We start from the raw sequence: 72,089 nt of genomic DNA, 5'->3' as shown, positions 1-72,089 counted from the left end.
AAGCAAACATCGCTTGATCTAATCTAGACATTTTGATATCTTGCCAAGTCGATTCTATACTTCATAGAATTTTGAGCTACTCAAGGTCCAGTTTGTTCACATTTGATGAATGTAGCCATATTCTTTCAAATTCTTGTGAGACATTAAAGTAATGGAATTCTCTTTAGTTTTTGGAGTCAATTGTCTGTACCAAACACAATAGCTCCTTTCTTTGTCGATTTCAACAAGTAAGACTTGCTTGTCTTAGAACGATTCCGAATCGATGAACTATCAAGAGTCTATCTAATAGAGCCTTGAGTACATTTTTGTCGATGTGACATTGCTAAAGATTTTTGGAAGACAAATCATGTCCATGACTTGAACTTTGTGAGTTTTTATGTTAGGGAAATGTTTGTTTATAATCTAGCATTCTTGACTCATGGCTTAGACAACCATGCCATTCAAATAAAACCCGCAACTATTGCTCTTTTACTTTGAATGTGAGTCTTTCCGTGTGTAAACGGATCGCTTGCTGATTATGGAACATAACAAATGACCTTACAACTGATGTAGCACTACTTGCTTTATTCTAAGCTTGTAAGTCAATAACTTAGCTTAACTTCAATGGTTTGAGGTCACTTTCAAAGTGGAACACTCAAGCAGTATCCGATACTTGTGAAGATAACAGGTTGCTAAGTTAACTACAATAACATGAATTCATAGGTATAAAAGGAATCTTATCCCTTTTCTTTGTTCCTTGTTTCCTATATTTCTTATCATACATCATCTCATAACTTTATGAACCATTTCTTTAAGTGTTTTGACTTTTATACTTTGTTAGGCATAATTAAGCATCTAATGCGCCGTAAAACAAAGTTCCATCTTTTCTTTAATTCGTGCTTGAATTACTACATCAATGAGTCCAACTCATTAGTGTATGAATACATAATGTGTTGGTTGTCAACTATTGACAATTTGAGTTTTTCAACTCAATACTTCATGTTCACCAAAACTACCTAGTATTTTGAATACATGATATCCAACCGTCCTTTCAGACTTTAGTTATAAAAGTCACTCCTTACTGACATCGTTGAGCTTAACCAAGACCAACTTGTATACGTAGTATACCTTACGTTCCTAGGGAAGTAGTGATGCCTCGCTTTGGCCTAGCCCATCACTACGCGCATTACTTCGGTAAGTGTTATTCTTGGAATGGAAAATTTGGCTCAATACTATAGGGACCTAGGGTTTCTATGTTATTTTTAAGTGAACTTAATTAATCATCGCAACATTCGAAATCCTTAACATGCATCTAACATACCATTCACTCATATATAAACATAATTATATATCGATTACATAAGTAAAAGATGCATTTGGAAACTACCATGACCCCTTGAGTCTTCAAGTCTTCAAGGGTCTTCGTTGCATCCTCTTGGCTTGTCATCTTAGAAACGCTGTCTTCAAGACATCTCCACCAATTATGCAACTACTAGTAATTTTGAATAGGACTAATCGAAATATTAATGTACAAAAATACACAACGGTACATAGACTGTATTTAGATTTACAAAAATACGTAACAGATCGCAGTCCGTATTTACTATCCTAATCGAGCCCCGCTAGTTGCCATTTTCATAAAACTTTTGATAGAATGTACATTACATTCATCCATTCACTATATGTGAATGGCCCATGCATTTTACAACGAAGAGCAAGTAAAAATGCATGACATGCGCAAATTAGTAACTAACTTAGGTGATTAATCCAATTAACGCGCCTAATTAAAACTAGTCAAAGTTGTTAACCGATTATGTGATAAAAACGCAATAAAATTAGCTTAAGTAATTAACAAATCTCCCACTAAATTCTGCATCCAACTTAATTAATCCAATTAATTAAGCCGATAAACCCAAATTATGTCAAATTATTTTGCAAGTGCCTACAAAACCGAGGCCTAGCCTCGTTGAATAATTATATAAAATTATTAAAACGGCAAAGAACGTAAAATTGTATAGCCCCTCGATGCCCAAGTGCCTAGCACCAGGCCCTGAGGCTTGGTGTGCTAGGTACCAAGGTGCAGCTGCCATGTGTGGTTGCTACCCCTCGCACACCCCTTGCGTGCAAGCAAGACGTGGCCTTAAAGGCCCTAGAGTGTGCGGGGTTGCTAGGCACCAAGGCCTTGACATTGCACGGATGGGTGCTGGCATGCCTAGCTAGCAGCGCATACCAAGCCAACTAGCACCAGCAGCCTCGCAACATGCTACGCATGCTAGCACGTTGCTGGCGCTGGCAGCGTGTGACTTGCTGCTAGCACTCGCAAGCCTCGCTGCCTGGCAGCACTTGCGGGCAAGCTCCAGCTCCACGCAACACCTCACATCGTAGCACACACACTCCTATCGCAGCACCAAGTGTGCACCATGCTCGCACACACCACACTATAGTGCACCATCGTAGCATGGCAGCCCACACACGCACCTTTGGCAGCCACATGTCTTTGCTCGATTTACGTGCACTTATCTCGGGATTTAATCCCGATTTATGTGTGATAAAATTTAATTCTAAATTTAGTTTAGACCAATTTTGAGCAAAATGAAAATAAAACAAGTCCAACTTAAATAAATTCAATTTTAGTGCACAAACCAAAAACAATTCAAGAACCATTCTTTACATTATTTTGGTTCATCTTGATGCTACAAAATTGGAGGGCTATACTCACAATTAATTTAACCATACATAAATTAATAATAAGATTTGACAAAATTAAAAGGGGTAGGAAAAATGAACCCATTCATCTAATGAAAATTTTCCAACACTAACTTGTGTAAAAATTGAAAAATTACATCTTCCAATATGAAGATTAATTAAATTTCAATCACAAGTTTTGAACTTTTAGGGCTTTAATAATCAACTCAAAATGATTAAATCCAAAAATTAGTTCAACATGGAGTTTAGAAAGTGAAGTTCCAACCAAATAAACAATCCAAGATTGAATCTTTAACATGTTTAGGAACTTCACAATTACAAATTCACCATAAACATTCACACATGAAGCAATTAATTTGCAAATATGTGAAATTAGAAGTTTATGTGAAAAATGAACTCACCAAATTAAGCACCAAATATCACTTCATAAACATGCTTATAAAGGGTTATTATTGCAATAGATTAATGATGTAACCATACACATAATCTAACAATTACATGCCATAATTAATCAAGGTTTAAAGATTTAAAAATTATCGTCAAAAACAAAAACCCCTCGAAAAACATGTTTCTGGGTAGATTTTGGCTTCTGACAGTTCTCAAAGAGAGTCAAAACTGATTTAGAACATCAATTCCACCAAAAATTTACTACTTTTGGGTCAAAATCTTGGTTCTTTAGCCAAAATTAGTATAAATACGAGATTAAAATAAATTAAAACTAGCTTCTAATTCAATTAGAAAGCAAAACTAGAAATTTAATCCAATTAAATCACCTTAATTAATTATTAGCTACAATAATTAAATGAGTGCGGCTCCGATACCGTTGTTGGGTTTCGTAGTGTCCGACTGAAAGGAATGGTGTCCTTCCAACAAGTGTATTATTCCGATAGAGGGTTCAAAATTATTAGGAAGCTAATTCAAGTGATCGAAATGCCTAGGTGGAGGCCGCTTTCGATCAGTAATATTAATGTACAATAAATGTTATAGCTTAATCTTGACTAAACCCTTCAGGTCGAACCCAATTGAACGACCGATCCGAGACAACGAATCAATCTGAAGGATTTGATGAGTCGTCAGAGTTTTACGAACAAAGACGTCGGATATCGAGCTTAGAGAGTTGAGACCGAGCGTCGCAAGTCAAGTTGAATTTGGAATTTGACGAGACGTGAAATCAATCAAGTTACAAGTTCTAGCCTAGCCATAGTCTCGCATTGGCCTAGCCATGTGAGTGCTGGGCTAGGCAAGACCCCTAGCAATGCTAGCCGCAAGCTTAGCATGCTAGGCGTGCTAGGGCCATGCGTGCTAGATGGACATCGCACGTCGCTAGGCATAGCCTAGCACTTCTCGCAAGCATCGCAGCCTTGCGTGCTTGCTAGCGTGCTGACGCCTAGCCATCGCTGCCATGCAATGCGTGTGTGCGAGGCTGTGTGTGCTAGCTGGGTCAGGCATCGCTGCGCACCATGCGTGCTGGGCCTCACATGGCAGTAGCGTAGTGCTTCGCAGCATCGCAAGCAACCTATGGGACTAGGACTGTTCGGGTCGGGTTCGTGGGTACGAGCCGTTGGAGACCTTCGCATTTGCGTGGTTCAAGTTTTGAAGTAAGAGCTCGGGATTCGAGCGAAGCACGCGCCAAGGGTAAGAATGTCTTTTCTTCTCTCTCTTAATTGTTGTTTAATTTTTTATTACATGCTTAGTTGCCTTAATTAGTGGGCGGGTCTTTGGCAAGTTTCTCTTCCGCGTAGAGTTTGATTCTACGAAACCAAACACCGACACTACGCGGAATGAAACCCTTCCAAAATTCGCACACAAATTAAAGTAACCCAACATGCATATTAATTAATTAACAATCACATAATTAATTAACAAGGAGAGAGAAAGAAAAAAAGACGATCTTACCCTTGATGCGTGCTTCGCTCTTTTTAAGAGCTCGTACTTGAAAGCATAAAGCTTCGCAAATGCGCAAGCCTCCAAGGGCTCTCACCCTCGAGACCCGACCCGAACGTCCCCCACCCCGAAGCCTAGTCGGGGCTAGACCAAAAGAACTTAGAGTATTAGAACTAAGGTATTCTCTTCTTGGAGATCCCTTATAGTTCACAACTCAAGTTTCCCTTCCCAATGCCAAATGATTAGTATTATTAGGGAAGGGAGCCCTTGAATTCCAATTTCCCATCAATGTGGGTGAGTTGGTAAAATGCATTTTAATCAATTTTTTTTAATTCAAAAAATCAAATTGAAATGAAAGTGAATCAACAAACGACAAGTGTTAAGTGGTGAACAAGGGGTTAGGTGAGGACCACAAGGGGGGGGGGGCACCCTCCCCTTGCTCCCGAAGCAAACCCACACACACATGCCTTCACACTCACAACATACCACACGAAAGAGTTTCCACATGCGGGCTGCTGTGGCTGGCACGGACGCAAGGCCTGGTTGGCTGCCAGCCTTGCTGTGTGGCATAGCCAGCACACGCACATGCGAACTTGCGTGCTAGGCCTTGTGTTGTGCGGCACGGCGAGCACACATACAGGCCAGCTTGCGTGCTGGGCCTCGTGTTGTTCGGCATTGCTATTCACATGGCCTAGCATGCTAGCTAGGACCTCGCTGCACATAAGGGAGCTGCCGCCACACCCCTGCTAGCCCAGCCATGCGTGCTGGTGCTAGCTTGTGTGCGGCTAGGCGCACTAGCCCCGCAAGCATGCTCTACCAGAAGGCCTAGCATGCACATGCAAGCTTGGCTTGTGGCACAGCCATGCGATGCGGTTGGTGCCCTATGCTAGTCTAGCCTTTGCAAGGCTTTCACAGCCCGCATAGCAGCAAGGGCCTTTGAGGCTTATACTGTCTGGCATTGCAAGCATTCTGTTTTTGCCAGCATAACGCACATGGTTCGATGATATCAACCACAAACAGGCTGCTTGGCGCAGCAGTGGTTGTGCGGGGCAGCATCCACACAAGGCAGTCGTGGCTCGGTGCCTAGCAAACCAAGCTTCGTTGCTTGGTGGTAGGCACTCGGGCATCGAGGGGCTATACGATTTTGCGATTTTTATCGTTTTAATTATTTTAATATTTAAAATAGCTTTATTCTTGGCTAAAAGGGACAAATTTTAAATGCGTGGATAAAACGCTCTATAAGATTGAAAATTTGCATGTATGCTTTAAATTTCCAACTTATTGATTTTATGAATGATTTTTCATTGCAAATTCTTTCAATTGTAGAATCATGTCTGCAACTAATAACACCAACATTATGCGCCCGGAACTCCCTAACAAGTTGGCTTTTAGCCTTAAGTTGGTCAACTTCTAGGAATGGGAAAAGGAACTCCAAAAAACTCTTCGGAATTGTTATTCTTGATACTCCCATTCCAAGCTTCTTCTCTAATGGGATCATGAGTGATGAAGCTCATAATGCATGGTCTTCCGATTGCAAGAAAGTCTCAAGACTAATGGCTAATTCCATCCCGGAAGAATGGAAGAAAAAGTTCTCCTCCTATTTTCCGGATATGTTCCCGAAAGCTCTTGAGGACATTGTCAATGTGAGAGTCACCAAGAGTCTCAATGGAAACTATGATGGACTCATGTATGATGTGACTAGGTCACTCTCAAACATGAAGATAAAATCCACCGGAAGAGGGTTTCCTTGCTAACGAGAGGTCCCGGCTTTGGTCAAGGGTCTACAATACCAAATTGAGACTTGGTATGCCCCTTCAAGCTCATGTGCTTAGAATGACTAGGCTCTTCAAGCACATGGATCTTCTCGAAATCTCGTTGGAGGATGAGATGGCGGGTCATATCTTGCTTGCCTCACTCCACTCGAGCTACGATGCAGGTGATGAGGGCTGTGCCTTCGATCGCCTAGGGTTGCCCAGACGGCTGTCCGGATAATTGACTTGGACCTACTTGATCATCGCCCGCTCGCTTCTTTCTATGGGACGAGTGCGTCTTGTTCTGAGTGAACCGTCGATAACAACATATGTTTCGACTTCAAAGTCATCATCAGTGCTTGGTCCGTATAGAACTAAGCATCGGCCATATGCAATTTCTCATTAGGAGGCGGTATAGGTTCTTATGAATCCATCTTAGAAGTACTCTCCCCACATACGGCGCCAAATGTTTTGGGATTTTCTATGTCCTTCGGGAAAGTTACAATTCCAAGAATGGATTCCAGGCACCTAACCCTGCAAAACAATGAAGACTCCGGTTGGTGGGAGTTCCGCCTCCAACGATCAAGTTAGAACTTGTTCGGATGTAAACATGCGGAATGTAAATGGGATCAGGCTCCTCTTGGAAGAGAAGTGATCATCCGGCTATAGCAAACAACCTCAATATCCGAGTGCAAACTCTCAAGTGTATTTTGGAGTTTGGGCCTTTGAAGCTTGTCATTCCAAGTTGGCAATCTGTCTGCCACGTGTTGTGCTCTGAATGGTCCATTTTGGACTTTTCACTTAGTGACATATGGCTGACTCTGGTTGGTCTAAGTGGATGACGCATGGAGGGTCTTGACTGGTCCACATGGCGGTGGTCTACGTGGCAGGGTAAAAATCCCCTAATCACCATTCTCTAGCGTTTCATTTGTTTGCTTCTTTATTTTTGTGGTTGAATAGTGTTACCTTTTCACTTTTGACTTTGACCTAGCTTAGGCATTGATTGAAAGCACTTGAACATACACTACACGAATAGAGCAAATTGGCAACGGTTCAAACCCCCCCAAAGGCAACGATTTTGAACCGTTGCGTATTAGAGGGTTGCCAAATCCCAAAATTATTGGCAACGGTTCAAAACCGTTGCCAACTCAAGCAATTGGCAACGGTTAACCGTTGCCAATTGCTATGGCGCCTTTTTTTTAATTAAATTTAATGCAGTTGGCACCGGTTAACCGGTGCCATTGACTTGTTTTTTTTTTTTTAACACTTCAAAATCAGCATAAACATACACCATAATCGTTATTCTCAAAAAAAAAAAAAACACCAGAATCGTATCATCATTCAGCAGTAATCACTAATGAACAACAATGAACACCATAATATACATGAATATATTATACTAAATAAATTGTTATTTTACAATTTATAAAAAAATTATATAAATAAAAACGTAACAATAAACAACAAAACACCAAATCCTTGGATCTTGAATCCTTCGTCTATGAGCAATTGTTGTAGTTGTAATACTACCTGCATCAATTAAATTAAAACCCCAAAAATCAGAAAAAATTTCGAACCAATAACCTGGAAACTAATAAACCCAGAACTTTAAACAAAGAAAAAACCATTGTTACGTTTTAGTCTAGAACCTAATAAACCCAGAAAAAACCAATAATCTAGAACCTAATAAACCCAAAAAAAACTAACAAAAGAACTAGAAACAAAAAACCCAGAAAAAACCAAAGTAATTCGAACCAAGAAAATTCGAAAAAAATCTGAACCCAGAAACCCAGAAATTTAAACAAAAAAAACAAAAAAAATTCGAACCAATCAAATTCAAAACTCAGAAAACAATCCGAACCCAAAAACCCAGAAAAAACCAAAGGAATTCGAACCCAAAAATTCAAAAAAAATCCGAACCCAGAAACCCAGAAATTTAAACAAAAAAAACCAAAAAAATTTGAACCAATCAAATTCGAAACCCAGAAAACAATCCGAACCCAAAAACCCAGAAAAAACCAAAGGAATTCGAACCCAAAAATTCGAAAAAAAATCCGAACCCAGAAATTTAAACCCAAAAAACCCAAAAAATTCAAGAAACTAAGAAACCGAGAAAAAATCGAGAAAAAACAAAAAAAAGCAGGTATTCGAACCTAGAAAAACCCCAAAGAAACGAAAAAAATTCGAACCCAGAAATTAAAACAAGAAGAAAAGCAAAAAAAAATCAAGAAAATACCTTGCTTGGTAGCTATAATTGAAGAAGAACGAAGGATTTGAGAGTTTAGAGAGATCTGAGGTGCATGCGGATGAGAGATGAGAGAGAACGAAGGAGCTCTGAATGAAAGATCAGAAAATAAAAGGAGAGAGGGTTGATGAGAGAGAATGAATTTGAGAGACAGATAGAGGGGTTGAGGGAAGGAGAAGCCCGATTTTTTTTTTTATAAAATCCTTTTAATTTTTTTTTTTAAAATAATCAGTTGGCAACGGTTAACCGTTGCCAACTCTAACCCTTTTATTTATTTTTTTTTTTAAAAAAATTCTCAATTGGTAACGGTTAACCGTTGCCAACTCTTACCTATTTTTTTTTTTTAAAAAAAAATAAACAATTGGCAACGGTTAAACTTTGCCAATTCTAAAATTTTAATTGGCGCTCATTTTAGTTGGCAACGGTTTTCATGAACCGCTGCCATAGGGGGGGTGCCTATTTAGTTTTTTCTACTAGTGATAACCGTTCTTAGTGGTTCGAGCCTTGACTTACCTCTATACTTGTATTTAGGTTTGTTGAGTGATTATAAATTTTGTTTGGCTTTAGGGAGGATTAGTTAACGACCTAGTTTTCTGTACGTCAGTGGAAAGAGACTTCTCCCAGATAAGTACCAAAAGCACTTGAAATATCAACTTCTAAACACTTTCAAAGCCGTCTATGATATAAGCATCGAAATTGAAGATGACCTTATGAAATCGGAAGCTGCTTACAATAATAATGCGAAAGGAAAGAAGAACGACCATCCTTCTTCTTCCTCTTCGATTAATGAAGTACTTGCTACAGACACTCCTAAGTAATAAATCTACAGGACGAAAAGAGTGTTTACCCCTCTTGGCATGAGCTACGAAACAACCTTTGATAAACTACACCACAAAGGACTGGCCCATAAGACTTATTAAAGATCCAGTTTCGGAGGCCAGACCACCTATGTGGAATTTTAATAAACACTGTAAGTACCACCAGGGAAGAAGTCATGATACTGGGAAATGTTGGAAACTAAAAGAAGCTATTCAGGATTTAATTGATGATAGCAAACTTTCCGAGGTTTTAGCCATCACAGAAGATCAAATAATCTTTGATCCTTCTCTCCTCATTACACCTCTCGATGAGCCCATGATCGAAGAAGTCTATATAACCGCCATTGAGGAAGTGACCATGATTGAGGAGGATGAAGAAGTTTTCTTAGATGCCACCAAGGAATACTCAGCAAATCTAAAAGAAGATGTTGATAATCTTAGAGATTCCATTACCATGATTTTGAGTATGGTAGAAAACCTAATGAACTAGATATTAGTCATTGACAAAAACCCTCATCGTCATGATTGGAAAAACGAAAAGAACTACCATCCTCCTTCTTCTTCTTCCCACCAAAGACTTAGGAAAAAACTCAATGCTCCTAAGCCACGGGTTAAATGGCCCATTGACGAATATACACCTATAGGAATGACTTATAATGAAGCTTTCGACTACCTCCATGGCCAAGGCTTCATTCATCCCATTGATCCAATATGAGATCTAGTACTTGAGAGATGATCTCCTAATTGGAATCAAAACTCCTATTGTAAATACCATCAAGGCAATGGACACACAATCGAAGAATGTTTCACCCTTAAGGATTGCATTCAAGACCTCATTGATTTAAAATGGCTTTATGTTCTTCAGAGAAATAAGAAGACCAAGGCTAATAACCATGGCAACAATGGCAAGAACATGAAGAACAATAATCCTTCTTCTGCTTCTTCCCATCAAAATAGAAACTACATCGATGACGATGAAATCTGGGCCCTTGATAAAGATACTTCAAAAGAAAATAAATCCAAAAGAAATTTCAAACCTATTGGCATATCCTATGATGTCTCTTTTTATCGTCTCTATGATCCAGGTTTAATCAAGCCTATTGGTCCCACTGAAGATCCCACACTAGAAAAGCGATCTTCAAGAAGGAATCCCGACTCTTATTGCAAGTACCATCGAGGCAATGGTTATTCCACAAATGAATGTTACAGGTTTCAAAACCTCATTCAAGATCTCATCGATGTAAACAAGCTTCCATTCTCTCCAGCCGACAAGAAGACCGAGTGATAATAGAACAAGGCACAAGGCACTTAGATTTTTAGTATTTTCATGATTCTTCTTTCTATTTTGTTTTCCCCTTTCCCTCAATAAGTCTATCATAGGCACCCTCTATCATTTTCCTTAGATTTACTTCAAGAGTTGGTCATTACCTTTTCCATTTTAATAAAAGAGTATTTCTTTCCTTGCATATGGTCATTGCATTGCATTATCTTTTTTTTTTCTTTTTTAGAAAAAAGAAAAAAAAAAACCATGCCGAGCTAAACACAAGGTATAACCAATGATTTGAGGCACCCCTTGTATCCACATCATATCCCCTTTACCCTTTCAAATATACAATATTTTTTGATAAATCACTTTGAGCCTCATCTAACGATTGGCCATTCTTTTTTCAACCCATATCTACCTAATATTGGGATGGGATGGTGTGAAACTTATGCAATTTTGAAAACCAAAGCAAAAGCTTGAGTGATTTTTACCTAAGTCTCAAAATTTCCAAAGTTCAAAAAACAATAAAAGTGTAGAAAAGGGCAAATGTTCCACTGTCTTTGATATGAACATGTCTTGGAATGCGTTTCTTACACTAGTAGAAAAAAAGTAATAGGCAACCCCCCTATGGCAGCGGTTCATGAAAACCGTTAGCAACTAAAATGAGCGCCAATTAAAATTTCAGAGTTAACTGTTGCCAACTGTTTATTTTTTTTTTTTTTTAAAAAAAATTGCTTAGAGTTGGCACTGGTTAACCGTTGCCAACTGATTATTTTTTTTAAAAATAAAAATAAAATAAAAGGGTTAGAGTTGGCAATGGTTAACCGTTGCCAACTTCTGTTTTTATAAAAAAAAAAAAAAGGTTAAGATTTGGCAACGGTTAACCGTTGCAATTTTTTTTTTAAAAAAAAACCCGAATTTTTTTGTATACTCTGTTCTTCGTTCTTCTTCAATTCATAACAAAACAACAACGCGCGTTTGCGTTTCCCTCCTCCCTTCTTCATTCAACTCCCCTCTTTGTTCCTTCATTGAAGTGCTGCAGCTTTCTCACCTCCGTTGAAGACAACACTCGCGTCGTACCTACATCCAAACTCCCTCCGTTTAAACAGCTTCAACCTAATTAAGGTAAGTACGTAGCAATTAGGTTTTACTTATATCTCTCCATTGATGAATTCCTTCGAGTTTTTGGTGGTTTTGATTTACAGTTTAGTAATTATAAGTTCCTGTAATCTAGGGTTTGTCAATATAGACGCGCATTGCCCCCCCTCCACGTACAACAACATTCTTCTCGCTCTCACGGTTGGTCTAAGGCACCATTTCAGGTACTTGTTCGAAACCCATTATTCATGACATACAATTAGAAAGAATATTTGCTTTACAATTTAGTTGCTGGTTGTGTTGTTGATTGTGCACATAACGAACAAAAAATAGTTACAAGATGCATGTATATGGGGGCAGTGGGGAGTAAGGCTGGTGGAGAGAGATTCCCTTCTCATAACTGTTGGGTAAAGCCGGGTTTGGGCAATGTTAGAGTCAACACTGATGCTACTATGTTGCTACGGGGTAGTGTGGGGCTTGGTGTTGTCCTGTTGTGTTGCACGATGCTGAGGGCTGCCTTCTCGCAGTGGGTGTATATATAATCTCATCCTCTTAAAGTAGATACAAATCTCTTTAAAGTAAACTAATTCAATTTAAAAATTAAAGGTCAATTGAATGCTAAATATAAAATCTCTGAGTTTGTGCTAATTGGGGTGCTTGGTTTTTTAAAGTTGGTTAAAGAGTTTAAGAAGTATGTTGGGGATGTTTCTTGTGGTGTGCGCAAGGAGGTGCTTCTCTCTAGAAGTACCTGGTGAAGCCAATTTTTCACACATTTAAGCATCTAAGGCACTTGTATGTTGGGAGTTCATTGATTGCTAACTACTTACTTACCTATAACTAAGTGATAATGACATGTTTTAACTACTTACTTACCATTTTCTCTTTCTCTTTAATCATATGTCCCTATTTGTATTTATTATCCATTTCTCATACATACTTACTAACTTTTAATTTGTTTTTTCTTTTTGCGTTTTTATAGGTTCATATGTGAATTGAAGTTCAAGCTAGTTAAGTTTGAAGACTACACATTAATTTAGCTCAAGTGGGAAGTTAGAAAGAATACATCCATTGTGTTGGTATGAATTATAAACTTGTCTAAGCTATAGATATTTCTTTCTCTCTATTATTGTTTTAATAAAAGTTTTTTCATGCTAGCTATTAGATTTGTGTATTATATAATGACAAACTAAATACAACAATAAATATATGAAATGTTTGCATCATCATATTCCTAGATACCCGTTCAAGGCTTTCTCATTAGGAGAAAGTCTTGAATAGTCCCCGGTTGGGACTGTTCTTGAACGTTTACTCTCACTTAGGTGATGAATGTATGTCCTTTTTTTCGATTTTAAGGAACATCTTGGCTTACCATTTCCTCGATCACCATGTTCTCTGGGTACATATGTGGGTAAGTAATTATCTACGTCGTGTACTTGGAGAACTGGGGGGAAATGCTGCCGGATTTTCCTTAAAATTAGAAAGTTGACATACATTCACTAGTGAGAGTAAACGTTCAAGGATGGGTTAGGTTGGAGTGATAAGGACCCTTTGGAAGCATATATTCATTTTTGTATCTATATGAAAGTTATATGTGTGGTGTGTGTTTGAATTTGATTTATATATATAGTAGATGTAGCAATTATACATTATTCATAATATGTTGCCATGTTTAGAGACAATTTACTTGATGGAGAAGGATCGTGGTTGGATGTATGGTAGACGTGATACACTGGAATTCTTTGATGGGGTTCAACAGTTTTGCGAGAGGGCTTTATCTTATCAGCGCAGAATGGGTTTCGAGTGCCTCTATTGTCCTTTTGTTGATTGTAATAATGTGAAGGTGGTCAATAGTGTTGATATCATTAGAGATCATGTAGTTTGTCGTGGGTTTAGGCTTAAATACCATGTGTGGATTTGGCAAGGTGAAGAAGGAGAGTACAGTGGGGATGTTATTGGGAATGATGTGCATGATGATAGAAGCAATGACATTCGTGTGGACGAGGAATACAAGAATAATGATGATGAACATATTGTTGATAATGGTGCTGAGGATGGATTTGAGGATGATCATGTGGATGAGATCGAGGATGAAGGAGTGGATGAAATGATGCGTGGTTTTAAAGGTGATGTGTTTGAGTCATTATCGGAGGCTTCTAAAAAGCCTTTGTATCATGGGTGCAAAAATTACTCCAAACTATCAGTCGTGCTAACGCTCTTTAACATTAAGTCGAAGCATGGGTGGACGGACAATAGTTTTACTTCATTGTTGAGCGCGTTAAGTGAGATGTTGCCCGAAGGGAATGAAATTCCTAAGTCTTACTATTATGCTAAGAAGCTCATGTGTCCATTTGGTTTGGAGTATAAGAAGATACATGCATGTCCTAATGATTGTATTCTTTATCGAAATGAATATGAACAATTGGAGGAGTGTCCACGATGCAAGAAGTTGCGCTACAAGCACAAGAGTTGAAATGCTGGTACGAAGGGACCTCCTGCTAAGGTGTTGTGGTATCTTCCCATTATTCCAAGGTTTAAGCGTCTGTTCTCTTTACCAGAAGACGCTAAAAACTTAAGGTGGCATGCAGAGGGAAGAAAGAAAAACAGAATGCTGAAGCACCCAGCCGTCTCCCCGTAATGGAAGAACATTGATATGAAGTTTGGGGAATTTAGTGATGAAGTCAGAAATTTAAGGCTTGGTTTGTGCACAGACGGGATGAATCCATTTGGCACTCTTAGTACCCAGCACAGCACATGACCGTTACTTTTAGTGATCTACAATTTGCCTCCTTGGTTGTGCAAGAAACGGAAATATGTAATGCTTTCACTTTTGATATCGGGGCCAAGGCAACCTGGAAACGACATAGATGTTTATCTTGCACCACTTATTGATGATTTGAGAAAGATGTGGGACGAAGGGGTTTCCGTGTTTGATGTTCATAAGAATGAGATGTTCACATTGCGTGCAGCTCTTATGTGGACCGTTAATGATTTTCCTACATATGGCAACTTGTCTGGGTATAAGAATAAAGGGAAAAAGGCATGTCCCCTTTGTATTGATGATACGCCAAGCAGATGCCTTGATCATTCTTTCAAAGAGGTGTATTTGCGGACAAGAAGGTTGCTCAGGCGCGATCACCCGTACCGTCGGCAAAAAAAGGCTTTCGATGGGACAGTGAAAGAGGGGACTGCTCCTAGGCCATTGACTGGTGAGGAGGTTTACACTCGAGTTAAGGGTGTATGAACAGTATTTAGGAAATCTGAAAAAGTGGTGGAATCAGTTGCTCTCTTTAAAAAAGAATCAATCTTTTGGTTGCTCCCGTACTGGAAAGAACATGACGTTAGGCACTGTCTTGATGTAATGCATATAGAGAAGAATGTATGTGACGCTCTTGTGGGAACGCTGATGAATATTCAAAACAAGACAAAGGACGGAAAGGGTGCACGTTTAGGTTTGGAAAAGATGGGGGCGCGTCCATAATTGTGGGTTCAGCAAAGGGTTAGTAAGGGAAAGGAACAGGAAAAGGAAAATGAAATGGGTTCAAATAAGGGAAAGGGGAAAAGCAAGGGAAAGGGAAAGGCCGCGGATGCGTCGAAGAAGAAAAATGAGGGAAAAGCCAAGGAGGGGAAGGCCTATTTACCTCCGGCATGCTACACATTGTCAAGGGTAGAAAAAAGGATGTTTTGTGCATGTCTGTATGTCATTAAGGTTCCATCAGGGTACGCATCCAATATGATTTTGTATCCTTAAATGGAGAATTGAAGCTGACAAGTATGAAATCCCATGATTGTCATGTTCTGATGCAAGTTTTTCTACCAATTGCAATACGTGGTATTTTACCAAAGCACGTGAGGGAAGCTATTAAAAGCCTTTGTTCGTTTTTCAATACAATATGTAGCAAAGTGCTCGATCCTTGTACACTTGATGCTTTACAGGCGGGTGTGGTTGTGACTTCGTGCAAATTTGAGATGTACGTCCCACCCTCGTTTTTCGACATAATGGTGCTTTTGATTCTTCATTTGGTGCGTGAGATTAAGTTGTGCGGTCCAGTGTTCATGAGGTGGTGCTATCCTTTTGAAAGACACATGGGTATATTGCAAGATAAAGTTAGGAATCGGGCTCACCCGGAAGGAAGTATGATTCAAGGGACCGTGGCCGAGGAGATTGGTAATTTTGTGGCCGACTATATAGCCGTTGCTGAGCCTATTGGTATTCCTACTTCTCGACATGAAGGTAGACTTGATGGTCATGGAAAAATCGGGTCAAAACGAATGTCACCTGATCGAGAGAAGTTCTTACAAGCACACCTATATGTGTTGCACCATATTGCAGATGTTCACCCATATTTAGACGAGCACATGGCTAGTTTGCGTGATGAGTTTTCGTCGAAAGGTGAAAGGGCACTGATGCAGTTGCACAATAAGAAGTTTGTGAGTTGGTTTCATGATCGAGTGATGGGTGGAATGGATGAGAGTGTCACAGCTACCATAAGGTGGCTTGCTTATGGTCCTAGGGATGATGTTCGCTCATTTGAGGGATATGACATAAATGGGTATTTGGGGATTTGGCAACCCTCAAATCCGCAACGGTTCAAAACCGTTGCCTTTGGGGGGGTTTGAACCGTTGCCAAATTGTGTTTTTCGTGTAGTGTTATCAAGTGCTCGACACCGTGCCTGAGAAACATGAATGCCTAGTGAGTGCTAAACCGCATGATCGGGATTGGCTACACTTATCCAAAAAATATTCAAATACAAAATCTCAAATGCAAACAAATATAAATAGATTCAAAAGTGATAAACCTCGGGCATACAAATACTAAGATTCCAATGCAATATTGCACACCTTAGGGGGCTTATTTTGGGTCTTGAGCCTTTGTCCCTTCTTCTTTAACTTTTAGCCTAACCCCGTTACAACCCTTGAAAGACCTCCTTGAGGTGTACACACACTTGTGCAAGGTTTGGCTAGAGTTACGTTCGGCTTGATTCCTAATGGATACGTAGGCAACCTCACATTGGGGTGCGGCTGTAATAAAAGTGCATATTCACATTCACATCCTGATCATATCAGAGGATCTCTGATGCTCTTGCCTATCCATTGAGAGCTAGACTTGGGGGCTTGATTTGTACATCATTAGCCTACCCAACCTAAGAGTCACCACCATTTGGCTCATCCCAAAATATTCCTCCACACCCTTAGCCTTTGCAGTATAACCTTAGTGTCACTCTCACACACATCATCAATACGTAGCCCAAATAATCCTTCCCTTAGGAACCCTTTGTCATGAGATCCTAATACGACTCTGAAGCATGCCTTGTCACCTTAGAATCACTCATTACCATATTCATCATCGCTTCACAAAGTATGAGGAACTTAGCCTCCGAGCCTAAATTACCAAAATACTTTCATCAATTGAGATAGTCTAGGATACTATAATCCTTGCACCATGAGATACAACGATTAATGCATACACTTGATAAAGCTCATTCAAAATACATCATTACTCAATACTCTTTCATCCCTTTTCCTTTTGGGGAAGTTCAAAAACTTCGTTTTCACCAACACCCTACACTTTACCTCTCTTCCTTTTCATGTCTTTCTTTTGGGAGAAAGTCGGTACCCTCCACAAAAAATGACGGATTTTTAGTTATTCTTCATTTTCGAGTTGCACAAGCACAATTACAACATAATACACACACGAGGCATGCACATTAATTCATGTCACCACATCGAGTTGAGTCTGCACACACGAGTCATGTCGTGTTGAAACACATCGAGTCGAGTTGAATACATCGAGTCAAGTACACTAAGTCTTAGGTCAACCCCAAGAAAAACACCAGCAAAGTCCTTTGGCAATATTTGATTTTATAGGATACACCTATTCATCGAAGCTCCTATTCGCAGCCAATAGAACAATTTCTCCATTCATTACACTAATTCATCGAAGCTTCTGTTTGCAGCTAATCGAGCAATCTCACCATTACACCAATTCATTGAAGCTCATGTTCGCAACCAATCAAACACTCTCACCATTCGTCACCAATTCATCGAAGCTTCAGTTCGCAGCCAATCAAAGACTCTCAACGTTCTTTTCAAAGCTCTTTTGTTCAGAGACGCGTGGAAATTTTCTTTCAAAGCTCTTTTGTTCAAAGACGCGTGGACATTTCTTTCAAAGCTCTTGTTTAGAGACGAGTGGACATTCCCTTCAAAGCTCTTTTGTTCGGAGGCGCGTGGACATTTCTTTCACAATTCCTTTATTTAGAGACGAGTGGACACATTTCAGATCGACAGCGCTCCCTGAGAATGTGGAGGTTGTTAAATTGAGATAGAGTTGATGTCACCTAGAGACGTATGCTAGGCAACCCCAAATAAGCGTTTCTTTCCCTATAACTCTTTTATTTGTAGAACTGACGCTATCTATAGTTATCGGCATTAAAAAGGATGGTTTAGGATCGTAGATTGTTCTGAACCATTCTCTGTGCCTATAGACTTACTTTGACTAGCGTTTTCGAAACTTACGTTTCTCCAAAAACTCAATCAAAATGGGGGCTTCTATAGACACTTGATTGTGTCCCCCTAAAAACCAAACCCGGTGATGAGTACCTTTCACGTTTTGATTGACAAGTTCGATAAAGAGTTGAAGACTCTTGTGAAGTTTCTTTAAGCGATGCTAGCCTGCTGCGCAAGTGAGAAAATGCTACTAGCATGCGATGCTAGCTAGCTCGACATACCGCGACTGCCCAACTAGCTTGCTCATGCTGCTGCTGGGCTTGCAACCATGCCTTGCATGCTAGCAGCCCTTGCTAGCCGCATGCCCCTAGCTCTTGCATGCCCAAACCATTCCGAGGCTAGGGCTGTACTTTTTGACTTGTTGTTTGAATGATTTTTCTGTCTCGTAGATAACTAAATTTGACTCGACTTTCGATGCTTGGGTCTGATGCTCTAAGCTCAGAATCCGACGTCGTAGTTCATAAAATCTCTATCGACTCTTTTTTTTCCTTCGGATTAATTCGTCGTTATCGTTCAGCTACACGATTGGGTGTGACCCGAAGGGTTCAGTCATGATTTAGTTGTAATATTAATTATATATTAATATTACAGATCAGAAGTGGCCTCCAACTAGGCATTCTGATCACTTGACCTCACTGAATAATTAGCTTTCCTAATTAATTCCGAAGCCTCTAACGGAATAATACACTTGTTTGAAGGACATCATTTCTTTCAATCTCCCACTTGTCTTTCCGGACAAGCGCACTGTTTGTGTATAGCCTATTTCCTATGTCACTTAATGTCTCTTCATGAACTATAAGGTAAAATTTTTCGTCATCCTTATTACGTCCAGAAGTGTTTCTCGATTTCGAGTTCGACTGTCAATAAGCAGATGATTTCTGAAATCCATTTGAGCACGGCCATGTATTTTCACAATGTCTCTCTCTAAGAGGCCTTATAAACAACAAAGAAATCCCTATTTGTTAATAGGGGGACATTCCAAGTCTTGCATTATCAGTTTCCCTTACTAAGAGGCCCTACCCGCCCGAGTGTTGCCTTTATAATACCCTTTTACGGTAGACGTTTGACAACATCAAAATGCACAAGTACTCAAACAAGAGAACTTACAATACTCATGGTTGAGGAAAAAGGTTTCAATAGCCATAATGAGTAATATATTTATGACGATTGTTAAATCTCTTAAAGTATTCTCATATGCCGATCCGGTATAGTTCCAATCTAATACCTGTGCAAATGATTTATGACATTCTTGTCCTTGTAGCACAAGAAACGGTGCTATAAATCATACACACTAACCTCACGTGGTCATTAGCCGTCCCACTTTCAAATGACCATGATTAGGGATAATTTCGATATGATATTCAACGCTCACTTAGTAAGTGTTTCTTTATCCAAGACATTGTCTTGATACCCTATTTTTGAATATTCTTAAATCGTATGGACTCATTATTTATTTCTAAACCACAATTAAACATAAATGGAATAATAATTCACAGAAAAATTAAATTACTCCATGAATGAATGATTTAAGATAGTGTTTTACATTAAGATTTCCACAACTTAATTAAAACACATAAATAGGGAAATCAAAGTCAATCTCCAATATGCCTGATTCCCATTGGCTCAACGTGCTTGTTGTGTTTCAATTGAGGCAAAGGTTTAGTGAGTGGATCGGCTACATTGTCGTCCGTTCCAATCTTATAAACTCTGATTTCACCCTCGGACTTCCATTCCCTTATCATGTGAAATTGCCTCATGACATGTTTGACTTTTGGATGCTCCTTTGCTGGCCTGAGCAATAGCCCCATTATTATCATAATAGAGGTCTATTGGTCACTTTATTGTGGGGACAACACCAAGTTCACCTACGAACTTACGAATCCAAACTACCTCCTTAGCTGCTTCTAAAGCTACCAATTATTCAGCTTTAGTGGTGGGATCTGCAGTCGTGTTTCGCTTAGCACTCTTCCAACTGAATGCTCCTACATTAATAAGAATACGTATCTTGATAGTGAATTGAAATCGTCTATGTCAGTCAGGAATCTTGCGTCGGTATAACCGTCAAGAACCAAATCCTTATTCCCACAATAGACCAGAAATTTATCCTTGTTCCTTTTCAGGTACTTTAGGATATTCTTGGGCGTAGTCCAACGCGCCTCTCCTGGTTCTGATTAGTATCGCCTCGTAGCACTCAAGGCATACGATACATCCGGCCTTGTACATATCATGGCGGAAATGATCGATCCAATAAGTGAAGAAAATGGAATCTTACTCATTCTCTCTCGCTCATCAGGTTTCTTTGGACACTGTTTCTTACTGAGAGTTATGCCATGAGACATTGGTAGGTGGCCTCTCTTGGCTTCCACCATATTGAATCGTGCTAATATCTTATCAATATAAGTACTTTTGATCAATCCAATTATCCTTTTAGATCTATCCTTGTAGATCTTGATGCCCAACATGTACTGTGCCTCTCCCAAGTCCTTCATTGAGAAACACTTTCCAAGCCAAGTCTTTACAAACTCTAGCATTGGAATGATGTTTCCAATGAGCAATATGTCATTGACATATAAAATAAGGAATGCGATGTCACTCCTACTGACCTTGTAAACATAAGACTCATCTGGATTCTTAATAAAACCAAACTTGCTAATGGCTTCATCAAATCGCAGATTCCTACTTCTTCTTGCCTGCTTTAATCCATAAATGGATTTCTTAAGCTTGCATACCTTTCGAGCATTTTTTGGATCAACAAAACCTTCTGGTTGTGTCATGTAAACAATTTCTTCCAAAGTCCCATTAAGGAAGGCGGTTATGACGTCCATTTGCCATATCTCATAATCATAATATGCGGTAATTGCTAGGATAATCCGGACATATTTAAGCATGGCGACTGGCGAAAAGGTTTCATCATAATCAACGCCATGAATTTGTCTGTAACCTTTTTTCACCAGTCTATCTTTGTATACATATACAACTCCATCTTTGTCGGTTTTCAACTTGAAAATCCATTAGCAACCGATAGGTGTATAACCTTCGGGAAAATCAACCAAGTCCCAGACTTGATTTTCAAACATGGAGTCCATCTCGGATTTCATGGCTTCTTGCCATTTTGCAGTGTCGGGGCTCGTCATAACTTTTTTATATGTCGCTGGCTCATCTTCATCCATAACTAGGATGTCTTATTATCGGCTAAGACAAAACCGAGGTATATGTCTGGTTGAGATCTTGGCTTTTCGACTTACGGAGGGTAATAGACATGAGTCTTTTTACATACGCTTTGCAACCCCAAGTCTTATGAAAAGACAGCCGTGGAGGTTTCTTCGTCCATAATTCATATGGAGTCGTTTCTACAGCTTTAGACGGAGTGCGGTTTAGTGTTAGTGTTGCAATTGGAAGTGCGTGTCCCCAGAAAGAGATAGGAAGATCGGTAAGACCCATCATGGATTGAACCATGTCTAATAGTGTTCGATTTCTCCTCTCAAACTCTTCATTCCACTGTGCAGTTCCGGGAGGTGTCAATTCTGAGATAATACCATGTTCTTTCAGATGGTCGTCGAATTCATAGGTCAAATAATCGCCACCTCGATCCTATCGAAGGGCTTTGATTTTCTTACCAAGCTGATTTTCCACTTAACTCTAAATTCTTTGAACTTCTCAAAGGATTCAGATTTGTGCAACATAAGGTAGACATAGCCATATCAACTGTAGTCGTCCGTGAATGTGATAAAATAGCGATAACCGTTTCTTGCAGCTGTGCTCATTGGTCCACATACATCCGTGTGTATAAGACCCAATAAGTCACTAGCCCATTCTCCCAAGTTGGAGAATGGTTGTTTATCATCTTGCCAAGTAGACATCATTCGCAGTTTTCAAACGACTCTAAGTCGAATTAATCCAGAATCCCTTCATGAAGAAGTTTATTGATGCATTTGATGTTTATGTGGCTTAGACGACAATGCCACAAGTAGGTTTAATTCGACTCAATGGTCTTAGCCCTTTTGGTGGTATCATTAACATTATAAACCTGTTTGTTTAGTGAAAGCACATAAAGACCATTTTCTGAATGTGCCGTACCATATAAAACATTATCAAGATAAAATGAACAACTATTATCTTTTATCCGAAATTTAAATCCCTTGGCGTCCAACGCTGAAATTGAAATAATATTTTTGGTAATGTTTAGAACATGATAACAATCTTCAAGTTCTAAAACAATCCTAGAAGGCAAATTCTAACCTGAAAATGACCCATATAACCCGAAAAAATTATTGGGTCGAAATCAGGTGGGGTTAACCCGAATCTGACCTGAATAACCCGAAAACAAATCAGGAATAAAACATTTTAAAAAACTCTAAAGTAACCAGCCCAAGCAAAAATTCATGTTCCTTATAAAAAGTAAAACCCTAAGGATCATTTTTATTAGATGTAGCCGCTGCTCCATACCCCCCCCCCCCTCTCTCTCTCTCATCTTCTCTCTTCAAGGGCTTCAAAGTTCAATCTCCTAAGGTAAATCAACTGTCAACATCAATTTTCTCTCTTCAACTCTCAAGAAATCAATTCCTAAATCCTTTGCAAGTTGCAAGTGCTCCTCCTTCATGTCTTCCACTCCCTCACGGACATTAAGCTTCAAGTTGCAAGTGCTCAAACTTCAAGTGCTCCTCCCTTTCATTGGATAATGCTTGTTGTTTTTACTAATTTCGAATTTTATTATACGTTATTGTGCGTATTGTTTTGCTTTTAGATTTTTGTTGTTGTTCATATTAAATTTCAAGTTTAATACACTTAAAATTGTTATTAATTTCTATTGTTGTTGTTTTGTTGATATAATGTATACGGTTTACATAATTTCTACGATCTTATTCATATAATCTATGCGGTTAACCTAATTGAAGCACTTAACCTAATATCAGATTATTATTTAAAGATAAAAATCAGGTTATTATTTGAAGATAAAAATCAAGTCAGTTTAAAGCAACCAGATTTAAACCCAAAAATTAAAAAAAAAATAAAAAATAAAAAAAACCAGGTCAAATTCACGTTGACCCAAACTCGAAAATATCAGGTTCAGGTTGGGATTTTCAACTCGAAAAGTTGTTGGGGAGTAGCTGATCCGAAATTAGTCGACCCGAACACGAACCCGACCCGACCTGATCTGTTTGACAACCCTATCTAATACCCATGAAGATTTGCTAGTAAAGTTAAGGTCTATAACATATATACCTGATCTAGAAGTAACTTTGTCGTTCTTCTTATGCTCCTTGAACTTGAGGCAATCCCGTTTCCAATGTCCCTTCTTCTTACAGTAGAAACATTCGGAATCGGATTGAAAAGACGCTACCTTCTTTTCCTTGTTGCTCTTGGTAGATTTTGACTTAGGCTGAAAGAACTTCTTACCTTTCTCCTTGAAGCCCTTCTTCTTGCCCGAGCGCTTGAATGGCTTGCCCTTCTTTACCATAAGCATATCATGCTTCCCCTCATCCTTGAGCGTGTGCTCGGCCTACTTTAACATCCCATGAAGCTCGGTGAGGATTTTCTCCGTGCTATGCATATTATAGCTCATCTTGATCTGAAAATAGCCTTTGGGCAGCGAATGGAAAATAATGTCAATTGCCATCTCGTTCGAGTACCCCGCATCAAGTCTCTCCATGTTCTCAAATAATCCAATCATTTTGTGCACATTAGGGCCGACGAGCTCTCCTTTCTTGAGCTTACTCTCATGGATTTGCCTATAGGTCTCGAACCTCTCAGTTCGGGCCTGCTCAATAAACATATTCTGAAGTTCAGATATGATCTCAAAAGTTATCTCCTTCTCAAAGAAAGTCTTTTGGACATCCGGAGACATCATGGCCAACATGATGCATTTGACATCCCGATTGGCAGCGTGTCATCGGTTTAGCGCAGCCTGAGTGACCTCCTCATTAGGAGTGTCGAGCATTTCCTCATCAAGGACGTATTCCTTTAGCTCTTGCATGGGAACTATTCGAAAATTCCTTTTCCAATCAAGGAAGTTTGTCCCATTCAGTTTCTCTGTATTGAGAATTGGGCGGAGAGAAAACTAGTAGTTGTTGGTGTTAGTTGCAGAAATTTTTCTACAAATGAAAGAATTTGCAATGAAAAACCATTCACAAAACCAATAAGTTTGATATTTAAAGCATACATGCAAAATATCAATCTTATGAAGCGTTTTATCCACATATTTAAAATTGTCCCTTTTAGGCGAGAATAAAACGATTACAAGACCCCAAAAATCAAATAGTGATTAAAAATGCTTTGGATTGTCTGAACACTTAATAATTTAAGGTAAGGAATCCAATTGCTAATAGCTCTAAGCTTTTCTTTCTTTGATAGAACGTCGCATCTAATACTTTCTTTACGTTTATCCCCATTGCAACGACATCTAAGGACTCCTTACTGATATCATTGAGTTTAACCAAAACTAAAGCGTATACCTAGTATACCTTACGTCCTTAGGAAAGTAGTAATGCCTTGCTTTGGCATAGCCCATTATTATTCTCCTTAGTTCGATAAGTGTCATTTTGGAATGGAAAATTTTAACTCAATTTTATAGGGACTTAGGGTTTCTATGTCAGTTAATTTAGGTGAACTAAATTAATCATTCAACATTCAAAATCCTAAACATGCATCAAATATCGCAATTATATATCAGAAAAAAATATATAAGGCATAAATAAAGATGCATTTGGCAACTAGCATGACCCCTTGAAACTTGAATCTTCAAGGGCCTTCAATGCATCTTCTTGGCTACGTCTTCTTTAGAAACTCCGTCTTCAAAACATAACCAACAATTTTGCAACTACTAGAAAAGCTAGGACTAAATTAACTAACTTAAGTACAAAAATACATAACGGCACGCAGTCTGTATTAAGATTTACAAAGATACAAAACGGAACGCAGTCCGTATTTACTATTCTCTTCGGGCCTCACTAGTTGACATTTTGTAAAACCTGCATTGGAATATCTATTCCATTCATCCATTAACTTCTGGCCCATGCATAAATCAAGCAACAATTCAAAGCGAGCGCAAACTAGTAACTAACAAAGGTGGTTAATCCAATTAACGCGCCTAATTAAAACTAGTGAAAGTAATTATCCGATTATGTGAATTCCCGCAATAATAATGACTCAAAACGACTAATGAAGCTCCCACTCAATTCCACAATCAACTTAATTAAAATTAATTAAGGCGATTAACCGTAAATCATGCCAAATAATTTTTGCAAGTGCCGAGAAAAACCAAGGCCTAGCCTCGTTTTAATTAAAACAAAACCGCAAAAAAATAATAACCCCTTAATGGCCGAGTGCATAGCCTCCAAGCCATGAGGCTAGGCTTGCTAGACACCACACCTAGCTACTATGCGCGGGCGCTGGCTTGCTAGCACGTTAACATGTAGGTGCCTGCTGGTGCGCTAGCGATACTAGCATGAAGCGCTGCTAGCATGCGATGCTAGCAAGCTAGCGTTGCTAGCTAGCTCGGCATGACACGACTGCCCAGCTAGCACGCTTATGCGGCTGCTGGGCTTGCGGCCGTGCCTTGCGTGCTAGCAGCCCTTGCTAACCGTATGCCCCTAGCCCTCGCATGCCAAAGCCATTACGAGGCTCGGGCTATACATTGTGACTAGTTGTTTGACTGATTTTTCCGTCTCGTTGATCCCTAAATTCAACTCGACTTTCGACGCTCAGCTCTGATGCTTTAAGTATGGAATCCGACGTCTTAGTTCGTAAAATCTCTATCGACTAATTTAATCCTTTGGATTAATTCGTCGTTTTGGTTTGGTAACACGATTGGGGCGAAGGGTTCAGTCAAGATTAAGGTGTAACATTAATTATACATTAATATTACTTATCGGAAGCGGTCTCCAGCTAGGCATTTTGGTCACTTCACCTCACTGAATAATTAGCTTTCCTAATTAATTACGAACCCTCTATCGGTATAATACACTTATTTGAAGGACATCATTCCTTTATATTAGGGATTTTTACCCAAGCCACGTGGTCTAGTAAGATCTTGATACGTGTCACCCTAGGAAGTTGGCACGTAGCATTCACATAATGTAGGAAATTAGCGGCCTTCACAGGCCGAATTCCTGAAGCGCCTTTTTACCACCAACGTAGGACTGAATGACCTACATAAGGGCACACATCTCAATGACCCTATAAATAAGGACATTTACCTCAATTTGGAGGCACATTCATTTATTACATCATTTACTATTCTCTTACAACTGAGAAATTACCTAATCTCGAGATTCGAGAAGATTCACTTTACTTTCCGCATTTTACTCTACTTTGACACTTACTAACTTGATCGTCAGAGGCGGAACTCTGAACACCCGGAGCTTCCGTTTAATTGCAGGTACAAGCGAAGAGGAATCTGGCTTGGTGAAGTAACTCTTCCGCAAGACATCTCGCAAAAAACCCTGAAACATTTAGCGTTGTCTGTGGGGAGAGTACCTCTAAGATGGTTTCTAGAGAACCTGTACCATCAGCTTAGGACAAGTGTCCGTCGGCAGAGGTTCATTCGGACCATGATACTTAGTCGGATCAAGATGTCGAAGTACGACCGAAGATGGATCCCTCATCTCTAAATGCATCCGCCAAAAAGAGAAAATGGAGCGGGGCTAAAATCAGGCAAGTCAAAGCAAGTCATCCGGCAAGCCTCTAGTTGAAGGGCAGACTGCTCACATCACTAGTGAAGAGTTCGTGAAGATCATGATGAACTTCAAAGGTGAGATGAAACATCTCATCAAGAGTCAAGCGATTGGTCCAAGGAAAGGACAGTCTGCTAAGAAATCTTCTCACTCTGGGAAGACAAAGTCGGTCAAGGACAAGCAGCCCACTCCACATCCCAAGCAAAAGGTAGGGGTCCGACCCTTGATTAACTGGACAAAATTCCGTCTCCCAGAGACGATGAAGGGGAAGCGCATCCGGTAAGTAATGCTGGATGGCAGCAAGAAGACTTTCACTGATGCTCGGCAAATCATCAAGCACGGGCGATACAATGCTAGACAGCTTCAGGAGTACCTCACTAAGGTATTCTCAATCAACACAAGAGCACCTGTCAGGCGGCCAGTGCGTCCACACAAGCCCTCATGTGATAGGCTTGGCGTCGTATGTGCCCCATCAATTATACAGGCTGTTTACCCAACCATATTAGCAACCTGCCCTCTTCGGAGGTCAGGCGGCATATCAAGTACAACCCTTTTACTGGCAACTCCGTTTGCTCAAGCCTGGAGAACAACCCTCTGCGTTCTCCAAGGAATTAACTGAGGCGGCACAGCCGGCCAAGGTTAAGAATGTCATGGATGGTGCCTATAATGGCACCACCAACTCAGAAGACCACCTGATGGCCTACACCAACCTCATGTACTTAATGGGTTTGATGATGCCACTTGGTGTGGGTGCTTCCCAGCTAGGGCGTTGCCTAACAGTGGTTCGGCTACTTGCCGTTTGGGTGCATCAACAGTTTCAGGACGCTTGCGTTCCTAATTGCCTCTAACTTCTTAATGAACAAAGCAGTCTAGAAGACTAGCATCAACATGGGCACGGTTGTTCAAAGAGATCGTATAAGGCTCCGTTCTTACGTTAGGCGGTTCAATCTGGTGAGAATCCAGATTCAAGGGCTGTATGACAAAAAAAAATTCACAGATTTTTTCATAGGTTTGAAGGATGGGTCATAATTCAAGTTTGACCTCGTCCAGAAGAAAATCTTTACTCTTCCAGAGGCTATGAGAGAGGAAGATGCCTATATATAAGCGACAGAACTCTGCTCCTCAAGCAAATAGTCGGACCCAAAGAGTTCTGACAAACAGAAGGTGAGTGAGCAAGATCAGTCGACTTAGAAAAATTAAGATAATAAAAAGAGAAAAGATGTATGGGCGGTCGACGACTCCAGTCAACCGTCCAAAAAGAAAAAGAAGGAGGTTAAGTCGTACGATCCTAAGTACGAGTTTAATAAGGACTGCTATTCCATCCTCCTGAAAATCAAAGACCGGGTGAGCTTTGAAAAGCCCTCGGCAATGAAGGGTCCGGTAAAAAATCGAGACAAGAGCTGTGACACCAACAACTGCTATAGCCTCAAGCAGTTGCTAGATAGATTGGCTAATAAAGGAGTGCCGAAGTCCTACATTCTCAAGTCCGAAGTGACTTTGAAGACAGACCCTTGGCAGCCGTCCAAAAAACCAGCTGATCGGCGGACAATAGGTCGTGTCTACTATCCTAAATCAAATCAACAATTTATATTCCTAACCTAACTCTATCAAGTTTTCACTAGATAGTGGCAAGCTAGGGTCGAACCACAAGGAAACGGGTATTGCACAATCAAAGTGGAATAAAGAATCTATTGCAAGTAACAAAGGGGTATTTTGGTATGTTTTTGTGAATATCTAAGATTAAACTATCTACCAAGAAAGGATTAATACAAGCAAAATAAGGAGTTAAATAAGAATCACCAAAATAAAGATGAAAGATAAGATTTTAATGGAAATATGATAAAAAACACTAGGGAGAGGGGGTTCCAATCATGATTTACTAAGACAACTATGATAATCATCATGGATTCATGCCAAGGAGTACAAACTCTACTCAAAATGATTCATTCTCATGCAATCACTCAAAGCAAGTCAATGAAATCGATCAAACCTAAACTAGTCATTCTCATGCATCTAATCTAGAACTCAAATATTGGGGCTAGAGGTGCACAACAATAGCTCCAAGCATTACCAGCACAAAATCATCAACTCAAGGCAAAACCCAATCAATCATCAATATAAACTCAATCAATCATGATTTTCACCCCCTTCCCTAGCTAGAAATCTAAGCTAGAGAAAGGAAGATAGCCATAGCAACTACACTAAACATGGATTCAATCCCAACAAAATCAAACATGATTCAAAACCAAAGAAAAAGCAATGAAATAAGTAAAGCAAGAAACTTTATGGAAATAAACACTATTAAGAACAATAAAACCAAATAAAAGATAAGGGGTAAAGAGATTACTACTATTAAACTTGAAGGATTAAGCAAACATGGATTAGTTGTATTGAAAAGATGAAAACTTGAAGGAAGCTTGAAAAGCTCTTGACTACAACAATGGAAACTTGAAGGTTAAGCTACTTTCTCTCTCTAATATGTTGATATTCTCTCTCTAAAAAATATTTCAATGGAATAGTGAATAATAGTTGTCAGGAAAATTCAAGCCAAACACTATATACAGTTTCTTGATAAAACAAACAAAATGGGTGAGGGAGAGGCCTCTCCCAGCCAGCTACCGCGCCCTCTCTGCTGTGGGTACGAAGTTGGGAAAACCCAGCTCATCGCACCCGCAACCACCTATGCTGCGCCCGCGGCCTTTTGCTGTCGCGCCCTCTCCAAGCCATCTCCAGAAACTGGTGTTCAGCTCAGAAGTTTCCTGTCCGCGCCCGCAGCTTTGGCCCCCGCGCCTGGGCTTGCTATGGCAGCGCACTCTCTCCTTTTTGCACCTCCTCTTCTTGGAATGAGCCACTCTAGCAACTTCAACTCCGCTTATCAACTCCAATTCCGCCCACGAGTGCTAGGAGCTATCAAAGCAAACAAATAAAAGGGTTTAAAAAAAGCAAAAGAAAAGATAAAAGAAAAGGAAAAACATGAGAAAGAACAAAAGTAACTAAAAAAAAGGTAAAAACGATAAGAACAGGTACAAACAAGTGACAAATAAGGGGAATTCATTAGTGAAAAAGGGTGAAATGGTGGCGTAAATGCCACTTATCACCAGCAAAGGCTGATAGTGGTTCGGAGATAGATCCGGACATAATCTGCCCATTGCAAGCGGCTTTGCCTCCGGTGGCCTAACTATCAGAGGCACCAAGGACCATGTTTGACAAATGCATGTAAGCTCAGTCGACGAGGGTCAGACGTCTGCCGACACTTTTCCTGAGGTCGTCATCTCTGAGAAGGACCGGGGCAAAGTCCGCCGGCTGCATGATGACCCCATAGTTATTGAATGCAAGGTAGCTTACCAAAAGATTGGTCGGATCCTTATCGATACCAACAGTTCATCTGATATTATCAGTTAGCAATGTTTGTCGAAGCTGAACACTAGGCAAAAATTGCTAATCAGCACCAGTTCAAAATCCCCATTTCTCACCGATTTTGAACTGGTTCTGATTTGAGGGATATCAAATCCCAAGACTTTTCGCACCAGTTCAAAACTGGTGCGAAAACTTATTTTTCTCACCGGTTCTTGATGTGAACCGGTGCGAAAAGTCCCCAAAAAAATTAAAAAAAAGAACTTTTAGCACCGGTTCTTGCTTTGAACCGGTGCAAAAAGTGGCACAAAAATAAATAAATCTTTTAGCAGTAGTTCTTGCTTTGAACCGGTGCAAAAAGGGGCCAAAAAAATTTAAAAAAAAAACTTTTAGCACCGGTTCTGTTCAAAAATCGGTGCCAAAAATATCACAAAAAATAAAAATAAATTTTTTTTTTTTTTGGCATTTTTTTCACTTAAATTGATGTATAAATACTAACATATATATAAAGTTACATATTTTCATTAAAAAAAAGGCTATACTATTACAATTTTCGTCCAAAAAAAATTAAATAACCTAGACTTATCTTTGAGTACCTTTCTTGCATTTCATTTAACTAGCATATGAAAGTCAAGCTGACATAATAACTACTGATAATATATTTCACGTCGGAACTAATAAACTGACAACAGGGAAACAAGCTGATAGGACAAAAAGAACCTGTGCCCACCATTTTCTCAAGTTGTTCAACCAAAGACAAAAGTAACCTGAATCTGGGACCAATAGCAACGGCATACAAATTAAGAAGCCTCTTTGCACGATCTAATTCATATTCTTTGGTATTTTCTTCCACACTAACACCATTTTCAATAGCTAGAAGAGACTTTGTGATTTTCCCTTTCACTGCATCCCAGGAACAGTGACAACCAAGCTGATCTTCCTTTTCTGTTGTACTGCAAAATTTAAATATAGATAAATAGTAAAAGGAAGAGCAGAAATTAGAACAAGAAAATTTAGCACATATCTTCATAAATTAAGACAGTGCAAACTACAATTGTACAATAGAAGATGTATGCTAAAGAAAATCAAACTTTAAGTAAGCTTACCTACCAAAAAAGATGGGACTTTCAGGGAGCAGCAGGTCATTTGACTTGTTCGTTTGGGATCTTATATAAGAGCCCCCAGAAGGAATGACTCCAGCCATATAAGCAAAGATTACACTAGCAGTCAGAAGCACTTGGTCAATGACAGGGACCCAGCTAGATGCAGCAGCACTCTCAAAGTCTATCATAGTTCCCAAGCAGCTACACCTCATGGGACTTCCATTAAAAACAGGAGTTGTGGAAATAACTGCAACAGACATAATACTATGCTTGATGACTCTCCATGAAGGAAGTGATGCAGACCTATAATTTCTGCTGAGAAAAATATTAGAAGTTGTCAAAACCTCCATAGAGGTACTTTTGCAGACATATAATCTCTGCAGAGAAAAATATTAAAAGTTGTCAAAACAAATTATATATTAAGGCTGCCCATCTCCCCACAAATTAAGTTCATTTTTTGCTCTCTTTGTCGTAAGCTTGTGGCAAGCTCGCAGTTGTAAGAATCATAGATTTTCAGCTATTAATCACAACCACAGAAAGAGTTGCAATAGCATAAATGCACCAAACTTCACTTACCTCCGACCTAGTAGCACCACCCACAATAAATACAAAGATACGTTTGCCCATCTTCTTAAAATCACTAAAAGCATGTCTGAGAATTGAATCACTAAACACGGAAAGAAAAACAAATTCACAATATAAATTTCCAAAAAACACAACACTTGAGTACAAGGAAAATATTAATTCAGCCACCCTTAATCTACAATATAGTCGGCCATAAAACAGGTAATTGGAAGAGTTAACATACACTAAGTTTGGATAGAGTAATATGGAGGGAAAGAAAGAGAAGAGATAGTGAGGGATTGATCTTTCCCTGGTTTAATCATGAATTAGGGAAAGGTATTAAAGAGATCCATATTCTTTTCCTATTACAGAGTATTAATTCAAATGTATCAAATCCTTGCATTGTTGGAAACATTTTGAAGGTAAATTGAAACTCACTCTTCCCTATCCTCACCTCCCTTCCTTCTAAAATAAGATAAAATAAAATAAAAACAGGGTAAAATGGAGTAAGCTAAAATGAATAAATCAGAACATAAATCCTTTCTCCTGCTTTCCAATGAGATTGTAAGCAGTCCTCAATGTCCAAAACATCTTAACGATTTCATAAGCAAATCCCCAGACATGAATTAACATAGTAATCTTTCTTCTACATGGCACATGACCCATTATGCATACCTCAACCATTGGATAAAATCGAGATAATTGCCATGTTGTTTCTTCTCCAACACGTTCCTTTCTGACTCCATGTTTTTTCTGATTACAAAAAAAAAATATGTGAGGGGAAGAAGATGCAGTAAGAACTAGACATTAGTGAGAGCAAAGAATTTTTTTTTAAAAATGGCACACCTTATTATCAAACTTTAACGCAAAAGCTCCTATAGAGCTTTTCTTTGTTTCACTGCATTTGTATCATCTGATAATAACCCTGCTAGCTGAATAAATCAAGAAACAAATGAAATAGTTAACTAAAACTACAAGTAAAAACCTAACTTTAAAAATATAGAAGACTTAAAACAGTGAAAACATTTTTGCACCAATACGATAAAACTTAACCTACTACCCTTTATTTTTCCCCTCTTTTCTAACTTGTCAGGCATGTAGCACACGTACACCCCTCTATCCAGGAAAAATAAAGAGCAAACTTGTGACATTGGATCCTCTCGTGACAAATAAGAGATGAAACAGCCGTAGAGATTTGTGAATATAAAACATCTGCAAGGAAATTAGGTATTGCAATTCATTAAAACTTATACCCACCCTTCACCTACCCCTAAATAGACACACAAAGGAAGGAAGAGAAAACTTCATGCTAAATTGCTAAACACTATCACACAAAGTGTTACTTTCATTGAAACAAGTTTCAGAAAGACAATTTAGCATACATTCGATTGTGGTGAAAATATTGAGGCAATGATGTTAAAATTCCTACCAAAAAAAGTTCACATTTTCTCATTTTTCGTAATTTAATAATAGAATTACAAAAGTACCCAGAAGGTATTCTGACTTTTCAACCGAAGGTAAATGCTTTCCAGAACACTCACCCTCTCCTTTACATAGGAACCCAACTCACATTCTACCATGACCGTCAAATAAAGTTTATGGGGGGAAAGCCACCATCAAACCACTATTGGGGTGAAAAATGTCACAGGAAATGGCATGGCTAGGGAGAGGAGGTGATCCGTGAACGTACTTGGACAACAGTGACAGTGGAGGGTGTGTGTGACTATAGGAAAAGGGGGATTTTAAAATATTGTCCAAAAATTTTATTGCTTTTGAATATTCACTCTTAAATAAAACACTTGGAAATTGAAAACAGGAAACTAAAGAATATGGAAGACAAATTTTTGACTAAACGCACCCTTAAAAACTTTCCAGCTCCAACACGAACACTTAAATGCATAATTCTGAACCCTTTTATCACCCCTCAATTGGACTAGACTGTGACTGGAAGAAGAGGGAACTTAAACTTATTCTAGGGCTTTCTATAGCTTTAATATTTATATTCTTTAAAAGCACTTGGAAACTCATGACAGGAAAGTAAAAGATAATGAACAACAGAGAGATAGTATATTAATTCAACGGAACACACCCAATAATTTTCTTCACCAGTAACACAAACACTTACCTGCATCAACTGTGAACCTTTGTCACCCTCAAATTTCTCGGGGTAAATAGCAGCATAAACCATCAATAATCGCAACTTATTCTCACGGCTTAAATCCTGTCAAAGGGGCTTCAACATTGTCAGAAAAGTATTACAAACTTCATATTAGATAAAAAGATGCATGATTCAGACTACAAAGTCCCTACCGTATGCATGCTTAAAATTTTGATAACTTTTTTAGTTCCAGCATCATCAAAGACAAGATCCTGTTCCAGTTTACCAACCTCCCTAAGTTTTTGCTCTCTTATGATACGGGTATGAATTCTGGGGTTTGAACCAAGACCCATTTGTTTGCAATTGAAGCTTAAAATTCGATGGCACAGTCCCACATTCCACCATTTTTCTGGAATTTCAATCTCACCCAAATGCTCAATAAATTTTATTCTCCCAATCAAATACGAAAATAAGAACTTCGTTTATGCTTGAATCTACTGAAAATTAATTATAAACAAACAAAAATCAATATCTAAACAGACAACATATTCATTAATTTTCAAAGAAATGGGATAAACTTCTAAAAAAAAAGGCGTAATTGAAGTGGGATTTAGGGAATTGGGGGTGAGAAAATGGTAAATTAGATGATACGTGGAAGTTCATTTTCATGAATTCATGGTGTTAGAGGGAGAGAGGAAGGAAGGAATGGGCTGAGTTTATGACTGGTTTTGCAAAGTTGAATAATGGTGGAGGTGGTTGTGGTGGAGGTGGTTGTGGTTGTGGTGTGCGCTTCAATGACAAACCCTAGATTACCACAACCCTAAAATTACTAAATTGAAAAGCAAATCAACGAAAAACCCTAGATTGCGAAGGAATTCGACAAATTAAGAAGACCACAGAAAAAATCTTACCTCGAAGCTGCTTCAATGGAGGTGAGAAAGCTCAGAATCCGCTTCAATGGAGAATAAAGAGCACGAGTTCAATGCAGGAGAGATATGGAGAGAGAAGGAGGTGCGGCTGCTTCAATGGAGTGAGAAAGCTCATAAACGGCTTCAATGGAGAAGGTGGGAATTCGGAGGTGGTGGAAGAGAAGGCGAGAACGAGGGATAAAAGAAGATGGAAAAGCAGGGGAAAGAAAGGAAGAAGAAGAAATACGCGAGCCCGGCTTTTTTTTTCAATTTCGCAGCAGTTTGAACCGCTGGGAAATCACTATTTCGCACCGGTTTGGTATGAACCGGTGCGAAATTCCTTTCACCCCTTTTTTTCTCTCTTATTTAATTCGCACCGGTTTATTAGCAACCGGTGCGAAAATTCTTTTTCCCAATCCCGCCCATTGCTTTTCCCACCGGTTTTCAAGAACCGGTGCGAAAAGTGCGGTGCCTATTTCATTTTTTTTACTAGTGGAAGTACAACCCAGGCAGCATGTACAAGGTCACTCACCCCTTAGTTGGTTTTGGGGTTGGAGTTGTGCACTAAGTCGGTCTCATCGATCTAGCTATCCGGTTGGGAGAGAAAGGAAAGGGGCGGCACATGGTCGTTCGGTTCTTGACCGTGGAAGAGTTGACCGCTTATAATCTCATCATAGGTCGTCCAACTCTAAACAAATCCAAGGCCGTCATTATCCCCTCTCTCATGCTGCTGAAATTTGAGAAGGATGATGGCTCTGTCGACTCCTTGAATGGAGATCAGAAGACTACTTGAGAGTGCTACCTCTCAGACGTCAAGCCCATGGCAGTTGGCTGGGACATAGAGTCGATAGACATTGACGTTGTCAAGGAACCTGAGGCTGCCCCACAAGTAGGCGGCAAGAAGCGAAAAGCCGACCAGCTGGTGACTTTAATGAAAGAGAAGCAATAGCAATCACTAACTGGGGAACGGCCAGATGAACTCCGTTCGCAGTCGACTGGTGAGCACATTGACATCACTCTGGACGATGCATGTCCGGAACGTACTGTTAAGGCGGGGACAGTTGCCTTTGCAAAATTGGGGGCAGATTTGCACAATCTGTTAAAGGAATTCAAAGATGTATTTGCTTTTGAAATGGAAGAGATGCTAGCCTGTCAGGAAAAGAAAAGGAATCTCGGCGAGGAGAGAAGTCATTCAGCAGTCGCCGAGGTTAAGATGCTGTTAGACGCCGGGTTCTTTCAACAATGTCACTTCCCAAATTAGGTAGCGAACGTTGTTCTTGTGAAGAAGGCGAATGGGACCTGGCGCATGTGTGTAGATTACACAGACTTGAACAAGGCATGTCCGAAGGACAGTTACCGGCTTCCAAAGATCGACAGTCTTGTCGACTCTGCAGCTAGGCATGCCATGATGAGCTTTATGGATGCCTATTTAGGCTTTCACTACATACCCATGTGGAAAAAAGATCAAGAGAAGACGACATCCGTCACTAATCAGGGGTTATTCTGCTATATTGTGATGCCGTTTTGCTTGAAAAATGCGCTTGCTACATTCCAACGTATGATTAACATGGTCTTCATCAACCAGATTTGTAGGAATGTAGAGGGGTACATTGATGACTTGATAGTTAAATCCAAGCTACAAACAGATCATCTCACTACTACAAATCCCGGCCTTTTGAGACGCTTTTTTCCATTATTTATGACGCGGAAAAGCGTCGCTAATTTTTTTCGAAAGAGTCGAGAAATTCGCGACGCTTTTTCGTGTCACAAATCTCGACGCCATTTTATGTCCCAATATTTTTGGACGCTTTTTAGTGTCTTAAATATCGACGCTTATTAATGTCTTATATAATATACTAATCGTCGAGAATTTCGGTTTTCAAGCTCCACCACCAAATTTCTAGACACTTTTTCCCGTCTACATTGTTGACGTTGTTTTTAGTCTCAAAATCAGTTGAGACGCTTTTTAATGTCCACACAGAAATATTGGCGGGAAATTTTGAAACGGATTAAAGTAAAATATCTTGACAACAAAAAGCGTCTAGATTTTTTTTATACTGTTTTATATATATATATATATATATATATATACATATATATATATATATATACACATATATATATATATATACACATATATATATATATATACACATATATATATATATGGTAATTACCAATAATATTCTATTACCAATAAGAGGGCTGCAAAGCTGCAAAAATAACACCAATAATCCAACGGCTTAACACCCAAGACACCAAACCAAATTAAAATAAACCAAACCAACAAAATAAGATCGGCAACAAATTAAACCAAACTAAAAACCCAAATAAAAAACAATAAGCTTACACAACAAACCAAAACAACAAAACACCACCCCAATTCACCAACAACAAAACCAGAAACCTGCCAACACAAGATGGCAGGCAGCCAGGAGCAGCCCCATGCAGCCAGCAGCAGCAGCAGCTCTAGGCAGCCAGCAGCCAGCAGCACCAACAGCACCACCACCACCAGGCAGCCAGCAGCAGCAGCAGCCCCAAGCAAGCAGCCAGCACCTAAAATGCCACCAAAAGCAAGCCAAACCAAATGGGCAGCAACCAGAAACTCAGATCAGAACATAATAAACCGCAGAGCATGTGCAGCACGTTAATCATAAAACATATACAATAAGTTTTTTCAAATATATATATATATATATATATATATATATATATATATATATATATATATATATATATATATATATATATATATATATATATATATATATATATATATATATATATATATATATATATATATATATATATATCATGTCCAAAATATCATCATTATTATTACATATATCAACTGTCAACTAAATTAAAAAGTTAGATTGACGCCTACATAAGTTAAATACTAACTATAAAAAAAATGCGTATATAGTAGGCTAATTTCCATCTTTAGTAGATTTTCCTTGTTCTCCCGTTGCATTCATAACCTTCAAAAAAAAAATATAATATAAGTATAATATAATATTTTGATTGTTAAAAAAAATACAACTCAAGAAAGATGCAGGCAGCAGCAAGACACAAGGCAACATCAACAACTCAAGGAAGATGCAGGCAGCAGTGACACAAGCCATTAAGCAACAACACACAAGAGTTATGCATAAATAAACAATGAGTAACGGAAGGACTCTACAGCAGTTTCTACAAAGTCATTCACTGACAGTAGCTTTTCCAGGGACTTAGGTGGTTAATGTGTTTGATTAGCCCATTGCATACTTCTAGTTCTACCTGCAATCACTTGAATGTCTCTTTTTACTTCCAAGGCTTCAAGGGCTTCAACTAGCATGCATAATTGGAATGTGATAATCAGCTATGTTCCATGGATTCGTATCGATCTCCCCTTGTTCCCATGTTAATTTAAAAGCTACAAGTGATAATAAAATAAAACTTAGGTTTTGAATACTGAACAAAACTTGTCACCACAGATTAATCACAAATTTCTGAGAAAATTCTCAAGCTGCCTAAGGGGATTCATACCATCTATTAAGGAGAAACTTAACACACATATTGATAGCAATGCACAACATCACTCAACAACAAAAACACAACTACCAGCAATAACAAAACATATTGACAGCTTTAATGTATGAAAATGATGGTTATTCTTAAATTTGTAATGGACCCAATTACCAGCCAACCATTTCAAGCTTATACTCGGCGGCCGAGGCAACGACAACAACATCACAGGGAGCAGCTACAACAAAACAAATCTATTGGACAGCAACCAAGCCAGGGTCAAGCAAGCAACAGCAGTACATCTTGCTAGGCAACAAGTATTCAGAGAACTCAAGACTTTTTGGAAGAACCTAAATTAAGCAAAGGGGGCAGAGAAGACAGAATTTCACCTTTTGGGAAATAAGACTTTAGGCTCTTATTCTAATACTTTTGTAATTAGCTATGTTTAGCGTTGCTAGCAAGCAAATGTAATATTTAGGGAAGTCAGAATTAGAAAAGGAGGTATCCAGAAAGTTGTAAGGAAATTCACTTGGAGAGTGGTTACCTCAAGTTACTTGCGAGTTATAGTCGTTAGCTATTATCTTTTGAATTACTTTGATTTACAAATTCATTGTGATTCTAACTATTTTAATCATTAATCAAAACTGCTGCTGCTGTGTGAGAAATTCTCGTATTAATCTAGTGTAAATTGTTGAGAGTGGGAAATTGAGAACACTTGTGAACAGGGCCGAAGGTGGAGGCTCCCTAATATCTGCCAAAATTTTATCAGAATAGATAGAAAATTACATGTTGGTTTGTCACTCCCAAGACTGATTTGGCACAATTAAGAATTTCTGTTGAACCCTTTCCATCATTAACTCCACCAACAATTTGAGAAAACTGTCCGATAAGGGTTTTAAGAAGAATATTATTCTCTTGTACTTGGTCTTTTAACTTTTCATTTTCCTTCTCAAGTACTTCATTTTTTTTGTGCAAAGCAGACATTTCCTCTTTCACATTACTATCCATTACCACGGTCCTTTGTTTAATTCTTCTAGGCCCGTCCTTCCTTAGCAAAGCATGCACCCCGTAAATGTCGCTCTTTCGAACCCCAAGTCCGTAACCTGTAGGACGATCAGGGATCTCTCCACCATGCATGGTCAGCTCAAAGGCTTCATCTTCAAGTTCTTGTTGGGACTTAGAAGGGTTTATCAACCTCAACTGTTCAACTTTAGCTTTCGCATCATCCTATAAAAAACATCAAATAATAATATAGTGAAAGATCGACTCATTTCCACATAAAATGACAAGCTTTAAAACACATTTAGATCTTTTACCACAAAATCTTCTGTCATTGTGCCCGGAAGAACACTTCCATCCTTGCCTGTATGAGCTTTTATCCAGAGAGCTAATAAGCTCATCTTTTCTCCATGCTCATGTTCCTATATATATTATTAATGTAAGAAGCATAAGTGAAAATATGAACAAGATAAGTTCAGAATATAGTAGTTAAAATATATGTTTGTAACGTATGCAGATCATTAATAAGAATGGTTAATACATGGTCAGCTTGTTTGTTCGCAAAACTGTTAGAACCGCATCTATGTAATTGATTTAGGGAGGCCCGTGCTGCTTTACCACATGTTGATAGTGACTGCACTCATATTCAAAGTCATATATAAAATTATATTTGCATTAAGACCAAAATTAACTCTAATTAGAAAACATGATGTCTGATATTTCAAATAGGAAGAAATGTACTTACTTTCCCTTTCTCCGAATCCCAATACTTAAGTAGCTTTATCCAATTTTGACTACTAATCCCATGCGGTGGTGTAGCGCTACACATCTCTTCTAAAGTTTTCTCTGTTGGTTTGTAGTAATCCTTCTTAAGATTAAACTTATATTGCCTCCAACTTTTATTAACACGCTTGAGGGCTGCTTTGTTATATAGTTCACCTATGGGAATCACAAAGCGATCCTTATACATGAAAAACAAGTAACTTTAGTAACAGTATTTATAGGTTAGTAAAAATAAATTAATTCATGAATGAAAAAAAAGTTTCTTATGAAAAGTAATAGAAAAAAGGAGATACATACTCTCATCTCATTAATTATCTTCTTTTTAAAATGCTCATCAATAGCATGCCAATCCTCTTCTCCAAGTGGACAATACGTCTCTATCTGCGCAATGTTACCGAGGAATCAGATTAAAATATGCCCACCTTTTCGGATGGGTTGGTACAGCTCATTAAATTCAACATAGAATCTGACACCGTTATTACTCCAAACATCAATAGGCTGAATAGAACCACTCAAGTATACAACGTTACCATTAGCATCTGCACAACTAAAAAATGATGAGTACTCAATTACCCATTCAACAAGTAACAACTTTCTATGGAATAATTGAACCAACTAATCTGGAAAGCATAGCTGCATAAGGAATCATCAGGAAAATATATAAACAAGAAAATGAAACAGAACATGTCTAAAAAATTCCGAGTTTCTGACAAAGTAACATTTGGAAAACCTGTAAGATGATAGCTAATATGTCAAAACAATTTTAGCAATAAAGTACAAAACATTTCATTAAGTAGAATTCGTTTTACAGTAAGGATATATTATGTACTTTCGCCAGGCTATTCAGTTCCTCAATGCCAGTTCAACTTTGATGACCTACTGCGTATGCTGTTACTCTGTTAGTATCTGACTTTTGTGTGCCTAGAATGCCCAGTTTCCTCCTTTGCTCAATGCAACTATTTAATACACAGCTCTTACAAGCATTACCATGTGGTGAGATATAGTCTTGATGCTACATCATATAATCGAGATATAAAAATACATCATAGAAGCAATATACAAAAAAAAAAAAAAAAAAAAAAAAAAAAAAAAAAAAAAAAGCATGATACTTTACTAAAATTCATAATAAATCATTCACAGAAATAATGTTCTGCTTGCTAAAGCATTGATGTGACAAGAAGCATAATATACTTCAAAATACACACATCTATCTACATACTGGAATTATATAATAAGCAGATTTACATTGACCATAAACAAGTCAATAATATATTCATTAATATGTCAAAACTATCAACCAAAAAAAAAATTGAGAATATGTAAAAAAATTCAAAAAGCAACATACCCACTGTCAAAACCTCTTCTTTGTCATCAAAATCATTTACAGTCATAGGCCAATCAGGATGTGACTTTGATCGTAGAGACTTTACTTGTTTTGAGCTTTTTTTTGTTTCCTCACAATTCTTTTCCTCCGTTTCAATATTAACATCTTCTTTTCTGCTTTTCTCATTTGAATTGAGTAAGTTTAAGGAGGAGGACTGATCAGAATTGAAAGAAGATGTAGAAGGATATTTTAGTGACTTTGATGTAATAGAAGGTGGGATGTTAGGTAAGCTCATGGATGAAAGTGTGGGTGGGTTTTCTTTACCAAAACATGATGGTTCTTCAGCCACCTTCTGAGAACTTAAAGTTGGAGTCTTAAGATTGGTGCGTTTGATGTTGTTGATGTATTCAAAGTTGGAGTCTTAAGATTGCCAGGTGCGTTTGATGTTGTTGATGTATTCAAAGTTGGAGTCATATATTTTTGAGCCCGATTAGGATGAGATTGAAGCCAAAGATGAGGTTTAATGTTTTTCTTCTCAAGAGCCTTTCTAGCTTCTAGATCATCTCTACTTTTATCCATATCTAATAGAGTTCCTAATAGATTATCACACACATTCTTCTCAATGTGCATTACATCTAAACTATGTCTAAGAAGATTATGTTCCCAATATTCCAATTCAAAAAATGCACTTTGCTTACGCCATATAACATCATCGGCATCAGCTTGATAATCATCATCAATATCTGTTGTTCCTCTATTTTTTCTTTTGTTAGAAGCTTTTTTTCGAGGTTCCGTAAACATACTTAACCTTTTCTTGCTGCTTCAAAACATCGGTCCCACTTAAAGGGATTGGAGCAAGACCGTACTCTTCTTTCCCATCAAATAATTGAGCTTCAGAGCGATAAGGATGATCGATTGGCAACCATTTTCGATGTCCAGGGAAGACAATTTTACCACCAAATCTATATGAATAAGTAGAATCAGCACAAGAAGGGCAAGCTTTATAACCTTTGGTACTCCATCCCGACAACAGAGCATATGCTGGGAAGTCATTTATTGTGGAGTGTAAGGCCGCTCGCATCTTAAAAGATTTTCCACTGTAAGCATCAAAAACATTTACAACTTTCCACAACAATTTCAAGTCATGTATTAATGGTTGCAAGTATACATCAATATCAATACCAGGACCATATTTACCGGGAATAATCAAGGACAAAATGAAAGATGATGACTTCATGCAGATCCATGGTGGAAGATTGTAAGGAATTAAAACCACTGGCCATGTACTGTAATTGGTATTCATTAGACGATATGGATTAAAACCATCACTAGCTAATCCCAATCTAACACTGCGAGGGTCAGCAGAAAATTCCTTATATTTTTCATCAAATTTTTTCCAAGCAACACCATCTGCAGGGTGCCGTAGGATCTTATCATCCTCACAGCTAAAATGCCATCTCATATCCTCTGCTGTTTTAGAAGACATGTAAAGCCTCTTTAGTCTAGGTATGAGAGGAAAATATCGCATAACTTTAGCTGGCTCACCTTTCTTAACTGATTCATTCTCTTTTTCAATTTTGTCACCCTCCTTCCCTTTCATAGTTTTCCACCTTGATGTATGACAAATATGACACTCAATTTCATCAGCAAATTCCCCCCAATATAACATGCAATCATTTGGACATGCATGGATTTTTTCATATCCTAATCCCAAGTCTTTGATTATTTTCATCCCTTCATAGTAAGATGATGGAAACTCTTGAATATGAGGGAATGCGTCATTTAGAAGTTCAATCAATTTATTAAATGACTCAGCAGACCAATGAAACATACACTTAAGGTGAAACAGATGTAAGAGAAATGATAACTTTGAGAAAGTAGTACAACCCTCATATAGACCCTCGTTAGAAGCTTCCATGAGACGTTTATACTTTTCCATTTCTTCATTAGTGTTAGTAAGGCATTTCATCATCTACCTCACAATGAAAATCAAACTCTTCATGCATGTCATATGAACCTTCCTCGTCAAAATTCGTTTCATTGGATGATGGGCCTTGGAATTCATTAGTGGATTGTGGAATGTGAACCCCGAAAGCCGCTCTTAGTAGCCCATCCATATCATCTCGATCTACTTCCTTCCCATGATCACTAGGGGGCTTTATGGTTTTACTCCCTTCACCCTCACAATGAAAAATCCATTTTCTATAATTCTTATAAAAACCGTTAAATAAAATATGGCCTCCTACTTCTTCTAAAAGATGCCATTTATTTAACTTGCACTTATTACACGAGCATTTGGTTTTTCCATCAATAAGAGTCTCCTTAGCAATCTCTAAGAATTTCATGCAACCCTCATAATAGGCAGATTTTCCTTTTGGTAAATCAATCCAACTAGTATCCATATCTACAATGAATTCATAATAAAATTTAATATTTAATAATTATTAATAAGTATCAATAATAAGTTGACAATAATTTGGTAATAAATATTATAAATGTTATAATTAAGAAGTGTGTAACAACATATTCCATCACTTAGGTTAATTTTAGCAATACTTTACCAAGGTTTCCCCTTCTATAGCTTTTATATGTTGTTATCATTGTGGTTGGAGACAAAATGCAAACAAAGTGATCAAACATAATAATACATGGAAGCATTCACAAAAAAAAAGATACATATACGTATTAATTTAATATAATTAATAAGCACATAGATAAGACATAATGAATTATATATAATATACTACCTCACTACAAATCTACAACTTAATTACTTACATTTTTCATATATGATCAATACCATAAATTGAGCTAAAACTATTTTGGGAGGGCTATCTACCATACATATGACACGAAAATATAATATACAATTATATGACATAAGATAATTTAGGAATTTGGGTAGTTACCTCGGCCAACTCACTAAGTGCAGCAACTATCACAATTAGAACAATTTTTAGATAAGCTCCTCCTCTGTCACCTATTAAACACAAAAACACAACTTCAAATTTTAAGATATGTCATAAATATTAGTCTATTGGATTAAGATTTATATATATTTTTTTACATAAGTCAAACTTGTACGATTTAATACAACCTATATAGTAAATGGAAATATATCAAACTATTCATAATATAATAAGCTATAACAAGATAGGCATACAGATAAGATGCAGGCATACAACCACTAAAACCACCCATTAGTCACAAGTTGTATAGATTTTCACACACTAGTGTAAACAACAATCTAAGACTACCTTTGAGGTAGTCCTACTAACATTGTATTGCCAAAAATAAACTCGGTATCATAAGCCTAACTACGACAGTGCAACCAGTCACTTCACAGAAGTAGCCAACAACTGGCAATAATTCACAAGTACATGGACAATTGTACCTAGCATAAGATCTTTCTCAATCTGCCTTCCTTCAAAAGTTATGAACAATCTGCCTATTTCAGAGTAATAGAACTCAACTAAGATTTATTTTCTGTACACATATCAGCATATAAAATGTTATAGAATCCAATTATAAAATGCAACTTACTGCAAGGGGCCATGACGAAATCAGTGAGATAAGAATTAAGGCAGCAATAAGTTTTTTTTTTTTTTTTTTCTTTTCTTGACAATTGCTAAGAGAGAGCATCAAGTTGCTGCCAAATAACATTAAATTTTTTTTTCTTTGTGCGTATGACAAGTAACCATAATTTAATAAAAGTTTTCTATGTATATCAACCATAATTTAATAAAAGATTATCTTGTCAGGCATAAAAATAGGTCCAGGAACCTCTATAGATTTCAAATGGCTAAAATATATATACATTATCCTACTAGATTCTGTGCGGACCAAATCTGCTAATTTATGGGGAGCCAAGTTTAAAGTACCAAAACACTTTCGAAAACATTAACTAGAAGAATAGGCTATCCCACATTCCCACCCTTCCTTAAATCAAGGATTACAAAGGAAATAAAAGAGGAAGGATAGGGTTAGCAACTTGGCAACAATGCAGTCCGCCAATGCACAAATGAAATATGAAAGTCATGATCGACCTTGACAATTAAGCAGACACAAAAAGACTTAACGTTCAATGAGATAGCTTGAACTAAAATACTCTAAGGGAGTTGACAATGATTCAATTCCACAGGCTAGGAATGATAAATAATCATTGACACTCCACTCCTACACTCACATAGCATGTGATAGGACACAAAAGCACAATACAAAACTACTAATTGCTTCTTAATTCTTACAATCCAGTCACAATCACACATTCATCAACATATAACACTACTGTAAATCACACATCTACCTGAATCTTTTTTAATATCCAAAGGTAAATTTGAGACTATCTTCCTATATCTGACCAAACAAGGGTATAACAAACAAAATAAGAATTCGGCTCCCCCTTTGGCTCAAGACTCTGTATGCAGTAGGTGACGATCCCAGAAACCCCAAATAAAATTAAAATTTGACAAAATTAATACAAAAAATCAACAATTCAATAAACATAATCAACCAAAAAAATACCAATCAATAATAAAAAGTATTATTTAAAAAAAATAATTAGACCATGACCTGTGATATAAATTCTTCACTTCTCTGCGTGGGTGGTTTCGAAATCCCATTAGCAAAAAGAATTCCCATACATGCAACGAATAAACAAAAATTCAGCATAAGCAACGAAATTGATAACGAAAACCTACGAAATTGATATATCAACCAAATCCTACGGAAAATTGATGACAAGAGCGAGAGGATTACTGAAAATTGAAGATAATATTGAAGAGAGCAACGAAAATTCAACAATTTCGAGTGGTTTTAGAGATTAGATGAGAGTGATTGTGCGTGAGCAAGCAAAGAAGATCAAGTTAGGGTTCGTTGTTGGGAGCTAAAGGGTTTTTTTTTTATTTCTTCTGACTGCTAACTGCGTATGAATGGCGGTTTATTTATTTTTATTTTTTTTTTTGGTTTAATTTAATTAGCCCGCTTTTTTTTTCCTTTGCAGTCCCGGGATATAGACAGTCACGTGCATATCACATGTATTTTTTTCGACGCTTTTATGTGTCGAGATCTAATGGTGACGCTTAAAAGCGTCGAAAAACACGGAAATAATTTTTTTGGCTAATGCTTGATACATGGCGTCGAGCACATAGCGTCCAGAAACTAAGGGATTTGTAGTAGTGTCTTGCTGACCTTCAAGAAACATTCACCAAACTCAAGCGGCACAAGGCCATGCTTAATCCTAAAAGTGTGTCTTTAGTGTTGAGTCTGGGAAGTTTCTCGAATTTTTTATTGATCAAATGGGGATAGAGGAAAACCCAGAGAAGATACAGGCGGTCATTGTCATGAAGTCACCTCGCACTGTCAGAGAAGTCCAAAAGAGATTCCTCAGCCGGTCAGATGACAAGTGCCTTTATTTCTTTCAAGCAATCAGTAAAAATACTATGTTTGAATGGGGAGATGATGCTTAGGCGGCATTTCAAAAATTGAAAGAACACTTACACCTCCTTACCAAGGCTTGTAAGCCCTTTGCCCAAGGAAATGCTTTACATGTACCTAGCCGTCTTAAATCATGCTCTTAATCTCGTTCTCCTTGTAAGAGAGACGACAACCAGCTCCTGGTCTATTTCATCAGCCATGTTCTTCGAAATTTAAAATTCCGGTACTCAATGGTAGGCCTGAGCACGGATCGGATATCCGTATCCGAAAATCCGGATATTTGATATCCGTATCCGATCCGAAAATATCGGATATCCGAAAATTCAGATATCCGAAATTTTCGTATCGGATAAGTCGGATATCCTATGTCTGAAATTATTAGTACCATACTTTAACTCAACACACGAATTATATTAAAATTGAATGTATTTTTAGGCTTAAGACATACAAGTTTCAAGGTAGATTTTACACAAAATGAGTAAAATGATACTACAGTACTAGTAGTATGCAACATCTATATCAACCAACTCAAAAACTAAACCAAATATAATTGATATAATGTTAATGACCAAAATAATATCTAAAACAACTCCAAAACTAAACCAAATGTAATTGATATCAAATTAATGACCAAAATGATATCAAAAACTAAACTCAACATCAACCAATACCTCAAAGGATTGTACTTCAATATAATTGATATCAAATTAATGACCGAATATGCTTAACCCAAAAAAAAAAAAATAACTTACTAATTAAATTGTAGAATGCTAAAACCCAATTAAATTGGGTAAACATACTTGATGCCTAACTAACAAATATACTCCATTTATATGGCAAACTTGTAACCTTCTTCTTCCACATCTGAACATGAATGATGAAAGCAAAGTGGGCTTGTAAAATCACGATCATCTTAAACATTTCTGAAGCAAGCTTGCGACGCTCATTTGTAGGTAAGTTGCGGGACACGAGATGGAGATGAACTCCGACGCTTTAGATTTGAATTGAACCTCATAGCAAACAACTCCTCGATGCGGTGGAAGAGTAGAAGTGTTGGTCCTGTTTGTGAGTATAAGGTGAATTGCAAAAGATGAAGAGAGAGGATGAAGGAGGGAGGAGGGAGGCTGAGATGAGAGAGGATGGAGGAGGGAGAAAGTAGAGGAGGAAGAGAAAGTATGAAAGAGGCGGATGGCTTAGGGAGTTTAGGCCCTTTAGGGTTACCACTTAGGCACTTACCCGGATGTTTTTAAAATGTTAAAAAAAGTGTTTTTTTTTCGGATATTCGGATTTTCGGATTATCAGATAGTTTTGCTCAGCCCTACTCAACGGTTGAGAAATTTGGCCTTTCTCTTTTCATTGTAGTAAAAAAGTTGAAGCCATACCTCTTGGCACATCCCGTGGTTGTCTACACAAACTAAACACTCAAGCGGCCAATGACAACTTTAGAGTCATCCGGCAGGATGCTCAACTAGGCTATCGTAATGCAAAGTCTTGAAATCACTTTTGAACCAAGGAAGGCAGTGAAGGGCCATGCATTGGCCGACTTCATTGTTGAAATGACACGTCTGGTAGAGTCGGAAAATTTGGATCAAGTTTGGAAGGTATATGTAGACGGGAGCTCTACTATTAATGGTTGTGGTGCAGGGATTATATCCCAGTCTCCTGAAGAGGACAAATATGAATATGCACTACGGTTTAAGTTTCAAGCCTCAAACAACAAGGCCGAATATGAAGCCTTGCTAGCCAGTATACGCATGTGTAAGGCGGCAGGGGCAAAGAAAATTGACGTCTGCTCGGACTCATTGCTGGTTGTTTGTCAATACCACGATGACTATGAGGCCACCCATGCGACTATGATCAAATATTTGCAGGCGACCAAGACGGAGGCTGGAACACTTGACGAATTTCATCAGAGTCACGTTCTCCGGTCAAAGAACAATCACGCGGATGCATTGTCAAAACTGGCACCATCCGCCTCCTGTGATACACCTCGGTCAGTTATTTGGGAATTGATTGAAAAACGAAGTATCGAAGAAGATCCTATTCGCGTGCTAGACCAAAGTTCAACCTGGATGGACGGCATCCGAGCCTACCTGCTAGACGGCACTCTGCCGGATACATACCTAGAAATGGCCGCAACAAAAAAATGTGCGGCCAACTTTGAAATTCGCAATAGAGAGCTATTTAAAAAGGGCTTCGTATTGCCTCTTTTGAAATCCATCACCTAAGAAAGGGGGCATGAAATTCTGGAAGAACTACACTCAGGCTACTTCGCCTCAGACATAGGCGGTAGAGCTCTTGCACAGAGGGCCAGGTGGAAGGGTTATTTCTGGCTGACCTTTGAAGCAGACGCCATGGGAATGGTGAAGAAGTGTGACAAATGCCAAAGGTTTTGCAAGCTTATACACCGTCCGACAACTAACCCAAAGGCAATTCATAGCCCTGTGCTATTTTCCAAACGGGGCATGGATATCTTAGGTCCGTATACACCTGCATTAGGCTAAAGGCAGTATATTCTAGTCATTGTTGACTACTTCACCAAATGGGTTGAGGCAAAGGTTGTGAGAGGCATAAAGACAAAGGACGTCATCTATTTCATCTGGAAAAACATCATCACGCGGTATGGGGTTCCTATATCTATGGTTTTTTACAATGGCCCACAATTTGAGACGTCTACCCCCAATTGGAAAGGTCCATACTGGATTTACAAAGAAGTCAAAGGCGGCACCTACCGCCTGGAAACACCAGACAGCAGGAAGGTAGCCTGAACTTGGAATGTACACAACTTAAAAAAGTACTACTTCTGAGACTTGTAAAAATTTTGTAAACAAATGGCTTAATAATGAGAATTGTTTTTTGTTTTAACTTGATTGTTATTTTTTATACGATTGAACCGTTTGTGCTATGTGCAAATGGCCAACACTTTAGATACGCCTCCCTATGGGTGCACCGCCTGTGCGATGTACAGACGATAAATCTGTACTAACCTTCCACTCTGATAGAGTGAGACATTTGGCGACATCCATTTGGGTGACTTCGCTTACAGAGAGCATCTCCTATTCGGGTGGCATATTGCTCTATAAACTCATACCATAAACGACCCAACCGACTGTCTTAATAAGGACTAGTTCATAGTCGTGTTTTTTTTTTTTTTGCAAAATCTAACGTGTGACCAAGATGGCTTAATTAACCGTTTTCCTTATGGGATAACAGGCGGAGGCCGGCTATTATTCTACTTAGATTAAAAATACAGTAAATTTTTAAAAGCAACATTATAAAACGTCTGCAATTGCTATGGGGCAACATAGGCCGTGAAAAAGCGTAGCCTTCCCTGTGGGATAGTTTGCATCTACTTCAAAGGGTTAAACTTGTTTACTGAACTGGTTTACTAACCTATCTTTCAGAAAGGTCATTAGACAGTCTAACTTTCTTAATGAGTAACTTGCTTATAGCAAGAATAATAAGACAGGCGTCAGAAAGACGTCTACACACGTTATTCTCCAAAGAGGAATTTGGTTATGTACCTGGATGAATGACCAAGACGGCTAAGAGTGGTCCCTTATTTGATGGACAAGGATATACCATAGGCCGTTTGGATATCCAAGCGTATACCGTCTGTTCCCCGGACGACTGTCTACTTGGTTTGAAGCAATCACAATAGTGATTGATTGAACTAGGAACTTGTCATACTCCTTTCAGTAAAAAATTCCTAAGTTAGTCAATCTACTTTTTTAAACCAACCACACAGTCGTCCAGGGGCAAGAGGCCAGCCGGTTTGACAGTTTCCACGTGCAATTAATAAGTTGGGTAAAAATACAAGTATATATAGCAAAGAAAAAATGCAAAAAATTGAAGCAAAACCGAATACACAATCGGCATATTCACATAAATTAAAATTTGAAATTGTTAACCGGTATACCAACCGGCAAAATCATTGTTGAATCCGACTCCTCGGTCGGTAAAAATACATAAATACTCGGCACCCAGGCCAAAAAAGCATAGTGTTGGGTCATCCAGCCAAAGGAAAGACACAAAAGATTAATTATGAGGAGGGAACTCCTCACTCCCCGGTCACCATATTGGCACCCTTGGCCAGCTCATCCTGCTCAGACTCAAGCTCCTCCTCATCCGTTGAATTGGCCGCCAACTCCTCTAACCCTTCCTGCAGCTGCTGGGCATCAAGCTCATCTGTGACCGCCGCATATTGACACGCCTAACTGGTATAGTCACTATCAAGAAAGAGAGTTTTCCAAGTCATCCTCATGCGAGTGTCGTAGTCGGCCTCATTCTCAGCAATCAGATTAGCCTTCTCTTCCTCGACCCTGGCCTTGAACTACCTCCTCAGCTGGATCTCTTGGTTAGACAGTTTGCATTTCAAGGCCGCATTCTGATTTCGAAGGCCTTCAGCCTCTTGATTAGCGTCCTCCAAGGAATTGAGGTTAGAGTTAGTCGTCTTGAGCTTAGCCTCCAACTCAGACATTTTGTTTTGGGCCACCTCCAAGTCGGCCATGACCTGTAGATTGGCAGTCACTTGTAAATACAGGATACCACGGGTTAGTGCCTCATTTTTTAATATGTCAAACATGGCTCTATCAACGGAAGAGGCAACCCGTTCTTTGTCAACTTCTACCTTTTTATTTTTTTTTTTTTTCAGAGAATGGCTTCTTGAGCCTGTTCACTCGCAGCATCGCCGACACCCGGCAAGAGCACTTTGATAATAACAGACGGCAGAAAAGAGTTAGAAAAATATTTTATTTAAAGCCAGAATACCTCAGCCAGCAGAGCCAGGATGACGTCGAAGTTAAGGGTTCCGACCCCTCTCACGAACTCCCTCTCGATAGAGGAGACGGCCTTGAGCATATTCTTTGTAAACTATTGAATATCTAACCTTTGGCTGACATCTGCACAATCAACATCTTTTAAGTAGCTGATGTAAGCCTGACCAATAGACCGGGTGTCCTCACAGCTTCTTGGCGACTACTGATATGACTTAACACTACAAAGGTAAGGCAAGGGATAAAATTCTGAGACACCTTGGGCAATAGCTCCCTCCTTCTCCATAGGAGATTTGCTCCTGCCTGTTGCTGCTGAGCCGATAACAGCAGTGGGTGGCTGGCCACCCTTTGACACCTTGTAGGCGTCAAGCTTCTTTAAACCTTCAAGAGAGGCGGGGGACTTGCCTCTGGTAGAGGGATGAGAGTCGTTCCCCGCCTAGGAAGATGGAAGGGGCTTGTCTGCCACATGCTTCCTAGACTTGCCAAGAATCTTAAAATCATCCGTCGTCTGCTTTTGCAGTTTCTAGATTAGTTGAGGCGGCGCTAGCGGTCTATTATGTCCCTCCTGCAAAGTATCAACCAAAGTAAGTTAGTAGAAAGCGGAAAAAGAAAAGCCGCTTGTATACAAAATACGAAAAGAAAACTGAAGATCTTTACATTAGCCAGTTGGTCTTTTTTGAACTCCTCAGCCTTCCGCTTTTTCATCAGGCGGTAGGCACCTATAGAGTTGGCAGGCTTCTTGCTAGAAGAAAGGTGCTCCATTGCTTCTTATGCACAAAACAAGCTAGATGTTACATTGACAAGACTTGGCAAATTGCCAAGTTTAATGGCACATCTGGCCGTCCACCTCTAGGCTTTTCCGAGCTAAGGCCACAAGCGGCTAAATAGGTGTTGTCAGCCAACTACTCAAATTTGGGAATTTGGCTATGGGGAATTATTTCTTTTTCTTTCATTCCCTCTATAGCTTGGATGGTGACTTTGAAGAGGCCAAGCTTAAGGATCTGGTCCCAACCCTATTAAAGGACAGGTGGCAAAATTATCATCTGTCCTAGGAGATAAGGGTCACGGTTCTAGGAGTTGAACTTTCGATTCCTCTAGGTGTCGGATGAAGACACAATGAAAAACTTGTTCTGCCACCCCTTCCATTTGGACTCCTTGCCAATGACCATCATATACCCCTTATGGCTTGTTAGGGTGTATCAGCCGGAGCCACTTGCCTTAGGAGTCCTGCTCATATAATGCACCTTGGCAAATTCTTTAAAGCTCGGCTCAACTTTGAGCATTTCACAGGCGGCAACATACCCCAAAATGATAACCGATGATTTTAGGGCAAGTTTCCAAATACCTTGGCGATACCCTTCTAGAATTTTCTCTACAGCCGCGTGGAGAGGGAATCTAAGGCTAGCCTGGATGGCTGCTTCTAAAGCAGCCAAAGCACTGGTCTCCATAGCTGGACCCAGCCGGCAGACGACAGTGTCCTCCAAGTCGGGGACATGGATTTCATAACCAGACCTCATGAAATGGGTAGTTCGAAATTCGTCCAGCTTCTTAAACATGGACTTTTGCTTGTTAGCTGTAATATGATGATAGTAGAAGGAAAAATCTTCCTTGTGAGTGATGGAAGCCTCTCCTTCACCCCCCCATGGAGGTGGCTGCTCTCGCCTCAACAGACAGCGAAGACTCTGCCTCGAAGCCTTCAGACTCCTCATTTGATATAGACGGCCCTGATCTGAATGGGACAACCTGTGTACAGAGCCGGAACTATTGCTCCCAGACTCTTCCCCCAACTCATTTAAGATAGAGTGTCCAGGTGTACTCGGAGGGCTGGGCGGATGGTACAAAACTATAAGGTTTTTTGGTGTCCGAAACAGCGCGGAAACAAAACCCACAAAGGATCGGATGCATAATTAATACAACTAAATAACCCAACATGCATTTATTACAAGCAATAAACACATAAACATACAAAGAGGGAGAGAGAGAAAGTAAGGAAAATACTTCCTCACCCTTGAAGCATGCTTCTCACGAACCTCGAGCAAGAACATGGAAATCTCTAGACTTGCAAGTGAAAATCCTCCTTCATTGCACACACACGCGCCCAAACGGGTCCCTATCTTGTAGCTTAGACGAGGCTAGACCAATAGAAAATTAGAGTATTACGAACATAAAGGCTTTCTCACACTTTTGGGAGATACCTTATTGAGTTCAACTCAAGTGAATAATCCCAACCCCTAAGGTTGGTATTTATAGGCAAAGGCTCCCAAAAACATCACTCACCTTTCCATGTGAGAGAAATGATATGTGAGAAAAATTAAGCAATTAATTTAACTCTAAATTAAATTAAATAACATAAAAAATAATCAAATGATAATTGGAAATGAAACGGAGGTGTTAGGTAACGACAACAAACCATCCCCTTGGGGAGCAAGCAAAACCGGCAACTCACCCTTGGTCAACACAAGGATGACCAGCCTCAAGCCTTGGGCTCCAAGGGACGCCCAGCTGGCGGCCTTGCCCTTGGCTGGGCCTGCTAGCACGCCGCAAGCCCACGCAAGATGTTGGGCGCTAGCAGGCTAGTGTTAAGCCTTCTTTTGTGCTTGTAGGCTGGTGCTAGCGCTGATAGCATCGACCTACTTCCAGGCTGATGGTAGCGCTGCTAGCTCGCCCAGCACAACCATGCTTACGAGGCCATGCGCTGCTAGCTAGCTAGCTCGGCAAGCATGCCCAGCAGCGCACATGCGTGGCTGCTAAGCTTGCGGCCGAGGCTAGTGCATGGCTAGCAGCCTTGCTAACTTATGTTTCCTAGTTATCGATTTGCTAGGCCAATCCGAGGCTAGGCCTTCACGCCATAACTTTTGAGTTCAACGCTCGACATCGACGCTCTAACCTCGGAATCAAACGTTTGAGTTCGTAAAATCTCTATCGACTTAATTAATCATTCGAATTAATTCGTCGCCTTTGTTCGATTACACGATTGGGTGTGACCCGAAGGGTTCAGTTAAGAGCAAACTGTAATATTAATTATATATTAATATTACTAATTAGAAGCGGCCACCAACTAGGAAGTTCTATCACTTAACCTCACTGAATAATTAGGTTTCCTAGTTAATTCTGAACCCTCTATCGGAATAATACACTTGTTCGAAAGACACCATTCCTTTCAATCTCCCACTTGTCCTTCTGGACTGGTGTGCCCTATTTGTATTTCCTTTTTCCTATGTCACTTAATGCCTCTTCATGAACTATAAGGTAAGATTCATCGTCATGCTTATTACGTCTAGAAGTGTTTCTCGATTTCCGAGTTCGACTGTAAAGAGCAGATGATTTCTAAAATCCATCTGAGCACGGCCATACATTTTCACAGTCTTTTATAAGGCTTTCCTTACCTAGAGGCCCTAGTCGCATGAGTGTTGCCTTCATAATTGCCTTGTACAGCAGACGTTTGACAACATCAAAACGGATAAGTACTCAAACATGTGTCCCAATAGTCTGCTGACGCGTGTCACCAAACCCTAGAAAGGGATTGATCTCCTTCTCTATAAATAGAGGAACCATCCTCATTTAGGACGGGACGAACACCCAACAACACAAAACACAACATACATTGAATCCACATTCAATCAACCCAAAAATTGAGCAATCTTCATTGCAGAACCCTCTTGACTCAGGAGGGGTTATTACTACATTTAGCACTATACTCCTCATACTCGTTCTACCTTGATCGTCGGAGGAAGAACTCCCTCGGGAGTCTCCGTTGTTTTGCAGGTACAGGGAGCTGGAGGTCAGTCTCGGTGTTGTAACTCTCCCGCAGGACACATCAAAAAACCCCGAAACATTGGCGCCGTCTGTGGGGAGAGTACCACTGAGATGACTTCACAGTAGTCTGTACCACCTCTTGATAGGAGGCGGCCTACGGTTGAGTTCAAAAACCGAGTGCCTCCTCCCTGTCTTAAATGTCTGAGCCGGCTTAAACGCCGTCCTACCCAGACAGCTTCTAGAATACCTCAAATGAGGCATTCACAATCAAACCGAGGGGGTTAGTCAGGCGGCCTGCCCGTCCCTTCTGGCCCTCAGAATTCATTCGGTACAATGTGCTTCAGCAAGCCATACATGCCGTGTGGACAGCCATGCATGCAGTCGACACCTTTTCAGGGGTCAGGCGGCATCATGCCCCCAGGCAGCCTCTCAATCAGTCGGCATGTTAACGCAGTAGGCTATATACAGGCGGTCAAGTACCTCAGGCGTCGTGAGGCCGACTGTCTAGTACAGGAGGTGTCATACAAAACCCTCCTGACACAGGAGGCGTCATATTACCGAGTTTCAAGTGTTATAAGCGTCATATGACCAACTCTCAAGGGTCAGGCGTTCAAGCTTGTAAGATATTTTTATTTATAAGCTGACCATCATTGTTATTCTTAAATCATTATTATGATATTTACATAATCATTGTTATGATTTTCATCTTGTAAAAAAAAAAAAATAAAAAAAAAATAAAAAAATGCAATTGCAAGTCAGGCCGCCTAATTTCCATATTCCATATATTTATATTCAATAGTGGAACCATTATGTGTATATTTATACTCATTTCATGAGTAGTGCATGGCTACCATGCATTATTTAGCTTTTACGTCGAGTATACACAAACGGCAATTAGTGGCACTCAATGGCACTATCACAAGCCTCCATTCTCACATATACAACCACCCCTATCACGCATGAAAGAAGTGTGGTGATACAACCGGTTCAAGGACAGCCACCATGCATCCGTCGTAATGGACGGCTGTGTACCTACAAATGAAAGAAAGAGCTCAAAGGTTTGTCACTACGAGTACATACAAGCGACATTTTGCCGCATGGGAAAGGCATGTTTGCAACCATGGCCAGCTATGCCGTTTGTATGCATGAGGTCACTCAATTGAGCATCTGGCATTATTGACGGCTGTATGAATGCAATCGAATTCAAGCTCACAAAACCGGATGAGTTGCACCATACAAACCGGTTGTGAGCACATGATTCAAGTGCTTCCACTCGTGCCTCATTTTAATGCAGCCATAACGCATGAGTAAGGCGGCAGCAATGACGCATGGGCATGGCTATTTAAAGCTCCAACCTTATATTCGCCTTGCAACGCCTGGGAAGAGCAACCTCCAACTATGAGCTGTGTATGAACAAGGGGCTAGGATTGCTAAGTATCAAGCAAGACACCCGGCTATTTAGGTGCCTAACCTTCAAAGCTAGAATTGGGTAGCTGCGGTTTGAAGCACTCACAGCCGACATCCCTTGTGATTAGCAATATGATTATTAAAAAAAAAAAAAAAAAAAAGAGCTATCACCATTTCAAGCTTGAGCAATTTATATGCAGCTAGCCCCAAGCACAAGAACTCAGCCGACATTATGACACATGAGGAGGCGGCCAACTCCATACAAGAGCTATCACCATTCCAAGCTTGAGCAATTTATAGCATCCGATAGTTGGTGATAACAACCGGTATTGCCGCAAGACCTCCGTTGTGTGCATATGGGTTAAGCATGGAGCAGCCAGCAAACACTCTCATATAAACGGCATTACTCTAAGACCATACAACCGGATTGTTTTGATTGTGGGTGCGTTGGTTCTTGTGTTATCAACAACCCCATCAGCTCTAGCATGTCAAGCGTTCCACATACACAAGCGGCAAAATTACGGCTGTGAGTATATGCGTGGTCAGGCAGCAATCCGGCTCAAAGCCTACAATATTCGGCGGGGTATAAGCTGCAGCAAGTCCAGTAATCTTGATGCCCCTAGCCCAAGCCTTACAAGCGGCATTCACCGGCTGGGTGTTTGCAAGTAAGAGCACGCATTGCAATATCGATATCTCATGTGGCAAATAAAAAAAAAAACCGGCTGTCCTACTTGCATAATTAACCGGCTGTGTATAAACCAAGCTCTGGGTATTTGTTCAAAAGCAACTATGAACAATGTTAGCCGGCTGTGTGCTCTTGCATTAAAAGCCGGTTGAAGCTCATGCAAATGAGAATCACCAAGCATGAGTAATATGAAGCTAAGCTATGCTTAGGCGGCAACTCAATACCAAGAGGCATTATGGTAGAACGGTTGTGTTAATTGCGTATAAATAATGAGCATTTTAGCCTACAAACAACACCATCCCAGCCACCCTGCCATCAATAGCAGCCAGCATGCCTCTAACATACAAGCGTCATTCACTAAGACGGCTGTGATACTAGCGTCACAACAACCGTTCAAACGCCTGGGACCAAACGAAGCTGGCTGGGGCTAGCAGATCATGATACTTGTGTCATAACAACCCAGACCATGCAATCGTCATTAATCCGGCTGCATAAATGGCTCCGTATGTATGACTATGTCGAATTTTTTAAAATTAGCTAGCGCCAAGATGTTCCTAGCAAGCCCAGCAGCTGCACATGCGACAGTTTGCTCAAATTCCAGCCAGCCAGCCAGCCTCCTATACATTAAGAGAATGCGCCTGACTAAGGCCCTATGCCGGGTGTTCAAAAGTGAGTTAGCATTGATGCTTAAACCGACTGGGTATGTGCAAACCAATCCACATAATTGCTGGCCGTTTCTAGTTAAGCGTCAATCTTAGTATAACACCGGTTGAGGGTGTGAGAGGCAACACCAGTTAATAGCCGAGTCTCCATCCTAATTAAAACCGGGTGAGTGCACAAGGGGTGAGGATTGAGCAGCTAGCCTTTTCGTGAGCATTTGATCCAGGAAACACATGTTGGTTGTCTCGAGCGCGCATGCAATAATTTGATCCGGAGGCCAGGCAGCCAACACCTCAGCCTTCATCTCCTCACACGCAAACGGCAAGCAAGAGGCATGTGAAGAGGGCAGTGCTACAGCAGGCGTGAACCTTGATGCTGGCTGTATACGCGAGAGTTCCTATAGCAATTCGCCTCATGAAGTAAGCTCCATGATCAGCCCAGAATAATGCATCCGACCCAGCATGCGACACTCTCACTGGTTGTACCCATCGAGAGTCCTGACCACCATCTCCGGCCGTGAGTATTTGCATGAAGTCTAACTCGCGAAACCGGATGAGGGGCTCTGGTGTTACACCATCAAAATTGGTTGTGTGTATGCGAATTAAATCGTGGTTGTAAGCTTGATTAGAATAATGGGTTGGTCAAATCATTACTTTAATGATTAATCATTATTATAATTGCAAAAAAAAAAAAAAAAAAAAGTCTAGCTCGCGAAACCGGATGAGGACGGCTGTATATGTGCAATAAGCCTTGAAAATTCCGGATGAATAGTGCATGCATGCATTACGCCATCGGCATCGATTGGGAAAAGCATCCTTGCTAAGCCTTCTGTATATATGGAGTGAGCGCATGATCTGTCCGGTTGGGTAGATACTCTTGTCACACCAAGGAAACCGGCTGAGGGTACAAGGGTCAATGCAACCTCATAAGAAGTGTGGGGCTGGACGCTCTTTTGCGTTGGTAGGGCTTAAAGCACTGCCTCTTGTGTAAGTCTTACCTCCTGTGTAAGTCTTGCCTCCTGTGTAAGTCTTGCCTCCTGCGTAAGTCGTGCCTCCTGTATACATAGTGCCTCATGTGAAGCATTGCCTCCTGTCAAGCCCTCCCTCTTGTATAAGTGTTGCCTCATGTATGGGTTAGCCGCACAAGTATTCACCAAGCCGAACCATGGTGGTTTGAGTCTCACTCTCCAGCCGCCTGTGGTCACACGCTACAGCGGCATGATTATACTTCAATAAAACCGTTTGTTTATATGGGTCGAAATTAAGCTACTCAAATCAAACCGTCTGGGGTACCATCAAGTAGAGCTTCAGAAGAATGCCTGGGTACCTCAGCAAATTATTGCTCTTTTCCGAGTGTATGTTGCTTGGAGCCTTGCTACATGTATATGGGTTGACAATGCCCTTGGCACTTAAATTCAAAGCTAACTCAAGCGGCATGTCTCATAGCCGCCTGTCACCATTTGAAGAGCCTGGTATCACGAGTTAGCAAGAGGCGTTTCAATGCCGACCATCATGTTGGCATCCTCCACCGGAAGGTTCATTCTAACAAACTCAATATGAGTATTGTGTACATCCTTACTTAGTTTTCAATACCGCATTTTACTTGGGTTTTTGAAAACATTTTATATTGGTTCAAGTCTCCCTTAAAGGCAGCATACTTATCGCAAGAGGTCTAAAAAGGTATGCTGAGCAGGCTTAAGTAGAAACACCGCCTGTGCAATGTGCAGGCGGCAAAATTTAAAACAAATCGTCTGCCCAAGCAGGCGTCCGGCGACGCCCATACGGGTGAATTCGTCGAAGAGAACATCTCCCTTCCGGGTGGTACATTGTTCTAGCGATCAATCAAAGGCCAATGGCCGGATGATCCAATTGAGGCCAATGGCCGGAGTCATGCCATAACCAGCGTTGCTAAAAGCATCCCCTACGGTTATGCGCTCGTATGATCAAGCGAAGGCCAATGGCCGGATGATCTTCCTTCATATATAAAAAGCCCTGTGCAAAAACACAGGCGGCAAATGTCAAAAAATGGCATCCGGTGACGCCCATGTGGGTGAATTCGCCGAAGAGAACAGCTCCCTTCCGGGTGGTACATTGTTCTAGCGGTCATAACTCAAACGGCTTTAAACCGGCTAAGGTTAAAGATAACTCACGTTTGAATGATCCATTGTAACCAAGATATAAACCGGCTTTCACTGCAAAGCAGTACAAAAGGCAATTGAAATCTTCGTCATACCATAACCAGCGTTGCTTTGAAGCATCCCATATGGTTATGCACTCAAATGATCAAACAAGCGCCCCCTTGCCTAAATGATCAAATATAGGCCAACGACCATATAATATTTCATGAAAAACTCCACTTGATGGTCGACAGTCCGCCTAGGCTGGGGCTATCCGCATAGTGGGGCTAAAAGCTATAATCGTCGACATCCGTCTAGTTCAGCGGCAATCATTATTATGATTTGATTAACTCGGAAAATGTCATACCATTCAAGGTATCAAATTTTCCAAGTCAATCAAATCTCTCCCTAATTGAACTATACAGATGCCGACCAAAGAGGCTTAAGCGGTCTCGTTTTCGAAAGGAGCAATCCCTCTTAAGAAAGAGAGACTACTCCTTCCGAGGGGATAATGTTTGGGGGTAAAAAACCCCCTAACAAACGGACCACTGTTAACGCAACATGTGTCCCAATAGCCTGCTGACACGTGTCACCAAACCCTAGAAAGGGATTGATCTCCTTCTCTATAAATAGAGGAACCATCCTCATTTAGGACGGGACGAACACCCAACAACACAAAACACAACATACATTGAATCCACATTCAATCAACCTAAAAATTGAGCAATCTTCATTGCAGAACCCTCCTGACTCAGGAGGGGTTATTACTACATTCCGCACTATACTCCTCATACTCGTTCTAACTTGATCGTCGGAGGCAGAACTCCCTCGGGAGTCTCCGTTGTTTTGCAGGTACAGGCAGCTGGAGGTCAGTCTCGGTGTTGTAACTCTCCCGCAGGACACATCAAAAAACCCCAAAACACTCATGGTTGAGGAAAGAGGTACTGATAGCCATAATGAGTAATATACTTATGAAAATTATTAATTCACTTAAAGTATTTCTCATAGGTCGATCCGATATAGTTCCAAACTAATACCTGTGCAAATGATTTGTGACATTTATGTCGCACAAGAAACAATGCTATAAATCATACTACACACTAATCTCTCGTGGTCATTAGTCGTCCAACTTTCATATGACCTCGATTAGGGATATTTTTGATATGATATCCAATGTTCACTTAATAGGTGTTTCTTTATCCAAGACATTGTCTTGATACCCTATTTTGAATATCGGCAAATCGAATGGACTCATTATTTAATTCTAAACCATAATTAAATAGTTTGTGGAACTATTAGTAAAAAATTTATTCCACTATGAAACTTTTCAACGTTTCATCTTATGATAAATGGTTTTCCCAAATGTTTTAAGAGTAATACTCTTTATAAATCATTTATAAAAATCACAACCATATCTAATAAGTTTAATTTCTTTTATGCAATTGTGAATGTTGTGGTTTACTTATTGCATAGGTTTAGTTATCATTAATTTGCAAATCTTAGCATCTTCATTATTGAACACTTTCATAATAAGATGATAAAATTAAGTGTGTTATGGATTATATGTGATGTAGGATTTATCGCCCAAGTGATGGCTCCCACTCATTTTCATGATTTGAGACCTTCAACTTGGCAACCTATAATCATCAAAGTTCAACAACGAACTATCCATTGAACAACATCCCTTTTATTGCGTTTAAGCCAACAATGTTCTCAACATATATTTTAGTAGATTTTCTAATGATGCTTTGCTTGGAATTTACTCCAACCAGTTCACAATGATTTGGGATCATTTGTGATTATGGAATTTTACCTTAAATTTCCACACAATATACATGGATATAAGTCCATGTTGCCATTCTCAAGCCACAACGCATTTAAGCTCGTGCTTATAAATCGCTTCCTAATTAAGGATCTAATCCTTTTTAAGGTTGTGCCCGCAACATCAATACTCAAATTATATTTGTTTCCTTGTATCATGAACTCATCCTTTTACTTAACCAAGCACTTTGGATGTTCTGGATCATAATCTAACGTTCCATTATTTGGATTCAAGTCAATTGGTAATTTATGCTTGTCATGCTCTAAGCATTCAAGTCATGTGACGATTCCATATTGTAGCATACATGATGGATTCAATTGGAGAAATGTTCCCAATTTCATCCATTCATGTGACCTTTAGCTCATCCAATTCCATTGAAGGCGAAATACCGAATTCTCCACCGGTTCAAACCCCCCATTTTGCACCGGTTTTGAACCGGGTTGGATTTGGGGGGTGCTAAAACCCCATAGATTTCGCACCGGTTCAAAACCGGTGGGAAAAAGGACTTTTCGCACCAGTTCTTGCTTTGAATCGGTGCCAAAAGTCCCAAAAAAAAATTTTTAAAAAAACTTTTAGCATCGGTTCTATTCCAAAACCGGTGCCAAAAGTGCATTTTTTGCATTTTTTTGCATTTTTTCACTTAAATTGATATATAAACACTAACATATATATAAAGTTACATATTTTCATTATAAAAGGCTGTAATATTACAATTTTCGTCAAAAAAAATAAATAACATACAATGTTACATAAGCACAAACAACATGGACATGCAAAAGGCTCTCAGGCAAACTAATTAAGCTGGCATTAGAAGCATTCCGATCATAGCATTAGTCGAGCGCATCGACCTTTACTCCTGAAAAAGCAAAATCACCATTACAACTTTCATAAAAGTTTAAGCTGACCAAGAAGACAGATATATTGCTGAAAAACTCACATCTACATCAGACATGAAGAAAAACTTTCCATAGCTACAATATCCGATGTATGTAAGGTTAATGAAAAAACAACTCTGATGCGTATGGAAATTTGAACAAGCATGATTGTCTAGTTTTAGTCAATTTCCTGGACTCTTTTGCCCCCGTATGAAGTAAGGTTAATGAAAAAACAACTCTTCCTCTCTTTTCAGACCATGACTAAGTAACGTAAGCCTCACGATATCTAATGACAATAACACTCCACAATCTCCATAAATAAGCAAAATAGATTGTGTTAGCAAACTTGCATCTTTGTCGCCTTCTTTTCCATAATTTTTAAAAAGCATAGAGCTGAAAAGATTATAGCCTGCATCCCTAATGACACATGAACAATATTCATAAGCATAGGTTCATAGCATGCTAATCAGAATCCATCGTGGCATGAGAAGTAAACTAGGGGAAGAACACCAAGGCAATATCCAAATTAAACTACAATGTGATTCAATATAGTGTGTACTCTACATATGAGCATGCTTACCACAAGAATACTCAAAAGCGAACCGATTAAAGCCATCAGAAGACCTGCAGCCATAAGACAAGACAATTAATGAATACATGCCAAATTTTATATCAGGAAACTTCATTGAAAAGATATCAAAGACATTAAAAAAAGAAACAAAGAACATTAACAAATAGAGTTATCAAATATTAACCAGACGTCCATAACAAACTAGAGCAACTAAATCTCCAAAACACTCCGTGTAAACTTAGTTGTCACCTTGTCCCAATCCTTATGATTAATTTTACAAAAGTCCAATTGTGCCTTTTTTATTCTTCCCCATTGCTAGCTTAAAGTAGTGGCATATGGCAATATTAAATCATTACTCATTAGTAAACTAGAAAAAAGTGATAACTTCCACCAAATATCCTAAAAAAGAATATGTGATACAAAGAAGTATGAGACTATTAATGTTGGAGGGAGGAAGGTAGAATATTGGAAAATTAAGTCAACTTAATCAGAAGAAAGAAAAAGGCACCGAGAATTAAGCTGTATCACCAAAAGAGAGGTTGTCAGTTTATTGGGAGAAAAATGAAAAAGATGCAAGGCTTCTTCCAAACTGCAAAGTGCAAGGATGTTACCAGTATTGTATCAAATAAAAACTAACCTGCATCCTATATATTTTTTCTTCAATTGTAGCACATGTCATCAGTCTGTAAACTAGAACATCTTTCTTCTGGCCAATCCGATAAGCACGGTCTACGGTTTGGTTATCCATACTGTAAAGATCAAATAGAAGAATTTTTTTTTACTTGTTTCCAATGTTTGCATGAGACTTGGAGGTTGTATATAGACAGATAAAACAAAGAGGGATAGTGTTGCTCTAGATAATCCCACTTCAAGACATACAATTGGCTATTTACTAATACAATTATTACCCTTTACCCAACATATCATGATCCTTCACAGTTTGCATATCAAAGTAAGTTTATGATGATCAAATCCTTCCATTAATACACAAACTAATGAGAACTTGTATCCCTATGTGAAGAGACAAACAATAACTAGGTTCTAATTCAGCAAAACAGATAACCATAAATAAAAGTATTGATTCTACAATTGGCAGAGGTGAGGCATTTATGGCATTTAAATAGGTAATGGTGGGAGGATATCCAATTATGGATGATAAGGAATTCAAAGACAGAGCTATGGTTGAAAGTATATGGATATGGATGTTATAAAATTCAAAGAAGCTGATGGTGACATTTGGGGGGTTAGAAACAGAAACTTGCTCAAAACAAGACAACTATTTATGAGCATACATAAAGATATTTTGGTTCAATATGCTGCCTCTATTGGAAAACAAAGCGCAAAGGAAATTCAAAATTCAGAAGATTCAGAACACATTAAAATTTTCTACTATCAGGAAATATATTAGAAGAAAACAATTGTAATCTCCTGTGAGTCCGGTCAGATTAGACAATGACCAGATATCCTCTCACTTTTCCTTCCAATTCCATATTTCTCATTTGCAAGGATACAAACCCATAAATTTCTAAGCATTTTTTTTATCATTATACCAATCTAGTTATAACTCATTATGTTTTGATCATTCATAAAATGACCTTTACAAAAATTGGACAAAGACAAGAACCCCCCAAAACTCAAAGCTCAGAAAAAGAAATAAGAATTGCAACAACCAGACACAGCATGAAGTATATCCTGTTTGGATGCAAAGGCCAAAATTTACCAGAGAAACTCACCTCTACTAGCTCTAACTCTAGATGTCATCATATTTTGAACAAACACAAACAAGAATTAACGAGAACTGAGAAGAAAATACTCACTTGAGCTTGGCCATGAAACTGTCAACAATTTCATCTTTCTCCTCTTTCGAAAAATACCAAAGCACACTAGGAATGACAAAATACGAAAGCTTGCGACATATAGCACAAGCCCTCAATGTGGAATTAACATCCATTCCAGAGGTTGGTGAGCTGTTTTGCCAAAATCTGATGCAAGTTATACAAAATGGGTGGTCACATTCTGATAGCAAACCAAACTTCTGTTCAGAGGCTGCTGTCTTAGCGAGCACACATTCTAAGCACACACTGCACTCTATCTCTTGACTGCGTTTTAGTGAAGGAACATAGGAGTTTATCGCTAGGTATTTGACCCAAAAATCCCTAAAATCCAACATATTAACTTCAATAATACAACAATGAAACCCAAAAATCTAAAATAAATTCAATTATCTAATTAAAATTAAAAAAACCCTTAAATCAAAAAAATTAATTAAACAATTCCCCACCCAGCCCGACAGCCACTCCCCAACCCAGCCCCGACAGCCACCCCCTCCCCCTGCACCACCACCGAAACCACCCTCCTTCCAGAGCCACATGAGCGCAATAGACCCCCCACCCCAGCCCCACCAACGAAACCGCCCAAAACTTGAATTCCCCAACCCGAAACCACCCTAACTCCCATCCATTTCCCCACCCGAAACACCCACCCCTTTCCTTGACCCGAAACCGCCATAGACTCGAAACCCCTACTCCTGAAACCATTCCCCCACCTCCAGAATTTGTGAATTTGTGTTTTTCCTATAAAATAAAATAAATAAACTACAATTCACAAATTAGCAACCAAAATTCACTCAATTATCAAACTAGACTCCAAAAATTACGTTAAATTCTTCGACTTTCTATAACTAATAGTTCAATTATCCAACTTCGAATAACCCTAAATTGAGTATATACTAACAATTAAATACACAATTAACACTAGATTGTCAAAATTAATATTAGATGATTAAAGAAAAAGAAGCATCTAACCTTAGAGACTGCTTCAATGGAGGAGAGAAAGCTCAGAAGCCCCTTCAATGGAGAATTTCGAGTACGCTTAAATGGAGGAGAGAGAGAGGAAGGAGTACAGCGAGAAACGCTTAAATGGAGGAGGGAGAGAGGAAGGAGTACAGCGAGACAGATATGAAGGAGTACAGAGAAAGGAAGGAGTACAAAGATATTCGTTTTAATGGAGGAGAGAGAGGTAGCGCAGACGAGAGAGGAGGAAAGATCGAGGAATTGAAAGAGAAAGAAATAAGAATATAAGCGGTTTTTTATTATTATTTTATAACAGTTTTCCCACCGGTTTGAAATGAACCGGTGCGAATTACTCACTTTTCCCACCGGTTTTGTTAGAACCGGTGCGAAAAACATACTTTTCCCACCGGTTTGATTAGAACCGGTGCGAAAAGTCTTTTTCCCAATCCCGCCCATTTCTTTTCCCACCGGTTTTCAAGAACCGGTGCGAAAAGTGCGGTGCCTATTTCATTTTTTCTACTAGTAAATTGCTATATGATATAGTTGAAAGTCTCTACTAGAGTCTTTCTTGTCTTACTTAGTATTTGCCTAGCTTATACTTAGTTTAAACATTTTCTTAGTTTTATACATATGGGTCAGAATCCTCTTCATGTCCTTCATGTTTAACACGTTAAATTCCTTTACCCGTTCAAACATTTCATTAAGTCAATTCAATAGATCTTAATTCCCACTATGTACTAAGTGTCATCTTAGCTTGGTTCATTATTGAAAAATTCATTTAAATATAAGCATTTAGCATTTGATAGTTATTTTACAATAAAGTTTGTAAACCTTCTCATTGGACCTTACAAAATTGACTTTAGCTCCCACTAAACTTCTTTATTCAAAGAATTTCCATGTTTCTCAACAAGCCAAACCGTATATTAACTTTGTGAGAAAACCTATTCCAATTCCTACAAGCTTCCCTCAATCCACCAATGGATTTATTGAACTTGCTTTCAAATCTATCATTATTTAGATTTAAAAAACCCTTAGACTATATCCATAGTCTCTTCCATAATCCCATTTTTAGGAAGGCGATTTCGATATCTATTTTGCCATATTATTTCATGTGCGCAATTTTGCTAGAATAATCATGAAAAGACTTAAACATTCCAATTAGTGAATAGGTTTTATAAAATCAACGTCGTGAATTTAATTATAATCTTTTTAACCAATCCAGCTATGTATTCATATACATTTCCATATTTGTTAGTTTTCTCCTTGAAAACTTATTTGCAATTGATGGATCTTTACCCTTCATGCAAATTAATCAAGTTTCAAACATGATATTCAAACATGGAGTCTATTTCAGGTTTTATGGCCTCTAACCATTTCCGGAATTTGGATTTGTCGTGGCTATCTTACAAGACACTATTCCCTTACTATCTAATAGTAAATAGTATACTTGTAAGTCTTAGGTTCATTTCGTACTTAAGAGAATAATTACAGGATTCAATCGAAGCCTTTTGGTGAATTCTATACCTATACGAGGTAATTGCATTAAACACTGAGTCTCAAGGTGCTTCTAAAGCCGTTTGATTTTTTTGATCTTACTCCAACACTCTTAAGGTTTTGTAAGTAATGAATTCTCTTTAAGGCACTTGTAAAGTCCTTTGAGTATTCTTGATCAATGATTCTAATGAAGCCTTTCTAAAGTTTTCTAAGATTCTCAGTTCTGGTTTGCTGCTCGTCATGATGGTCATCGAGTTCATTTTCTTCCAACTTGTCGACTTGGAAATGTGTTACATTCTAGAAAGACACCACTTTGAGCAACAAGTATTATGTTCTCAATTTGGGTTGTTGAAGTAATGCCCCTGGTCTCACTTGAATGCTTACAAATGGACTTGTATATTGTCTTTGGGTAAAATTTCATTCTGAAACAAACAGTTAGCTCCCACATGAGCTACCTTAGCCCTTATTGAGCCACTTATCTCCCACTGAGCCAATGAGCTCCCACTGAGGCTAACAGCCCTAGACATATACTTGAAAAGACGCTAGAAACTATTTCTATCCATAACTGAATATGGTGTCTATTCTTAGATTCGACAATTTTGTTTAGTGTAACATTAGTCATTTGTGCATATCTCTAAGAACGTTATAGGAAAGGATGTGATTCATCATCGTTCGAGTCATTTCCAAATGGCTTCGAGGTCTCCATTAAGATATACTATATTCTTTATGGAGTTGATTATGAAATTCCAATTTCATAACCTTGAGATGATCACTCTTGGCTCAAGCAAACATCGCTCGGTCTAATCTAGACATTTTAACATCTTGCCAAGTTGATTCTATACTTCACTGAACTTTTGAGTTGTTCAAGATCCAGTTTTTTCACATTTGATGAATATAGCCATATTCTTTCAAATTCTTGTGAAAACGTTTTAGTAGTGGAGTTCCTTTTAGCTTTCAGAGTCAATTATCTATACCAAGCACAATAGCTCCTTTCTTTGCGGGTTTTAACAAGTAAGACTTCCTCGCCTTATAAAGATTCTGAATCAATAAAATTTCAAGAGTCTATCTAATAGAGCCTTGAGTATGTTCCTATTGATGTGACATTGCTAAAGATAGACAGAACACAAATCATGTCCATGACTTGAACCTTTTGAGTTTATGTTAGGGTAATGTTTGTTTTTTATCAAGCATGCTTGACTTATGGCTTAAACAACCATTCCATTCAAATAAAACCAAAAACTATTGTTCTTTTACTTTGAATGTGAGTCTTTTCGTGTGTAAACAAAACGTTTGCTGATTATGGAACATAATAACCATTATTTATTCCAGCCTTAGCTTTAAAAGGTCTTTAAACAAAGTAGATGACTTTACAGCTCATATAGCACCACTTGTTTCATTATAATCTCGTAAGTCAATAACTTAGCTTAACTTCATTTGTTTTGAGGTCACTTCGGAAGTGGAACTCTCAAGCAGTATCTAATACTTGTGAAGATAAGTTACTAAGTTTAACTATGATAACATGAACTCTTAGGTAGAATTGGAATCGTAAATTCCTTTTCTTTGTTCCTTGATTGCTATATTTCTTATCATACATCATCTAATTACTTTAAGAATCTTTTCTTTAAGTATTTTGACTTTTATACTTTGTTAGGCATAATTAAACATCTAATGCGCCGTAAAACAAAGTTCTATTGTTTTTAATTCGTGTTGAATTATTACATTAATGAGTCCTACTCATTTGTGTATAAAGCGAAAACATATGTCGGTTGTCAACTATTGACAAATTGAGTTTTAAACTCAATACTTCATGTTTATCAAAACTACCTAGTATTTTGAATACATGATGTCCAATTGTCCTTTCAGACTTAGCCATAAAAGTCATTTATGAGAAGTTATATTTTAGAAATGCGCTTTCATTCTTTGAGAACCATTCTAAAAAGATTTCCTTTTACCAATCGTTGGAAACAGTATAATTTGATTAGGAATTCTACAAATATAAGTGCAAAGTATAAACATTTATCAAGAGAACATAATAATCATTGAAATACATGAAAATTAGCAATATCAACTAACTTATTAACGTTCTATTCACACATTTATAAATTTCTCCCAATTAGGCAAGAATAAAACGATTCCAAGATCCCTAAACTCAATAAGTGATTAAGCATGCTTTGGCTTGTCTTAACACTTAATATTTTAAGGTAAGAAATATAATTGATATTAGCTCCAAGCTATTCTTGGTTCAATAAATCGTCGCATCCAATACTTCCTTGATGATTATCTCCGTCCTTTACCACGACATCTAAGGACTCCTTACTAATATCGTTGAGTTTAACCAAAACTAACATATATATGATGCCTTACTTTAGCAAGCCCACCAACATACCTCACTTCCCTTGGAAAGTAGTAATTTCTTGCTTTGTCAAGCCCATTACTATTCTCAATAGTTCCGTAAGTGTCATTCTAGAATGGCAATTTTAACTCAATATTCTTTAGGACTTAGGGTTTCTATGTTGGTTGATTTAAGTGAACTAAATTAATCATTCAACATTCGAAATCTTAAACATGCATCTAATATTGCAATTCTATATAAGAAAATATATAAAAGATAATTAAAGACGCATGGCAAACTAGAATAACCCCTTGAAACTCGAAGCATCCAATCTTTAAGGTCACAATCGCATCTTTTGGCTTCGTCTTCTTAGAAACACCGTCTTGAGACTTCATCATTAAACATGAAACTTACTAGTAACTAGGACTAATCTGAATAATATAAGTACAAAAATACTTAACGGCACGTAGTCCTTATTTAGATTTACAAAAATACGTAACGGAAACCAGTCCGTATTAACTATCCTAGTCGGGCCATACTAGTTGCCTTTTTGTAATAAACTATATAAGAACATTTATAATATTCCATTCTCCCATTCACTTCTAAAGTGAATGGCCCATGCATTTTTACAAATAAATCAACCAACAAGACAAAACATTGTATCAAATCAGCGCGTACTGGTTACTAACTTAGGTGGTTAATCCGATTAACATGCCTAATTGAAACTAGTCAAGTGTTTATCCAATTATGTGTACTAGCGCAATAACGAAAAAGCACAATTAAGGCTTAATCAAGCTCAAAACCAATTAATGAAGCTCCCACTAAATTCCACATCCAACTTAATAAAATTAATCCAATTAAATATTAATTATGCCCATCAAGTCTAATTTTGTCAAAATTTTGCAAGTACGTGAAAAACTGAGGAAACATCAAGGCTAGAACAAAACCAGGCCCTTAGCTCCCACTTAAAAATGGGTGCTGCTAGGTTGCGAGGCCTAGCAGCCATGCTAAGGCCACGGGCTGACATTGCCTAGCAGCCCCAGCTGCTCGCACGCACATGAGTGTTGGGTGCTGCCAACACGTACATGGCGCGCGCACACGCTGCTGTTGTGCTTGCCGCACCATTCCAGCCATCCTCACATGCCCTCCGCACCAAGCGTGCTTGCAGCCACACACAACGCACTTAGCTCATCAACAACATGACGGGTTTCGCTAGCAGCCATGCTGGCCGAGCCTTGGTGTTCGAAGCTTGAGCTTCGATTTTTGCTTTGTGCCTCAGGATTTTACTCCAATTTTTGTGTGACACTAAGTTAATTCTAAATAAATGTTCGAACTAATATGTCAGCAATTTTGAAATTAATACAAGTCTAACTTAAGCAATCCAATTTTGGTGCACAAACCAAAATTAATTCAAAAACTATTCTTTTAATAATTTTGGCTTAACTTGATGCAAAAAAAATTGAGGGCTTGTCTCATAATTAATTAGACAAAAAAAAAATTAACAATGAGATTTGACAAAATTAGTTGAATATTAACTATTTTAAGGGTTCAAAAATCATTTTCAACATAAACTTACACAATACAAGCAATGTAATTGCAAGAATGAATAATTCCATGTTTATGTAAAATTAAGAGCTATCCCAATTAAGCAACCAATTTACATCATAAACACGCTTAATAAGGAATTAAATTTCAGAAAATTAATGGTATAATCAAACACATAATCCAACAATTGCATGTCATAATTAATCAAGGTTTAAATATTTCAAAGTTTTCGTTCCAAACGAAAAACCCTTCAAAAAACCA

General features: G+C 38.8%; 2 protein-coding genes across 12 annotated transcripts; both read right to left on the bottom strand.

The window, feature by feature from the left end:
• Positions 1–29,307: 29,307 nt before the first annotated feature.
• Positions 29,308–35,276, bottom strand: LOC110695671 (probable protein transport Sec1a). Of its 6 annotated transcripts, XM_021872902.1 has the most exons (6): positions 34,069–34,158; positions 32,790–33,155; positions 32,619–32,696; positions 31,383–31,694; positions 31,007–31,229; positions 29,308–29,829 (listed from the first exon to the last, which is right to left on the bottom strand). In XM_021872902.1, the coding sequence occupies exons 3-6, from the start codon at positions 32,687–32,689 to the stop codon at positions 29,785–29,787; spliced, it is 651 nt and encodes a 216-aa protein (XP_021728594.1). In that variant the 5' UTR covers positions 32,690–32,696; positions 32,790–33,155; positions 34,069–34,158; the 3' UTR covers positions 29,308–29,784. The 6 variants fall into 6 exon arrangements, with proteins under 6 accessions (XP_021728594.1, XP_021728592.1, XP_021728595.1 ...); XM_021872900.1 differs by lacking the exon at positions 29,308–29,829 and having other exon boundaries at positions 30,864–31,229; XM_021872903.1 differs by lacking the exon at positions 29,308–29,829 and having other exon boundaries at positions 30,864–31,229; positions 31,387–31,694.
• Positions 35,277–37,761: 2,485 nt separating this feature from the next.
• On the bottom strand, positions 37,762–48,343 carry LOC110695670. Of its 6 annotated transcripts, XM_021872899.1 has the most exons (9): positions 47,751–48,311; positions 46,135–46,158; positions 44,472–44,542; positions 40,536–40,619; positions 40,201–40,416; positions 39,997–40,089; positions 39,773–39,877; positions 39,243–39,683; positions 37,762–37,930 (listed from the first exon to the last, which is right to left on the bottom strand). In XM_021872899.1, the coding sequence occupies exons 4-9, from the start codon at positions 40,539–40,541 to the stop codon at positions 37,880–37,882; spliced, it is 912 nt and encodes a 303-aa protein (XP_021728591.1). In that variant the 5' UTR covers positions 40,542–40,619; positions 44,472–44,542; positions 46,135–46,158; positions 47,751–48,311; the 3' UTR covers positions 37,762–37,879. The 6 variants fall into 6 exon arrangements, 4 of the variants coding, with proteins under 4 accessions (XP_021728591.1, XP_021728589.1, XP_021728590.1 ...); XM_021872897.1 differs by having other exon boundaries at positions 40,536–41,250; positions 46,135–48,314; XM_021872898.1 differs by having other exon boundaries at positions 46,135–48,314.
• Between the last annotated feature and the right edge of the window lie 23,746 nt (positions 48,344–72,089).

Source organism: Chenopodium quinoa, unplaced genomic scaffold (genome assembly GCF_001683475.1).
Source record: "Chenopodium quinoa cultivar QQ74 unplaced genomic scaffold, ASM168347v1, whole genome shotgun sequence".
In the NCBI taxonomy this organism is placed as follows: domain Eukaryota; kingdom Viridiplantae; phylum Streptophyta; class Magnoliopsida; order Caryophyllales; family Amaranthaceae; genus Chenopodium; species Chenopodium quinoa.
The sequence above is the reverse complement of the archived record's forward strand: the minus strand, read 5'-3'. Positions and strand labels throughout refer to the sequence as shown.

Coding starts and splice junctions, on each gene's coding strand:
- LOC110695670 (XM_021872896.1), bottom strand. CDS start 47,796: ATGTTTACCCAATTTAATTGGGTTTTAGCATTCTACAATTTAATTA. Junction 39,684..39,772: donor CAATGACAGAAGATTTTGTG/GTAAAAGATCTA, acceptor TGTTTTTTATAG/GATGATGCGAAAGCTAAAGT. Junction 37,931..39,242: donor TGGGAGTGACAAACCAACAT/GTAATTTTCTAT, acceptor TTTTTTTTGAAG/GTTATGAATGCAACGGGAGA.
- LOC110695671 (XM_021872900.1), bottom strand. CDS start 32,689: ATGGAGTCAGAAAGGAACGTGTTGGAGAAGAAACAACATGGCAATTAT. Junction 31,695..32,618: donor GATTTTATCCAATGGTTGAG/GTATGCATAATG, acceptor TATTTTTCTCAG/CAGAAATTATAGGTCTGCAT. Junction 31,230..31,382: donor AGTCCCATCTTTTTTGGTAG/GTAAGCTTACTT, acceptor TAAATTTTGCAG/TACAACAGAAAAGGAAGATC.